This window comes from Thunnus albacares, chromosome 3 (assembly GCF_914725855.1).
Source record: "Thunnus albacares chromosome 3, fThuAlb1.1, whole genome shotgun sequence".
Lineage (NCBI taxonomy): Eukaryota > Metazoa > Chordata > Actinopteri > Scombriformes > Scombridae > Thunnus > Thunnus albacares.
Genome location: NC_058108.1, coordinates 37,675,093 through 37,733,581, shown reverse-complemented (window position 1 = coordinate 37,733,581; position 58,489 = coordinate 37,675,093). Strand labels below are relative to the sequence as shown.

At 38.4% G+C, this 58,489-nt stretch overlaps 3 protein-coding genes and 1 long non-coding RNA gene across 6 annotated transcripts in view; 1 reads left to right on the top strand and 3 right to left on the bottom strand.

Annotated features, from left to right (window-relative positions):
• Positions 1-5,357: 5,357 nt before the first annotated feature.
• On the bottom strand, positions 5,358-21,351 carry LOC122975168 (NACHT, LRR and PYD domains-containing protein 3-like). Its single transcript, XM_044343441.1, has 8 exons — positions 21,245-21,351; positions 20,139-20,179; positions 19,653-19,932; positions 13,541-15,377; positions 12,811-12,984; positions 11,593-11,754; positions 7,092-7,138; positions 5,358-6,880 (listed from the first exon to the last, which is right to left on the bottom strand). The coding sequence occupies exons 3-8, from the start codon at positions 19,924-19,926 to the stop codon at positions 6,312-6,314; spliced, it is 3,063 nt and encodes a 1,020-aa protein (XP_044199376.1). The 5' UTR covers positions 19,927-19,932; positions 20,139-20,179; positions 21,245-21,351; the 3' UTR covers positions 5,358-6,311.
• LOC122975481 lies at positions 9,243-11,574 on the bottom strand. Its single transcript, XR_006400688.1, has 3 exons — positions 10,650-11,574; positions 10,399-10,483; positions 9,243-10,320 (listed from the first exon to the last, which is right to left on the bottom strand). It is a non-coding gene; the product is annotated as an uncharacterized LOC122975481 (long non-coding RNA).
• A 15,437-nt stretch (positions 21,352-36,788) lies between the features above and the next one.
• Positions 36,789-47,302, bottom strand: slc22a7a (solute carrier family 22 member 7a). Its single transcript, XM_044343758.1, has 10 exons — positions 46,934-47,302; positions 45,015-45,118; positions 41,826-41,980; positions 41,280-41,448; positions 41,075-41,198; positions 40,462-40,571; positions 40,159-40,373; positions 39,920-40,028; positions 38,224-38,430; positions 36,789-37,300 (listed from the first exon to the last, which is right to left on the bottom strand). The coding sequence occupies exons 1-10, from the start codon at positions 47,297-47,299 to the stop codon at positions 37,258-37,260; spliced, it is 1,602 nt and encodes a 533-aa protein (XP_044199693.1). The 5' UTR covers positions 47,300-47,302; the 3' UTR covers positions 36,789-37,257.
• Positions 47,303-57,088: 9,786 nt separating this feature from the next.
• Positions 57,089-58,489, top strand: part of LOC122975284 (heterogeneous nuclear ribonucleoprotein L-like) — a 20,357-nt gene continuing 18,956 nt past the window's right edge. Inside the window, exons 1-2 of one of the 3 annotated variants that reach the window (XM_044343638.1) lie at positions 57,089-57,442; positions 58,310-58,366. In XM_044343638.1, the coding sequence (XP_044199573.1) occupies positions 57,242-57,442; positions 58,310-58,366 (258 nt within the window). In that variant the 5' untranslated portion in view covers positions 57,089-57,241. The remainder of the gene's footprint in view (positions 57,443-58,309; positions 58,367-58,489) is intronic. The other 2 variants (XM_044343642.1, XM_044343651.1) reach the window with 2 other exon arrangements.

The window sequence follows — 58,489 nt, the reverse complement described above, 5'->3', positions numbered from 1 at the left end:
TGAAGACGGCTGTCTGTGCTGCTGACAGATCAGTCACTTCTGAGGACAGTGACTCTTCAGTGGAGGTCGGAGTGGATGTGGATTGAACGGAGGGATGTTTTAGTAATGAAGCTGACATCTTGCATCTGGTACACATTCAGGGTCAGAGAGCAACTACTGGATTTCTCACTTTTTGAACCTGGTTGTTCAGGAACACCACTTGGTGCTGCAGCCAGTGAACCGTTAATGTGTAGGAACAAAAGGGAAAACCAAGGTAAATGCCTGCGTCTGTAGCCTTCAGCAACCTCCTTAATACCAATGACATTCTCAGTTAGGGAAAGGGTGAGAATAAGGCACAGGGGAGGCCCCATGTCTGGGTTTGCCTTCGGGAGCCTGGTGTCTGAAGAGCTAGATTTTCCTTACAAGCTAAGTTTAACTGTTATCATTTAGCTTTGTTTTGATTTAATGACAAGCTGGTGCCAAATCACCCTCAATACAGGTGACACAGACAATGGCTTGATTACTGAATGATGTAACTATCCTATAGGAAGCCTTGTGTGATGTCTGAAAATATAAAAAAAATGTTTTTCAACCCACAATTACTGTTTGGCAAACAAACATGTTATTATCAACAAGCTGTACAGATCTGTATGTTAGTGACAGCAGTCTGCAAGTCAAACTATATTTTCAGTCAGCAACCTGCACCGGACTGCATGCTGTCACAGTCAGCCAACACATCAGGTGAATGATAGCAGGTAATATGAAAGTTAGTAAATTAAATTTATATTTTGAGGATGATAGCTAAAACTTACAGCAGTTACTTTTGCTACAGTGGTTGAATAAATTTAGGACCTTAAACCTCAAAACAGAGGTAACTTAAACTTCCCCCTGTGTTTGATCAAAGCTGAATAATTTACAGATCTATGTTCGCATGTATTGATCTGTGTACTATGAGGGAAATTATTGTATGAATATGTATAAATACCTGTGTGAACTTGTGAAAGGTTAAAAATGCTTTGTGACAGTCATAGAAACCATGTTTGTGCATCTGAATAATACGTTCCTGTGTGAAAGAGAAACAGAGAACATCTGTTCATGTCTGTATGGGTATAACCATGCATACAGTAGTCACAACAACTCCTAGAGGTTGGTAGGAAAGAGATGAAGGAGTATTCACCCCACTCTTCAGGTCTCACTCCTCTGCAGCAGCTTGTATGTCGGTACTGAGTATGAGTGAGCCATGCTCTGAGCATTAAAGAAAGTGCAACAATATGAGAGATTGTTTCTTTCTTCATTGAAGTCAAGTGCAAGAGGCGAATTGCCACAACAACACAAAATGCCAATGACAGCTGCAATGAGCAAGGTGTCAGATTGGCTAGCTAAGTGATGCTTGACCCTTAATGTGAGCAAAAATCCTTGCTCAGTCAATCCTGATATTTTTAAATAATGGTGAAGTCATCAAATCTGTGACACATTAAATATGTAGGCCTTATAATTTACTCACATTAGTGGGGTTATCAGCAATGTTAAGTTTTATCCTAATAGTGTGTGAGTGTCTGGCACCAGTTGTCTCCACTGCTCTCCGCTATTCCATTTTATTCACCAAAAAGTCTCTACATGTGTGTTCAGTCCCCTGCGTGGTTGGCTCTACACAAAGTGACAGATAGCTAAATAGGTGTACTAGGCACTGAAAGGTTTAAATGATGACTCAGACGTGGAAGTAAAGTTGAGGTCTGTTTACTTGTATATCTTCGTCAACTTGCTTTCTTACAATGCTTTTCCACAAACTAAGTGAAACTAAAAATAAATACACAAGAAAATGTTCTTAATGTAAGTAAAAAGAGTGTAGAAATGTAAATACTTGCTTAATACTACACAATTAAACCAATGTTTGCACTACATGTTGCCAAAAAAGGGATTTAGGTATTTATCTATAAATCTCCCCAAATATGAAATTAAACATGCATCAATCCTTATCCATAAAGATAAAACATGTAACATAAACTTACAAACAAAGTTTCTCCAAGGTTCAACACAGGTGGATGCAAAGGAATACACAGAGAGAGTTCTGAAGCACCTTGCTGCGCAAAATTTCAATAAAAATGGCCGGTCTCAGACTACGACCCTACCCTTGTGATCATCAATAGAGAACAAGTACAATCAGCTGACAGTAATCTTCAAAGCAACCACTAGGAGATGCTAAAATGCTCTTCACCTACATATAACAAAACAATGTGTAAAACTATAACAATGAGTGAAAACACTCTAAAAGGCTGATTGGCGCCGAGGGGAACTGCAGTGTCTGGTGATTATTCACTGCGAGTTCATCACTATGTGCAACCCCTTTCACATCACATGTACAGTACTCAGATTCTTTGTTAATATAAAGATGTGAAATATACAGATATGGATTTAATGATAATTTCATCTCATGCCTTCTCACCAGTGCAACCATTCAAGACCTGCATGGTAAATGCAGCTCAAATCATCTGCAACTTTATCAGACAGACAACAAAAGCTCAAGCATTTTCTGTTGTTTTGATTTTCAAAAAAGTTTTCAAAGATTTTAATACTTTTTTCCTGCCATAAAAAAATACATCTTGAAGTCGCTCCTTCTTTAAAAATAAGTCTTAGCTTACAACATTTAATTATGACCTAAGTATCATTAGTACCAGAGGAACGCACTCATGTACTTACCATTTACTTTTGACATTTTATTTCTACAGATGTAAACAACTTGTGGAAAATAAAAATAATATCAAATAAACTTCACAAGGGATGAACAGCAAGGACTGGTCAGACAAGACTGGAAAAAGTAATCTTTCCAAATTCAACCTCACAAAAATACAGAGACAAAGAGAATTACGTATACAATTTAAGACCACCAGTATCGACAGAGTTTATATTTCAATCTGTTTATATAAATATTAGACAAATGTGTAATTTAAGCTACATTTAATAAAACTCACCAAGCAGAAACAGCATTCAGATTCAGGATTCAAAGTTCTTCGAATGTGGAAAGATGAACGATGCAGTTAAATTATTCCATCTTACACTTCAACTTAAAGTCGCCTTTGAGTTTCCAGATGAAGTTTCTGCTTTTAAGTCACAGAGAGGTAGATGTTGTTTTGACCTAAACTCTCGCTCTTTCTTCTTCCTGTTGAATGTCCAGTCACCCTTAAAACGCTTACTTCTATCTTTCACAAACCATCACTTTTTGTCATCTTTCAGTTCTGTAAAGGCACCCCCCACCCCTCCCACCCACCTGCTTAGTTTCCTCATTCAGGGACAGTCTACGTGAGCAAAGGCATGAAGAATCAGACCGCCTCCAAAAAGATATACAAGAAGAAAACAAAACATAACATAAGTCACATGTATGGTGGGAGACATGCTTCCTTCTGCTTCAGCAAGATAAACCTTCTTCAACTTAGTTATTACTACAATTATAGAAGCAAAAAGTTAGAGAGTTTATCTAATTTTTATGCCTCCATCTCATTTGATAGGTCAAAAGGTCAACTACAGCACACTGTGAAAAATATACAACTGATGCTAATAATGTGTGGAGAAAGATCTGACTTCCCTTTTGCAGGGAGTGAGTGAAACATTCTCATGAAAATTTTCGCAGATGTTTACCATAAATGAAGAAATGTTTAGTGCAGGTTGTACTTCCTGCCTCTGTCACCTTATTATTAATGTTAAGGGCCTTTATTTCCTATAAAAGCAAAGGCAAACTTTATTTTCATTATGTTTCTTATCTGAGAGGCAAGAGTGGAACATGCACAAAGGTAACAGACGGATAAATCCACAGATAGGCTGGACACACATTTTACAATGATTTGTTGAAATATAAATTTTCACTTTGTCTGTCTATGCACTTTGTCTTTGTGCTTCGTCTGAATATTATTAATTCAGCTGACTGGTACAGAGAGGCAGGGGCTCACTGACGTAGTACTCGCTACTATGTTAACATACTGTTAAATTACAAATATGAGATCTCTGCGTATTTTTTCCCAACAAAGTAGCAATGTTGAAAGAACTACATATAATAATCACTGTACAGTGACAATGTAACTGTGTCACAATGACAGCTTATTTTTTTCTATTGATATTGGCCATAGTCTTTGGATAGTGTGCACAGAGCAAGTCCTATCTGTAATAGTCTGCATTTCACTCTCGCCCGCTTCCGACTTTTTCACTCCCATCTCATCCCACTCCTGTGAATCTCTCAATTTTGGGCTTGTATCACATAGTTTTGAGCTGGATGCAAGAATGGATGTCCAGTGACCGGTCTGGCCTGTTCTGTTACATTTAGCACAGCTAAAACTCAATATTTAAATTGACATTAGACAAATATTTTTCACAGCTGCTCATGGGATTGATAGTAGAATTGACTTGTTAAAGGTGTTATCTGAAGTGCAAATTTAATACCCTCTTCGGTGCCATGGTAGCCCTACTGACATTAAAATAAGGTATTATTTCATTGGATAGGCAATTTTCATTTTCAATTTGATCAAGTTATTGATACAATGATTGATAGTATGTGACAGCTAAATTAGAGTTTTAAATATACTTTTAGGCCGTAGGTTGCTTGTTTACATTTACATTGGATCAAAAACGACCTGTATTTTGAGTTATGCAGGGATCTGATAGTTAAGAGATTATTTTCATTACAAGTCATATTTCTATTATTACTACCATTGTTATTGTTATTATTTTTGTTGGTGTGCTTCTCTGTGTCTGGATGAAAAATAATAAAGATGATGTCACAGATTTGATGAGTTTATCTGATAACTGAATGTAAAATCTGGATGGATGGATTAAAAAGTTCTATATTTCCCTCTCAACTAGAATCTCACACAACAGTTTGATTCTTTTTATATTCAGTGTTTGGACAAAGTAGCAGGACTATGATCTTAAGCAAACAGACCAGACAACCAAGTGTTTTTATGGTCAAACAGTTCAATGTTCTTGACTGGTCAGTCCAATTATCACGTGATTCACTGCTGAAGATAATAAACAAGCAGGAAGTGAAAGTGTCTTCAGTCCAAACTTGGACAGTAAAACCACATATTAAAGATGACTTTTCAACTTTATGTTTAACTTGTCCAATTAATTTCTGTTCCCTAAAACTGGAGGACTGTGTATAAAAAGGGAAATGAATCAAATACTGTTCACCAAATATGGTTGTGAACACACTCAAATTAAAGCTGAATGTCAGCACTTTAACCTTATCAGATGTTTTATTTAAAAGCTGATGTGTCAGAGTTCAAAGCGCTTAATAAAAATGTGTCATTCTTCTTAGATTTGTAATACAAACAACAATAATTCATTCTGGTTAAATACAGTATATCACTGGTTTATTTAAACTGAAAAAATATAAAATGTACATCTATCACTTATATAGAAAATAAAAAAAGAAAGTAAAAATAAACTCTTGAGTCTTGGAACTACTTAATGTGAGTGCTGTTTTTAACACAATTGATCACAACATTCTTTTAAACAGACTGAGGGATCACATTGGACTGTCTGCCAGAAAGATAAGATGTAAACCAGTTCCAGAGAGTTTCTGTAGCAAAAGATGATCATTTCTCCAGCACCTCTAAAAAATAAGTTGTGGGGTTCCTTGAGGATGGATTTCAGGGCCACTACTTTTTAATATATATAAGTTACCCCTCTGTGATGTCATCAGGAGACATGATGTCATGATGTTGTTGGTTTACCTGAACATCTGAGAGCAGCTGGAAGTGTTGAAGTCTTTAAACGTAAACTTAAACTCATCTCTTCAGTCTGGATTTTAACAAATGTTTTACGTCCATTTTTATTCCACTGTATTCTGAATCTATTTACATAAAATCTACATTATTAATGGACCTACTCTGATTGGCTGGAGGTGTGGCCCCAACCTTCACCCCCAGCCAATCAGAATACTCCCTAGTGAATGCAGCAGCATGTTTACCTGGTTTAATGCCTGCAGCTGGAGACATAAGACAGTGTATAGCGTCTCTGAAGAGGAGTCAAAGTAAAATTATTGGTACATTTGTTTGAAAAAAACATACGCATGTGTGGATCTTCATATTAGCGGATATACATATTTATATGAGAACATTTTCAGATTGCAAAGAAAAAAGAGAGAAAACTAAAATCTTGAAAACAAATTTGGTGTCTCACAGCATTTAAAATCATGGACAGACATTGCATTCACCAAAGCAAAACAACTGGAGACATTTCCTTGTATATTTTGAGTAGATTGAGCAGAGAAGATTAGTATGACTAATAAATGTTATTTTGTCATCAGTGTGAGTGTTTCTCTACACAGGAGGAGACTCTTCCTCCTACAGTGAACACAGAGACACTGAAGAACCAGACAATAACCTAAACCCAGGATACAGAGGTTCAGTGAATGTGGTGTTGAAGGTGTGGAGGTGGATCAGTGTGTCAGAGGAGACTCTGTAGAAGGACAGAGTGCCAGCAGGACAGTCCACATACACTGCTACTCTGTTAGAGACAGAGGAGGAGGAGGAGGAGGAGGAGGAGGAGGAGGAGGAGGAGGAGGAGGAGATGATAAATATCTCTTGGTTATTGTGACAGTAAAAATAACCACCACCACAGCACATCAGACTCCAGGACAGATCATTCCTTCCAAACAAAAAGTCATAACTGCATCCTCTCCTGCTGATTCCTTTGTAAGTCACTGATATATAAACCTCTCCTCTCCACTCAACCTCCCAGTAACAGCGACCAGTCAGACCATTTCTACACAGCAGCTGAGGCCAGTAATGAAATCTTTCTGGATGATCAGGATATAACAGATCCTCCTCCACATGCGTCACCTTCCTGTTGTTGTCAGACAGTTTGAGTTTTCTGTTTACTGTGTTTGTGTCCAGTGTGAGTTCACAGGCATCTGATAGAGAGAACAAGACACAATACAGCAGCAGTTTATATCTAACACACCTGATGATTTATTTGTTGCTTTATTAACCTTAACCTTATTAAACTTTATAATGACTCATCTTTTTCTTTCAAACTGAGATTTGAATGCAAACAAGCTTTTGATTTAAATACTTTAACATGTGCTGCCTTGTTTTCATGAATCAAAGTGAACACACACTTACACTTCCTCACACCAGGTTTCAGTCTCTGCTCTCCACAATGTTCCACCCTGGAGGAAGAAACAAAGTCAGAATGAACCTTCAGAAGTTTCCTCATCAATGATCTTCATAAATCTTCATTCAGATCCAACATTAAGACAAAACAGCTGGATTTAAAAACACATAAAAGCAGCTTAAGCATGTTTGGATTCTGTGAAGAAGCATCAGAGCAGACCGACCTCAGAGGTCTGCAGGGTTCAAACTGGACCACAACATCACTGATCACACTACCTGTTGCCGTATTCTCTTATTTATTTAACAAATTCACTCTCAGAACAACTGGACACTGCATCACTGGTTATTCTCGGCTCTCCTTCAGTCCAGAGGGTGGTGCTGATGCACCTGAGGCTGTTTGATAACTGACAAAACACCAGAAGAAGAAGAACTTGTGCACTTAAACCATGGATGTATTATAAGCGTTGGATAGGACGCCACCACTCAGCCTTGCAGCCAGTTTTTCCTAGTGGTCATTCGCAGCACTGCAGCGAAAAATACATCTGTGGCCCAAAAAGTATTTTCCCCATAGACCGCCATTATAAAAGAGACGTCTGTAAAACTGTTGACAGGACACCTTGAACTGCAAACAAGGTCAATTATGACTCTTTCTATTATGATTTTTTGATTCATGGAGGTTTTATATTTGTAAAACTTTGCTAGAGCTAAGAAAGCGATTTAAAAATCCATGATGATAAGTCTACAGGCCAAGCAGGAACTTGCAAAAACTGAACATTGTAACCTTCATGAAGTGAAGATTTACTGTTGTATTCTACTGCATTTGTTTTTGCTAGGTTACTGAACTTATTTATGGCAGTTACTATTTGTATTGTTTATTCAAGTAATTCAGCTGTCATTTACAAGAGCCGCTATCTGGCGTCCTAATTTGTCTTTCTGGAGAAATTCTCCATATAGAGTTTTATCTTCATTGTTCTTTGCCAATAGACCATCATTGAAAACCTGGACAGCTGTCGCCAAGTCCTGCAGACCTGCCTGACCCGAGACCCCAGCCTCATTTCTGATGCCCTCGCCATTAGGGAGGGAGACAGACAAGCAATCCCAGTGGTGTATCTGCCAGAGGTGTAGGGACATGCCGATAGACACTACACAGTTTCATTATGGAAATAGCTTTGTGAAAATTTGTCTCTGGATTCATTTTTACTTCTCCCATACTTGTAATTTTGACTCATTCGTCTTCACTTTGTACAGGTCAGTACTCAGCTTCAACCAGTAACGTTAAAAACCACAAACCAAGCCAGAAATCTTTTGGTAGTCATGGACTCAGACCTGAATTTCAACAGCCACATTAAGACAATTACAAAGTCAGCCTTCTATCACCTGAAGAATATGTCAGGGATTAAAGGACTTATGTCTCAGCAAGATTTGGAAAAACTTGTCCATGCATTTATCTTCAATAGACTAAACTACAGTAAAGGTGTCTTCACAGGTCTCCCTAAAAAATCGATCAGACAGCTGCAGCTGATTCAGAACGCTGCTGCTCGCGTCCTCACTAAGACTAAGAAAGTGGATCATATCACTCCAGTTATCAGATCTTTACACTGGCTTCCTATCTGTCAAGGAATTGATTTTAAAATACTGTTGTTGGTTTATAAAGCACTGAATGGTTTAGGGCCAAAATACATTTCTGATCTGCTTCTACGTTATGAAGCATCTTGATCTCTCAGGTCGTCTGGATCAGGTCTGCTTTCTGTCCCCAGAGTAAAAACTAAACATGGAGAAGCATCGTTCAGTTTTTATGGTCCACATATCTTAACAAACTTCCAGTAAACTGCAGGTCTGCTGCAACTCTCAGTACTTTTAAATCACGGCTGAAGACTTTTCTGTTTGCCTTTTATTTCATTTCTTACACTGCAATGTAACTTTTATTCTTGTATTTTACATTTTTATTTTCTATTCTCTTGGTTTTTTAATTACTTTTTTAAACTGTATTTAAATGTAATTTTATAATGTGTATTTTTTGCACTTTGTCTTGATGCTTTTAATATTTTATGCAGACTACTCTGAATTGCCTTGTTGCCTCCTTGCCTTTTTTTGTACTGCATTATAATGAAAGACTGCACCTGTCTTTGTGATGTCTTAATTTGTTTAAAACAGTGATTTAATGTTTCATAGTACTTGTTTTGGCTAAAAACAACTCATATTGTACCTTGTTTTCAGGCACCATCAAAAAAGGCCCTGCAGTGCAAAACAACATCATTACAGCACTCAAATAATCCAGAGCTGAATCATGAGACAGACAATATGCTACAAAACTTTAGATTTTATTACACTTATTATAGATAAATACATCCAAATGTTTCAGCTCTCTACTTGAAAGATTTACCAACTACAATTATGATAAATACAATTTCAATTTTTAAGAATAAGATATACTGTGAAAGTAGTGTCCATTTCAGATCAAGGTTATAGGTTAGTGTTGTAAGGTTTTTTTTCATTTGCCAGGTTGATTGGAAGGCTGCTGTTCTGGTCAACTGCTGGAGATTATCGTGTGCTACCTGTGGTGTCAAAAACAACAACAACAACAACAATAAAACAGTTTAGGAATTAGCAGCCTGATTACACAAACATGCATGACAGATGTATTTATGTATGCGTAGGCATTTCCAAATGATTATGTTTTAGATAAATATTACTTTGCAGTTTAGTCAAACAAGAAACAGAATCGACAAACAAGAAACAAAATAACACAACAGTATAGCAAACTCCACTACATAACATGCTAGCATGACACTTTTCACAGCTGATATGATGAGCAGTTTTTATAGTTAGCATTTCAGCTGTATGTAGGTTCCCTATTCTGTGATTTACAACGTCTACTACAAACACAGCCGTTCTGGTTTCACTTACAACCTGTGTGTTCTCTGTGACCAGCAGTGTGTCCAGGTATGTGTATCATTTTTACAGAGGCTTTTGAGCTGCAGGCGGCTGTGCAGCACAGGTCGGGTCTGTCTCTCCCATCACATGGCCCACAGCCCTGCATGAGCCCAGTGAAAAGTTTCAGGAAGCAGCTGTGCACTGGTCTTTACCGGTGGCGGGGTTTTCTCTCGTAAAACCACCACTTGCTGATTTAAATCATGTCTGATAAGGAATAAAACTTACTCCTGACTGTGGCTAGATCATTGTGTAAATTGAAGAAGGCGACACAAGCCACACAACCTGCTGACCAAAAGCCAGAGTCCTGGGGGAAAAGCACCTAATTAGTTGATAACATTACTAAAATACATTCAACTGATGGACCTGAAAAAATATAACTCACTGATCATGAATTGATTCTGCTCTAATACTGGACAGTGACAGCAGACAGGGTGGCTTGTGTAGATGTGGCTGGTTGATTCTCATTACTAGAAATAAAAAGAAAGTGACGTTGCTTAGCTTAGTCTGCTGCTGCCATAAACACACCACGAGTGTAACTGCAATATTCTGGCATGATTTACAAGCACAGACAGTGGAAGTAACGTTATTGATCATTATGAAATTATGTTATTATAACAAAGCTGTAAAACTTACCACTCAAGTAGAAATAATGCTAAATCAGTGTCCGTGTGGAAATTCCTCTTCTCTCTCCCTCCATCTGGTGAAAGGGGGGCCAAAATAAATCCTTTGGTTTCTTTGTGCTTTTCTTCTTGCCCCTCTTCGTGGTGTACGTCGTCTCAGCTAATGCAGGAATCAGGAGCCTGTTAGCCCATGAGTCAGTCATATAGTGACGTCTCTCAGCAGCTAATGCCTTCACTGATTGGTTAGTCAATACAGGGCTTGTGTAGAAAACTTTAGAACGGAAGTAAGTCTGAGGTTAGAGGAGTCATTGACAACACCTCTCCACATTAAGATATGCTTTTGATCAAATTGCATATTGTCCCTTTAAGAACACAAACTTCTATTGTCTTCATGCAGACAAAACAAATAATATGATCTTATTTTACAGTGTTTATGTCAGAAATGAGGGAGGACACATGTATTTGTTCTTCCTCTCCATCCCTGAGTTTCCTTCAGTTTGAGTTTCCTACAAAGATTTTTCTTCCACTCTATTTTACTCCTCTGTCTCTCACATGTTAACACACACTTGTCATTTGTTGATGCAGTTTAGGGAGAGATTGGGAGCGCTTAGTTTGATACAACAGATCTCCCTGCTAACATATATATACATCAGGATTATTGTCAGGTAAGAGTAAGATCGTTGACTGAATGAGACAGAGGCATGAGTTAAGGTCATGAAGCTCTAATTTGCAGCTAAAACAGGAATGTTGTGTATTGTAGGAGCTTCTACATGATCAGCACATAATCCTGGTCTGATATTAGTTCAGCTCTCAGTCTCAGTGGGGAGAGGGACTCTCAGCACATCACTTATTGTCTTCACTGTTGCAGTGCTGCTTGTACAGACTGTGAACCAACAGTCCTCAGCATGTCAGTGTGACAGAGAAACAGTGTGTGAGCTTGTGTTGTCTGTTCATACCTTAGAGTGTCCAGTCTGCAGCGTGGATCCTTCAGCAGCTTCACTCCTGAGTTTCCTGGATGATTGTAGCTCAGATCAAGCTCTCTCAGATGGGAGGGGTTGGATCTCAGAGCTGAGGCCAGAGAAGCACAGCCTTCTTCTGTGACTTGACAGCCTGACAGTCTGGACACACACACACACACACGCACACACACACACACACACACACAGATTGTGTGTTTTTGTTTATCAGTGCTGTTCAATATAGTCAAATGACACTACAGCCTGTCATCAACAGAATCTGTTGACTTATTGATATGTCAAGTGTTAAATTTTCATCGGAATTAAGAAAAATAAGAAAATAACTCATTGCCATTATGTAATTTCCAGAAATTAAAGCACAGAAGGTTGGTAGATGTTGTGATTCTTCACTGACATTGACCTGTCAGTGAAGATGCATTCAAATGCTCATCTGTTTAACTAAAGCTGAATCCTGAACTGAGAGTCTCCGATTGAATTAACACTATGCTTCATAAATTTGTGAAACATGTGAACATGGTCAAGGTTATGCACATTGTAGAAATCACAGAAAAAAAACTGTCATTGTCACAGCTAAATGAAGTGTTTTCATCATTGGAGAACATGGAGGTCCCATGTATCATTTATATCATTCATAATATTATTAAGATTCAAATCTTTTGGTGATAAAAAATATTTCTTACATCATGATATTAATAATATTGCAATGTGCTGACATGTTCACATATTGACATTATGACTACATACATCACCAACACACATGGCAGAAAGTGAATGTGAATTACAATCCTCTCATAAAAAGTCCTTATTGGTCCAGTACTTTTCAAAACTCTTAGCAGTTCTTTTTTATTGCTGTGCAAGAAAAATAATAAATTCAGTTTCAATCGCTACATACAGCTGTTTTAGCTTGTTCATAACAGTTTTCTATTAACCTGACAAGCATGCTATGGCTGTGTAAAAATACTGGTGGTGGATGGGAGACTGCAGCCATTACAGATGAAAATATTGCAAATTTATGCTTGTGGTGATATGATAAATGACTCATTCACAAAAGTTTTATTGCACTTACAGTAATGAGTAGAGTTGTCATGAAAATGTATTTTTCTCTAATTATGAGGCCATATCGTATGTTTCAATACAAAGACTTAACCATAGACCATTTAATCTTTGATGTAAGACACAGTCACAGTGTGATCTGACCTGAGAGTCTCCAATGTACAGTGTGGACTCTCCAGTCCAGCAGAGAGCAGCTTCACTCCTGAATCCTGCAGGTCATTGTTATCCACATCCAGCTCTCTCAGACTAGAAGACTTAAAGCTGAGAACTGAAGACAAAGCTGCACAGCTTCTCTCTGACAGATTGCAGCCACTCAACCTGAAGGAGAGTTAGTGATAAAGACAAACACTGACACTATTTCTGTTGTTTACAAAGTTTTAAAAAATCACAATTTTAGAGTTCTCTCTCTGTATCAATAAGTCATTAGGATCTTGGTCAAGTAATAGAATTTTAATCAAGTGATTATTTTATATATTTTTTTTAAAAAAGGAAACTAACATTACACAAGATAAGTCATTACTTCAAAAATGAAAGTCATACCTGCTGGATCAAATAATTTAGACAAATATGTTGTGACCATCAATAACAACTAAATAGTGAGGTGTCCCCATGGTTTATGCATTACGATGCCAACTATGTACCACAACATCAGGCATAAAACGCATAAAATGCCCCAAAATTTAAAGAAAAGAACTAGATTGTATGAGTGTGGCTACATTCTTTTGAAGAGGTATAATAATACTGATGAAACAATATAATGGATGTTTCCATTAAACCAACTAATCAATTCATTGACTAAAGCCCTACTTTCATTAGTTGAGAACAACTCTACACATGTGATACAGTTAGTATCTGCAGTCATCTGTACACCTACAGAGCTTTGTTGGAGGCTTTGACCACTGGCAGCAGCCTCAGAAGAGCCTGCTCTGAAGCAGAGTATTTCTTCAGGTCAAACACATCCAGATCTTTTCCCGATGACAGTAAGATGAAGACAAGAGCTGACCACTGAGCAGGAGACAGTTTATCTGTGGAGAGACTTCCTGATCTCAGGTACTGTTGGATCTCCTCCACTAGAGAACGATCATTCAGTTCATTCAGACAGTGGAACAGATTGATGCTTCTCTCTGCAGACAGATCCTCACTTATCTTCTTCTTGATGTACTTGACTGTTTTCTGATTGGTCTCTGAGCTACCTTCTCTCTTCATCAGCAGGTCATCTAGTTTGTCCTGATTGGTCTGCAGTGACAGGCCCAGGAGGAAGCGAAGGAACAAGTCCAGGTGTCCATCTGGACTCTGTAAGGCATTTATGACAGCAATCCTGTGGATCTTCCTTGTAGAGATTTTCCTAAAAAGCAGTTGCAGGTTTTGGATTGTCAGTCGAGGAAAAGGCATCACATTTTTGTTGCTGTTGATGAGTGACATTTTCACATGGAGAGCAGCAAGAAACTCCTGAACACTCAGATGGACAAAACTGAACATCTTCTTCTTTCCACGCTCCTTTTTAAAGATCTGTGTGAACACTCCTGAGCACACTGCGGCTCCACTGACATCAATGCCACTCTCTCTCAGGTCCTTCTCACAGAAGATCAGGTTGCCCTTTTCCAGCTGGTGGAAAGCCAGTTTTGCTAGTGATTTAATGTACTGAACACACTTTTCTGGGCCATATTTTTCTTTTGTCTGATCAATCTGAAATACCAGGAATTCTGTGTACATCTCAGTCAAGGTCTTGGGCAGCTCTTCTCCCTCTCTGCTTTTCAACACCTCCTCCAGAACTGTAGCAATAATCCAGCAGAAGACTGGGATGTGGCACATGATGTGGAGGCTTCGTGATGTCTCAATGTGGGAGATGATTGTGCTGGCCTGCTCCTCATGTCTGAATCTCTTCTTGAAGTACTCCTCCTTCTGTGGGTCAGTGAAGCCTCGGACCTCTGTCCTGCTGTCGACAAAGTCTTGAGGGATCTGATTGGCTGCTGCAGGTCGTGTGGTTATCCAGATGCGAGTTGAGCGTAGCAGTTTCCCATTGATGAGTTGCCTCAGCAGTACTTCTACTCTAGTTGACTTTGCTACATCAATGGAGCGAATGTCATTGCCCTTAAGGTCCAGTTGAAGGCGGCTCTCATCCAGTCCATCAAACACAAACAGAAGTTTGAATTTACTCTTGTCATAGTTGGTGTTTCCTGATGACTGCAGAGCTGTAAAGATGTGATTCAGAGCTTCCTCTTTGATGTCTTTAGTTTCTGGGATGCATTCATGAATAAGCTCAGCCAAACGAAACTTTTCTCCCTTCAGTGGATTCAGCTCACGGAAGGTGAAGGGGAAAATGAGATGCACATCTCGATTGGCTCTTCCTTCAGCCCAGTCCAACACAAACTTATGTACAAGGAATGTTTTTCCAATTCCTGCAATTCCATTGGTCAGAACTGTTCTTATGGGTCTGCATTCTCCAGAAGGGTGTTTGAACAAGTCACTGGGTTTAACAGTATCTGTTTCTGCTGGCTTTCCTGCTGTTTCAATCTGTCTGACCTCATGCTGTGTGTTGATGTGTACATCACCACCAGCTGTGATGTACAGCTCTGTGTAGATGTCAACCAGAGGATGCTTATCTGCCGTCAATCCCTCTTGTGCACACATAAATCTGTCTTGGAGGTTTGATTGAAGCATGTGTTGGTAATATGTGATTGGTTTTCGCTCTGGTACTGGAACCATCACATCTGTGTCAAACATAAATATAAAAATCAAGGCATTAGGGGGCATTCAGACTGATTTAAGCTCTGCATGAAAAAACACAGACCTTTTATTCATTTGAATGGGGGCAGTGCCATCACAGAGGGCTCAGCAACACACTGCAGCAGTCGTTCAGCAAAAAAGTTGAACTGGGCTCAACTTTTGCTGCAATGCGATGTCATCCAGCAAGGTGCTGCATGGACCAATCACTGAAATGCAAGCACACGTTCATGGTGGCCTTTATAATGTGAATACCGTATTCAACTGTTTACCTTGCGATCGTCACATGAAAAGAACAGTTGTCGCTGTGTTAACTTTCCTGGGTAGTAAAATCCTGTCTGTGAGTTTTACAAGTGCAGTGTTTTGGTGTCTGATAAGTCTTAAAATGCATTAATCTGTAGCTTCAACTCAACCCCTGAATTGTATTTTATCGTCTCACTGGTACCTTAAGCAACACACCCCCACCACCACAGTTCCTTGCATTGTTTTAAGGCAGGGCTGCTTTCGGTCTGAACACCACCTTAGTCTATTTATCTATTTGCTTATATCCTTGATAGCAGCGTTAAAAGCTTTCTTACTTAAGTTTTGCCTTTCAAAGAATGATGTTCTGTTAAGAACACATCCATTCATTTCTGAATATGAAAACTAAAGCTTATAATAAGATGAATTCAGCATTTAGTCAAGCAAAAAATTCACGCAGACCAAAATTATTTTCCATTCATATTCAGATATTTGGTTGTAAAAAATGAATCAAGGAGCTGACAACAAGTCTAACTTTACTTTTAACATTACCAAACGTAAAGAAATGTCCACCTCTTCTCATAACGTCTTTGTATTCCCCAATGCTACAATGCTACATGTAATGTAAACACGGGGTCTTCCGGTCTGTACGCACATAAATCATTTTGTCTGATTTCACAGGGAAACTGACCCAGTGGCAGGCATTTAGAATAATTATATAGAAATAGCCAATCTTCTCATTGATGGTCAGATAGAGGCATCAAAGGCATCATGAGACTAGTTCATAGACTGTTAAAAGTTCTTTGTAGTAACTTTAAGCATGGTATGCATTTTTGTGAGCTCTGTCAGCTTGTGGAAGAATGTAGGATGAAAATTAAACAGCCAAAAGTGTAAAAAGAGGTGGTGTGATTTTTAAAGAGGTTTATGTGAGTGTGTCTTCACTAAATATCACAACAAATATTACAGAACTCTGGTGTATAGTGCACGCTGAGCTGTTGACCTGCTCCGAGCAGTTCAGATCATTGTTGACACCAAGACTGAAGGGTGGTGCTTAATACAGCACACCTTACAGTGTGCAGGGAGTCATCAGAATACACACTGAGGTCACTAAGCAAAGAGCCATGATAAATCCCCTGCACCAAAATCACCAAATGTGAAAGGATTTATGTGCTGCTTACTTCAATATATGTAGTTTTTCCAGAGTCACACGTCTCAAATCTGTACCTAGAGAAAGTTGTGCCCCTCATCTAAATGCCTCTCATGCAGACTATTGATAGATGTTACAATTTACCAATGCTCCCTAAACGCCTGAGATGCAGGCTTCCGGTAGACTCTACAATTTATCGATGTCCCCTAAACGCCTTACACCCAGGCTGTCAGCAAACGCTATAATTTACCCATGTTCCCTAAACACCTCACATGCAGGCTATCAATAGATGCTATAATTTACCGATGCTCCCTAAATGCCTCACACGCAGAATACACGCAGAGACTACAATTTTGAGTTGAGCTGAAGTTGATCGGATGAACTGTAGTGCCCTTTCAAAACGTGCCTGAGACATCCTGCACTATGTTTGGAGCATGGGAATAGAGCTTAATTCTCTAAACTTTTTCAGTTCATTCTCTATGGTAGTTCTTAGCACTACGGATGTAATCCTATCTCCGACCACAATGTGGGTTGCAATGGCAGAGTAGAGCTGTCTGTATTTCTGCTCATTGACTCCACAGGCAGAAGAAGAAGCAAATTAGGTATTTTTATATATTTCTGAACTTGCCTGAGACATCCAGCGCTAAGTCTTTAACGTACATGCCAAGTTTCGTTCACAATAACATTACACAGTTCAATAATAGAGATTAAGTCTCTTAAACATTTTCAAACGCTTTAAGTCATTATCACTACTTATGTAATCCCAACTCCGATTACAATGTGGGTTGCAATGGCAGAGTAGCGCTGTCCATATTTCCGCTCGTTGACTCCACGAGCAGGAGAAGAAGCAAATCAACGTTGCAGAAGCAACGTTGTTTATGATGTATTTTTATATATTTCTGAATGACATCAAAACCAACGATCCATCAAAACACTTTAGACCTCAATATATGAAACACAGAAATCTCCTCCCTCCAATATTTGTAATTGACTGGACATCAGATTCTCCCAGAAGCTGAAAGAAAGCATATTTTAATGTAACAGAGCAGAACCTAATATGGAGTTGTTTTTGGGGGGGTAATATGGAGTTGTTTTTGTTACTTTTCAGTGAGTGGAGTGGGTTCTGCAGCTGCCTCCAATGTTTACAATGATAAGTGCGTCTTTAAATTGTGAGTGATATGTGCATTTATGCACATGGCACAGCAGCTGCAACTTCATTAGCACCAGATCAGTCAGGATCTGAGTAATTAATGTTCTGTGTTCTGCTACACAGCTTCGAGCTTTATACAGTGGAACTGCTTGTAATAAAGCAGCCTTATGGATGAATACTGAGCTCCATCAGGGCTGTCAGGACGTTTTTATTTTAAGTAGCTAAAAGTCCAAGCCTACCACCCAATACCCACTTGGTCCCCCCGCCCCCTGACAAAGGATTTGGCCCTTGATTGTGCGATTTCACCACATTAAAAAAATTAGGGACATTTACATTAACTAGTAAATGTAATTTTTGAACATAGCAAAACAGAGTAAATAAGCAATAAATATAAAAATCTCCATATTAAAAACTCTTTCATATGCAGGTAGTTGCAGCTAACATGAAAACTCACAGTTGCAGGTTGTCATAGTAACACAACAGGCTTGGGAGTTTTGCAGGAGCTCAGCAGTCAGAAAAAAGTGAACGTCAGAGCAGCTATGGAAATATTTGAGACAGTAAACAGCTCAAATAAAAGCTGAAACATCTCAGCTCTCAACACAGAGACAACTGAATCTGAGCCAACCAGCAAAACAGTCAGCTAACGGTTTAACGGACAGGTTTTGGGTGCTTGTGGAAGATGGATATCATAGTTTGTGCATTCACTGTAGTCTTTGTTTCTTATAATCTCTCTTTGTTTATATAACATTCTCTTCTAGAATGTAAGCAACTGTAACATAAACTTATTTCCCCTAGGGATCAATAAAGTATTTCTGATTGTAATTACTACAGATAATTAATTAAATTCTTAATTGTTTCTCATATTTCTCAAATATGGCTCATGATCAAGCTGTCTTCTCATAAATGGCTTCAGTTGGACATTTATGAGAAATAAAGACAGCATGTCTTTCAAATGTCTTTCATTTGTTCCCTCAATATTCAGTGCTAAACGAACTCCAAAATGCTCTGGATGTGTATCATTCACAGAAAACCTCCTGCGTCTAAGCATCATGTTTCACTCAGTAGAACTTCGATTTAATAAATCAGCAGTTATAAAAAAGTTTAAACTGCGTTGTTAAAGCAGATGAGCATTATCTGGGAAACATCACGTTTATTCACTTTACATGAAGATAAAATTAATACCGAATTATGTTAAATGTTGGCACAATGAGTTAGTGTCTGTTTATGAGAAATCATAAATAATCTTTTAGAAGGAGTAGATGTTTACCAGTAAGTTTGAATTTAAATTTAACAGTTGTTAACAGAGATTTTCCTCCAACAGTAGGAAACAGTTGAAGACTTTACCTGATGATATTTAAACTATATTTAACCGATAAATATGTTTACTGTTATATACGTTTTGAATGCAGGACTTTTGCTTTAATAAAGTTGTTTCACAACATGACATTTAACGTTACAAACTGAACAGGCTGACAGGATGCTTAGCATGATGCTAAGAACATATTAATACAATGGGAAATCCCAATAGAAAAAAGGAAAAACTAGCTAGCAGATAAATGAAACGAGTAACATCTGTAGCGTTTCTGTTTGACCTCCACAGTCTGGATGTGACAGATGGTATCTTGTGTGAACAAGTAAATAACTTGTTTGCATAAGATCATTCCAGTATCAAAATGCACCTCTCATCCTGCAGTGACATCATGTTTCTCTCTTCCTGTGACTGACCTTCTGGTCCTGAGCTGCTGTCTGATAAACTCTGCAGCAGATCATTCCTGTTGATCTTCTTTAAAAGCTTCTTGGTCACCTCCACAGCTCCAGGAAGTTGGTAGGTCTGCACCATCAGATCCACAGTGTCCCGTCTCTCTGCCTTCTCCAGCTGGGATGCTTTGATGGCTTGGTGGCCCTCCAGACTTTCATCCTTGAGGAACCACTTAAAGTGCTCAAAGTCCTTCTCTATCAAATCCTCCAGAGTGTTCAGTAGGTCCTCCTTCGTCTTCATATCTCCCTGTTAAAATCACAGAATATTGTCAACACGAAGGACTTGCCATTTGCACAAACAACAGTCTACAGCCAGATGTTCTATTGTGTCCCCATGGTCATTGTATTTAAGTCTCTGATCCTGCCTGCTTTCCTTTTGGATTCTGCTGACTACTGACTTGTTATCAACCTCTGCCTTGAATGAAAAAACAGTTTTTTTTACTTTTATCTTACCTCCTATGTTGCTGAGTCTTGCCTATGAGTCCAAACATCACCTACCAGAAACATTGGAAAATCAAAAATGAATCTCACATGTAATTTAATTTACAAACAGTACAGAAATAAATGACTCATGTGAAATCAAGGTGTCAACAACACTAAATAATGGTGGCTGAATTTTTTTTTTATTGGGGACAGCAAACATCTGTTTTAAATGCTGCTAACCAGCAGCTCGTTGACATCATGGTGAAAATGACGAGAAACCACAATGCACAGTGGGTAATCTGCAGCGCTGAGTGACCACCGTCGATTGCTTGCTCCCTCAGCCCTTGAAGGGTCAATCTCACAAAGTTCACTTGAATTTTTCAGAGAACTGAAACAACACTCGTCATGGCAACAGCGATTCCCCTGAGGTCATGTGCTGAGGGGAAGTTAATGAGGGCATGTTGCACGACTAATGAAACGCAGTCTCATTTGGCCGGCGCCCCTCACACAGGAAGTGTCACACCAAATTAACCAAATGAAATTTGAAAACAATTTTTAATTAATGCTGGTATGACTACGAGACACAGACTAAGAATAAAAATTTTTTTATTTCATAGTTATTTTGTTGTACATTATTAATTTATGTTTATCATAACAGCCTTTCTTCTCTGGATAATTGGAACGGGGGCGGCACCTCACATTAACCAGCTGCCACTGAGACTAAAGGTGCCTTTAGACTCTTTAACAACATCAGTTGTGTAAGTTTATTGTGAGTCACACTGTGTGAGACAGTTCCAATAAAGTCTTGGTCAGAATCTATTTCAGACTGTATGATATCAGTTTGTGGAAGTTTTTTCAGATTGTTTGATGAATGTGTGGTGAATTATTAAGAAGATAGCACACATTATGACAATTCCGTTTTCTTCATGAAAAGTTTCAGGAAAATTTCCAAGAAGTACATTTGGTGATTCCATATTTTTGTAAACAAAAGGTCTCATACTGTCTCAGCAGAGTTACTGACATTAATGCAACAGGACTCAACAAAGCACCACAACATGTCAGATAGGTTGGTTAGCTTGAATGAGGTCGACCACTCCCTAAAACAGTGAAGAGATAGAAATGTATTTAACACTCACAGAGAAACAACAGCTGTCTTTTTCCTGACTGAAGTCTTGTTGATTGTAGATTCTCCTGCAGACTGAGAGAACTGAATCTGTAGAGTCTTTATGAGCTGGTGAGCAGAGCTGAGAGACACAACATGAAGAGCGATGAACACCTCAAACAGGAACTAAACCCTCACATTTCCTCATTTCAGAGAAAAAGGGCATGAATGGTTAAAAGTAGACCAGTATGTTGTGTTTCTACACCCATGAAATGTGGTCGTGACTTTGACACATTAAAGTTTTCCATCTGTCCATCGACCACATCCTGTTATTGCACCTGACACACAGACTGCTGCAACACATCAAAACAGCTCAGAGACACTAAATTCATTCACCTGCATCGTATCAGGATGGAGACAAATATCTCAAAACAGACACCGCTAGAAAGACAGAAGATATGATTCTTTAAATTTAGGTGAACTGACTTAAAACAGAGTAACCCTCCTATTGTGTTTGGGTCAAAATTAATCTGTTTTTAAGTTTAGATGTGTGAAACATATATATTTTTGTGGACAGAAACGTCAACACAGATGATGACTTCTGGCTGAAACGTATCTGTTTCTGTCCACAATAAATAATAAGATGATAAACTTAGCACAAAAAGTAAGGAAATTTGTGTTTGGTAGATTATTTCTTTGTTGTAACAATACTTCTTGGCAATAAATCTTATACCATTGGAAAGCCTGTTTATTTCCCTTTTAAATGGTGTGACATTTGTAAGGAACATGCATTTGTGGGATGAGCAGCAGAGCTGTGTATGTGGATTGCACCCATGAAAAATTTGCCAAATCTTCTCTGCCAATGCCAAATCCCCCACTCCCCTCCACTGATCCCCACCACCACTTCACACATTGCCTTTTCCCCTCCCGCCCTGCAGGTGTCACTGTTGAAGCATTTTAATCAGAATTTCAATAATGGATTTTTTCCAAAGAGAAAAAATATTTTATAAATAATACTGAGATTTGTTAGTGGTTTATTTAAACCAAATATTCTTTTTATATTTTGATCTCCCTCTTGCTTCCCCAAAAACATGAGAGGAGCAACCTCCTCTGCCTCTATGGTGTGAACACAATTAAATTAAAGCTGAATGTCAGCACTTTAACCTCATCAGATGTTTTATTTAAAAACTGGTGTGCACTTAACAAAAATGTGTCATTCTTCTTAGATTTGTAAAACAAACAACAATAACTTCAGTCTGGTTAAGTACAGTACATCACTGGTTTATTTACACTGAAAAAATATAAAATGTACATCTGTCACTCATATAGAAAAAAAGAAAGTAAAAATAAATTCTTGAGTCTTGGAACTACTTAATGTGAGCGCTGTTTTTAACACAGTTGATCACAATATTCTTTTAAATAGACTGAGGGATCACATTGGACTGTCTGCCAGAAAGATAAGATGTAAACCAGTTAAACCAGTTCCAGAGAATTTTTGTAGCAAAAGATGATCATTTCTCCGGCACCTCTAAAAAATAACTTGTGGGGTTTCCCAAGGATGGATTTAAGGCCACTACTTTTTAATCTATATAAGTTACTCTGTGATGTCATCAGGAGACATGATGTCATGATGTCGTTGGTTTACCTGAACATCTGAGAGCAGCTGGAACGGTTATTACACAACTAATTATACATCACACAAACATCAAGGACAAAACAGTGTAACAGTTCGACTAATGTAATTTCCAAAAAAAAAAATATAATTATGATGGTTCTGTTTTTTTTTAAACATTTTTTTTTAAACAACCATCGTTGCCCGAGCCAGTGTTTGAGAATTATATATATAAAAATGTTTGCGGTCATGTTTCCAGACTTTACAAACTTGCCAGGGTTATAAAATACTGACTTGCAGTATTATAAAGTGCTATGCAGTGTTTTGGCATCTGAATAGTCTCAAAACACATGGATCTATCCCTCAAACTGGACTTCTTGTATCATATTTCCTCATCTCACTGCTACCTGAAGCAACATGCCAACACTAATACAGACCATTTTTGGTCTGAACGGGGTTCAGACAGATATTCAGTCTGGTAATAGCTCAGTACATAAAAAGCACTGAGTCTACATATTCTTGAATAATTCAATACAGATATACTACTCCTGATGCAGAGAAAATCAAATTTAAAACATACCTCTGATTGCTGTACAAAGGGCAACAACAACAACAACAACAACCCCTTCAAGCCTTACAGGCTCTCGGGACACCCGTCGAGGCCCCTTAAAAATTAAAAACATTGAAGAAATACTTTAGAATTACCTAATTTAATTCTGCTCCTGCTGTGAGGGTCAGAGGCAAAGTTGCCATTGTGTGTACATTGAAAAAAATACAGGCAACAACATTGACACCTGTTGGTGTGCAGGTACTTTTAAGAGCATGATACATATTTTCTGCTTTTGTATTCTCAGGACAAGGCTTGCTGAGGCTCATTGCAGAGGATCACAGCCATCGTTGGAATTCTGAAAGGAAGTGGGTGGCTTTCAATCTGTCCCATGAACTTGAGGCTTTTTTAGCATGCAGATTCACCTATTTCCATGGCCAAGGACAGTTCAATAAATATTTGTCAGAGGTTGGGGACTCAAGTCACATGACTTGACATGAGTCGCAAATTTGAGGACTCGCGACTTGGTTGACTAACACTTATAAGACTCGACTTGACTTTGACTTGAGGCAGATGACTCGAAAAGACTTGACAGTTTTTATTTAGCTGAACCGCCTGTTTGCATTATTGTATATATTGAGCATGAACAGCTAACGTTTTGAGACATGAAAGGGTGGCTTCTAGTGACGTGTGTGCAACCCAGGCTTTGAAGACAGTGTCTACCAGGACCTAGAAAACAATGCAAGACAGGATTGAGCTCAAAGCTTGTTGAAAGCATTTTTCCATACCTGCGCTGATTTTCTCTCTAGCTTAATATTATCAGACCGTTTCTGATTCAGACAAGACAGCTTATGAATTGACAGCTTTTCATGACAGAGCTTCACTGTTCTGTTTGCAGTCCCTCGCTAGTTCAAAGTCAATGTAACTCAACCACAGCAGAATGATCTCTTTCTCTGTAATCACCTGTGTGACAAATGCAATCCTTCAAGATCAGGCAAACAAGATGGTATTTTTCCTTGATGATGCTTGATGTTTGAATAATTTCAGTGTTCTAAATTAATGGATGTATAAGTCTACACAATCCACAGCAGAAAAAAGTAATCATCAGATAGAATACTATGTACGATACGTTGTGCAAGCGCCAAATGCGGGTAGATTTTCCATCTGGCGAGTAAATATACCAAAGTAGTCATGTGTTGCAGACAGACACTCAGGCTGTAGTATAACTAGCAGTTTCTATTATCTGCGCACTTTATAACCACATCAAAGCAGAATGTGTAGCTTACATCAGCATATTTTGCTGCTGTTAAAACCCACTAGCTTTGTGCTAACCACTGCAACTGGAGGAAATTCCTCTTCTTCTACTACGTCTGCTTCAAAACTCTCACCTTACTCAAAGGCACACCCTGGTGGCAGAATGGCAGAAGTCATACAACATCCATACACATTAATACTGCATAAAATACAAAATTATGAACCCTAGATCCTGGAAAACATCAGATCAGATTATTTATTTTTGTTCAAATAGTTAATTAATGTGAAGTTAATTTATAAAGTTAATCAACCTGCATGATGTTCTTTAGTTTTATGTTGACAGTCTTTCATGGTGACTGACTTGTGACTTAATTGACTTTTCTTGCTTGACGTTAGCAGTGACTTGACTCGGCTTACTTGAGTCTAAGTCACAGTGATTTAAGACTTGTTGGGGCCTTTAGGGTTAAGACTTGAGACTTGCTTGTGACTTGCACATGTGTAACTTACTCCCACTTCTGATATTTGTGAACATGAACTACTTTCTCCCAAAGCCACAAACCAGAGACGCAAGACTCAAATTTGTGATGCCATCCGGAATAAAGTCTGGAGCTGCTTCATATACAATGAATGTGAAACTAATTTTGTAGTAATTTTTTAATACCCAAATAAGCTTTATTCTATAGTAAACTTTCATATCTGAAACATAAAATGTAGCTGTATACCAGGCTTGGGCAATGTCTACAGAATTACTTTGTAAAGCAAGCAGTAAAAGGTAATTTTATGATATATTCTGGTTATTAAACATTTTGAAATCTCATACATCTCAAATGGGGATCTGTATTGAATGGATTGCACAATACTGTAAAATGTCAGTAGAAAAATGTACATATTTATTCAGTGTCAAAGTTGATATAAAGGCACTTTTACATAGATCTTCTGGTTTTTGTACATTCAGAACTCCATAGATTAATGTGAAATGTCTGTAGATATATTGGGGAGTTGCTTGCAATTACTGTCATATAATGTTTATATAAAGTAAACCCTATACATTAATGGGAAAAGCCTGTAAATATGTTGGAGAGCTGCTTGTAATTATTGTTAAATGATGTTTATATAAAGTTAACCTCATACATCAATGGGGAAATGTATGTAGATATATTTGATAGTTGCTTTTAAATGCTATCAAATAATGTTTATATAATGTATACCCCATACATTTATGGGAAAAGCCTGAAAATATATTGGAGAGTTGCTTGTAATTACTGTCAAATAATGTTTATATAAAGTAATGATTATTAAAATTATGTTTTTGTAAACTATTATCACATGATCTTATTTTTTTGTACAGTATAAAACCAACATTTACCAGGGATCTACTGTAAACAGATTGGATAATCACATAAAATAAAACCTTAAAGCTCTCAAGATACCATTAATGGGTGTTAAAGGAGGGTAATTTGAATGTAATTTTACATAATTTTTATGTGTTTTACATCCAGAAATCTGTACTTTGATGGGGAGTTCTTGTGGATGGATTGGATAATCCTATGAATTTACCAAAGATCACTGTATGAAAACAAGAGTCTTCATTTAAATTAGGTAATTTTAAGGTAGTTCTGCAATCTTTTTCATTTTTTGTGCAGATTTGTACATTTGTTTAACATTCTAGCAATGTTTTATAATGAGATTTTCTTTTTATTTTATAATGGTTGGACTGTAAAAATGTAGACAATGTCCAAAGTAAATATCCGTATTTTTAAAATAAATCTCTGTAGAATAACTAAAGTTTTTTTTGCTGTTATTTGATGGTAAGTGTTTGGCAACTTTTGCTGCCAGACTTTTTACGATTTTTTTACGATTTTTTTTTTTTACAGTGTACAGTTCATCACGTGCAGAGATGTTCTCTTGGTCTTTAGTCTTTTCTTAAAGATTGAGAGGGACTCTGCAGATCGAACAGAGTTTGGTAACTCATTTTTACTACCGGGGAACTACAGAGGAGAAGAGGGAGTGTAGACCTGAATGAGGGAGTTCAGGTAGGCAGGAGCCATTTTAGTTGCTATTTTGTGAGCAAGTGTCAGGGTTTTGAATTTGGTGCGGGCAGCAACTGGGAGCCAGTGGAGGGAAATCAACAGTGGGGTGACATGTGCTGTTTTGGGCTGATTGAAGACCAGACGCGCCGCCACATTCTGGATCATCTGCAGAGGTTTAAGTGTACATGCTTATGAATTGTCTTATGAATTGTCCAAGACATTGAATGTTTCACCATTAATTATATAATTACTTACTGTAATTGATGAAGAAATGCAGATGTAACGTCAACATCTTCCTCTACACCCTTATACAGTGAGTTTAGAATAAACCATCCAACCAGGACCAATATTAACTAGTTAGCTGCTTCTAGCTGTTAACTTGGTGTAACGTTACCTCCAAAGGGCCGTAACTTACTTTATTTGCTTTTTTTAATTTACTAACAACAAATCAGGCTTGCTAACATCAAGTAAAAGTTAACTCAAGATTTTTACAAACATATTAAACCACCTTGTTTCCTCTTCAACTGGAGCTCATCTGAGTTTTCACTGCATTTAAACAGTTGATATTTAGTTTTTATGAGTTTGTCTGACATTGAATGTAAAATTGGATTCATCAAAGTATCTCCAGCCACTATCAATTAAATCTACAGTTTTATATATAATCAGAGTCAGACACATGAACAGAGTTATTGCCAAGTAGGTTTACACATACAAGGAATTTGCCTTGGTGTTGTATTACATAACAGTCAAAAAATAGAAGTAAAGAGAAAAATACCAGAACCACAAAAGATGGGTGATATAAGTATATAAATAAAATCTTACAATTGAAATGTGAAATATCATAAATGCAGTAAAAATATATTCTAAGTGTAAAGAGCTTATGAATTATCCAAGACATTGGATGTGTAAAAGTTCACAGTATAAAACAGTATGAACGATACATGTAATAATAATAATAATAATACAGAAACACTGAAGAACAGAAGTTGCGTAAATGACCACTGAACACCGGCAGGGTGACGAGCCACCACATAAACAAAGAAAACCTGTCTGAACAACATGAAGAAGCACTAACACTGATCATTACTGACCATAAGGAGATCAATACCACAGTGATCAGTAAACTATAAGGTTGTGACAACAACATGTTAAGAATAAAGAATAGAATAATTTTATAACACATGATCAGTAATAAGTTCTGTGACTTTATTGTCACATGACATTAACAGGTATTAAATGACTTTATGAGGTTTTGTGTCATTTGGAGTAGTTATCACATGAACAAGGGTCAGTGTGTTTCTGTGATAAAGATCTTCTCTGTCTTCTCTGTTAAAGTCCTGACGAGTCCTAATTATCAGCTGATCAATGTTCTGATGGATCTGATTATCAAATGTCACAGTGAGCACAGGGAACACTTTCGTTCACCTGTTTGTTTGTTGCAGTGCTGCTATCAGCCACCAGGAGGCGCCATATTCATGTCCTTCACCTCAGTAACCATGGAAACAGAAAAGTGGAAACATCCTCCATCACAAGTTAAAGTCCTGCATTCAAATGTTTACTGAGGTTGAAGTGAACAAGTGTTTACAGTAAAATGTACTCCAGTATCCAAAGTAGAAGTACTCATAGTGAAGAGGACAGTTAAGTGTCACTGTCACTTCAGATCTTTATTGTCCAACAGGAGGAAATTATTTCTGCAGCATAAAAATACATAAAACATAACAACAAAAACACAATCAGATGATTGAAAACATTAAAAATGCTGGTGCTATTCACACAATTCAGAGTACAATAAAGGTTTTGTGTTAAAAGCGAAGAAAACAGCAACAAGAGGAATAAAAATAAAGAAAATCTGTGTGAGGAACCAAGAGGCAGTCTGTCTAAGAATGAAGAGCACTTACTGAACATGGTATTAATGAAAACTGTTGCACCTCATTTTTGGAAACCTCTAATCTGTGTTTTCATGTCGTCAGTAGAAGGACACGGAGCTGCAGATACTCTCCCTGTCTGCACATGCTCATCTCTACAAACCCTGTTAGAAACCTGCTTATGTGTCTACATGACCAGAAAAATCAGGTTTGTCCAGCAGAGATTCATTTAATCAGCATGTTAACTGATTTTTGTGTCCAAGTGATGATATTGATACTATAATATGTTTGTTTGCACTACATTGCTCGTGTCATTTAAGTCATTATTTTGAATATTTGTAGACATACTCTCATTATTTTCCTGAACTAAAATGATTCCAGTAATATAACACAAGACAAATGTGTACACCTGTATGTTCACTATACATCCAAACACATCACATCTTATATCCTCTTCATGTCATCTCTTGCCTCCTTTCCTCACCTGCAAGCCTTTCATAGAAATCATCCAGCAATTAAAGCTGTGAGCAGTGTTGAACGGGCCCTCGCACCTCCGCACATGTCAGGCTGCGGTGCAGTTGAAGGGCTTCTATCATGTAGATGTCTTCAGACCCGGGCTGTTTTCAGACAGTGCTGTCTGTGTCCAGCTGCAGTTACTTATTGTCTCAACACACCTGACAGGTCACATGTCAATCAAACTTTGACCAGGTCATGTGGGTTAAAAGTCTTTACTCTCCTAAAAATAGACTTGATGAAAATTAGGAAAATAATTTGCTTTACACACAAACTCATCAAGAGTTTTCAATTTACTAATTGAAATTCAAGTGAATGGGCCCAAAACTTGCATAATTTTGATGCCACAGGTGTGAGCAAGACAGACATGTCTCACCCTGCAGAAAACTCTCATCCTCACACCGTTGAGATTTGATGTTTCGCCATGACAGAGGAAGTTGCTATAACTTTATTGTAAATGCTCCAGTCTGCACCAAACTTGACATGTTTGATAAGAGTCCCGGCCTGAACACGTCTACATGACAATACTCCATCAGTGATGCAAACTGGCTGAATAGCGCCCCCTACGCACAGCAGCCCCAGCAGCAGGCAAAACAGTGAACAAAGGAAGTGATGTTTATCTCCTTCTTGCACTGTCTGAAAACAGCCCGGGTCTGAAGACATCTACAATTTATAGTAATTGTGTGTATTGTGATGTTTTCAATATAAATTTAATTGTATTTAAATGTGTAAAATGAAGTGCATTTTGTGTCAAAGTTAACACGGTTTAGTCCACTCTGACTTCTGTTGTGACTTCTGTACCAATATTCATGTTTCCCTCAGGATGAAGTGTAATAATGTTGATGATCCTCTGACTTTTCATTTAGCGCCATCATCTGGTCAAAATGTTAATTTGTCCAATATTTTAGATTATGACCAAAGACCTGCAAAACTACTGCAAACAAAACTGCTCAGTCTTGTTGTTGGACAGCATTAGCGTCTTCATGAAACTGTTTATCTGTTCTTATTCAAAACCTCAAAACCACACATCACTAGATCTCAAGTTTAACAGGGATACAGTAAAAGATTATCTACAGCTTTTCTGACCATTGAAACTTCACTCTGAGGGAAGACTGTTCAGCTCCTTTTTTTTGCAGCGGTGACACGTCGTGTTTTCGTTGGTGGGAAGGCGTCAGGTGCTGCATCTGAAAAACACAAGTCAGACATTTGAAGGTGGGAAGACTGGCAGCTGCCTGATAAGAAAAACATACCGACATCAAGGCTACACTGACATGTTGAACCTTTTCCTGCAACACGGCAGTTAATTAATGACTAAAGTGGTCAACACGCCGCCCTCCTCCATCCACAAGCAACATCCACATGAAGCCATGAAACTCATAAAGCCAGTCAGAAACTTTTCATGAACTGACAGATATTCACAGTATCATCAGGGGCTTTCTCACCAAACCTGTTAAATGTGTTGAACGGATGTCAAATAACAAGTAAAATCTGCAGAACACACATGAACATGCATTTCAGTCCAAGATGACAATTAAACTGTAGCAGTTGTTGTTCTACTAAAAGAGAAAGAAATCACAATACATGTCATTTTATGATTCATTGTCTACGTGTCTGTTTTTAAAATCTGCTGGTTTTCAAATCAAAATTTTTGTATATATATGGTGAGAAATCCTGGGAATCCTGGGAAAAGAGTGAAATATTCCCGGGAAGTTTTAATATTAAAATCATGAGAAAACTTTCCACAAGTGAGAGCAGACAGTTGAGGGTGAAGGCAGGGAGGGTGTGTGTGTGTGTGTGTGTGTGTGTGTGTGTGTGTGTGTGTGTGTGTGTGTGTGTGTGTGTGCGTGTGTGTCGGGGTCAGTGTGGTGCTACAGTACTGACTCTCACAGCTCTCCTCAGCCCGGCAGCCTGCGTGTGTGTGTGTGTGTGTTTTTATCAACGAGGTAAGGCAAAATTTTTTTTTTTTTTTTTAAATAACCTAAAAATAATACAGATGTGTATAATTCTGTCCGTCTGGATGAGAATAAGTGAGTAATAATGAGCGTCGTTGTGTCGTTCAGGTCATAGTTTGTGTTTCGAAGGCAGCTCCTCGTGTCTGCAGAGAAACTGTCTGCTTCTGTTTTCAGGTTCTGAAATGTTAAAATCCTGTCAACATGTTTAACTGCATGTTAGAATGAACATTTCACAGATGCATATTTAAACTAGACGTAACTGTGGAGAACTCTTCACTCTCCCGCTGTTCATATTCAGACACTAACACATGGAGACATGTGCTCAGCACGTTGGATATCTGGGCAGAATTTAAAGGGCACAAAGTAGTAATTTTATGGGAAACACTTGACTTTATGTCCCTCTTTATAGTATTTATAATCAGTGTATAAAGAGTTAATAAATGTTTATAACACATTATAATGTAGTTACAAGCAGATAGATTTTTATTAATGTACATGTTTTTATTCTAACTTCTCCTATGAAGACAGATTTTACATTATTGCAGCTGTGTTTTAATATATTGTCATTCAGTATCTGTTTATACACATCTGTGTGTCCACACATGTTACATCTGCTGAAAGATGCATTATAGTGACTTATAAACCAATTATTAACTATTTATTTTCATATTTTATTTATCTGTGTTAAGACAATAGATTATTTAATGTTTCTAATATTTAGTTTTAATCATTTACTGGACAAAATATTGGAAAACTCTGACTCCTGATAATTATTAAGTGGATTATTATCTGTTATCTTTCACAAAGTTCATATATGTCGCAAGCTTCTTGCTTTTGTTTGCTACATGGCACAGATTAAATGCTTCTTGTACAGTTAAAGGATGAGTTCACAGTTCTTTAAGTCTGTTTTTATTCTTAATGTGATTCCAATCTAAGTGATGGGGGCACTGGACAGGTTTCCAGTCGTTCTAGTGTGTCTTAAACCAGTAGTCAGGTGTCCATATGAACAGTGAAAGAAGTTTTCCTCGCTGTAATCATTCCTCTTGTTCATACTGGATATTAAAAGATCCTTCAAATGTGCTTTCAATGGAAGTGATGGAGGATAAAATCCACAGTGTGTCCACACAGTCATTTAAAAGTCTGTGTGAAGCTTCTATTCAGCTTCAGCAGTCTGAGTTAGTCATATCAAGTGGATATCTGACACATTTACAGTCTTTTTAGCATCTTTGTGTTTCCTCAGACAGTGTTTCCCTGTTGAGCTGCAGGTGGAAGTATAGTAACAAAAAGAGGAACTTTGGCTCTAAAAAGACTGTAACGTTGAAAGATATCTACTTGATTTGACTCATTTGGACGCTGAAGCTTCATATTAGCTTCAGATAAACTTTAAAAACATTTTTGCACAGAAGGAGGACTGTGGATTTTGTCCCCCATCACTTCCATTGTAAGGTCATTATGAAGGGATCTTCTAATGGTCAGTATGAACAGGAGGAATGATTACAGCAAGAAAAACACTGACTGTTGGTTTAAGACACACTTGAAAAACTGTGAACTTGTCCTTTAACATGTTATTTACATTTTGAGGGTTCAGTGATGATGAAACATGACATTTGTGAAACTTCTGCTGTGATGTATGTTTATGATGTTTGACCAGAAACAGTCGGATGAAAAGTGTATTTGGAGCACAGCGAGGGGTCGACGTGCAGAGACACATCTGCCGGCCGCAGACGACGACGCTTTTGAAGAGGGCTGCGAGGGCTTTTAGAGTGCACTTCAGCAGAATCAAATCACATTGTCTTTATTTTTCTGTTTTCAACGGCGGGACAATAGAGGAGTTGAGGGGGGTCCATGTTCAGTGTCCACTGTCTGCTGCCCGACACCCCACAGCTCTAATTGATGCTTTGTCTGTCCATGTCTCGCCTCGTTAGAGCTCCCAGAACCCCCGGAGCCCGAAGGCCGGAACAAATCCAACATGTCATCTGTGCTCAGGCTTATGTGTGTGTGTGTCAGAGTGTGTTTTTGTGTGACCTTTTTGGGCGCAGCCAGTTGCTGTCAATCACCGCTTGAAGTGTAAAATGGACAGAAATTCCTTGTAATGTCTGAATTTCCAGAAATGTACAATCCTGTAAAAAGTGGCCTCATATTGAGACCAGACAGAAAAAGATATTTGCTTGGAAATATTAGTGTGCAGCTGCAGCTACCAAGTTTGTTACAAAAACTGCTCACAACATCAGCACTGGAGCTTGTAGGATGTGTTCCTAGAGTGAGAAAAAGATGTGTTGGATCTGCACAGCAGCTGCAATTATGTGATTGTGAAGGACAGGACAGAGCTAAATCAGGAAGTGGGTGTTTTTCTTCTGGTGTTATGAAGAGTTATGAAGTTTCAGTATGTTCTGACCTGACCTCCTCTCTCCTTCTGTACACTCTCCTCCAGACATCCGCCTCCATGAGAAACCAGACACCTCCATGGTAACAACTGTGTGTGTGTGTGTTTCCAGCCCCTCAGGTCGACTTGTTAATCTCTGCAGGCAACTGTGACGTCATACGTTTCCTCACAATCACCTGCAGAGATGATCCAGTCGCTCTGCTGATCGCTCTGCTCTACTGATCAATAACTGTTACCGATCAATAACAGACCCACTGCTGTGTAGTGAAGCCGTGGGAAGTAACGGTGGCTTGTTGGCGGCTCCTGGTGGCAGGAGTGTGTCTGTATTTACTGCTATCAGTGAGTGAAATGATTTAAATGCTAAAATGATTAAAAAAAAAAAATAACTAAGTACATTTGCTCAGGTACTTAAAGCTGCCGTACACACACACACACACACACACACACACACACACACACACACACACACACACACACACAACTTCCTCTCAAGGCACATCTACCTTCAGTACACAGTAAACAGTAAAGATGGCCGCCTCTCACCTGTTGGAAGTGTCCCGTCTTCCTGCTCGAAATCGAGAGATATCATGTTTCTTTTCTGGGAGCTGAGTTAACTTCCAGCACTGATGATAAGATTGTGTGCTGTTCAGTTTCCCGATGATCACACGTTGCTTTTCCGGTCATGCACATGGTTGCAGCAGAGTTCACGCAGGTGGACATCCAATCATTTCATGCAGACTGAATGAAATGATTAGACAAACTTATTACAGACCTGCGACAACCACAGATACTGGATTTTTTTATTTTTATTGTCAGAACATTTGATTTATTGATTACTGTCGAGATGTGAAGAGAATTTCAACAAATATAACAAAAGTGCTTCTAAGATAAATTACCTATTCCAGCTTTAAGTAGGACAATACTGAGATACTTGTGTTTTACTTGAGTATTTCACTTTTATTCTACTTTATAATTCTACTCCACTACATTTCAGAAGGAAATATTATGCTATTCACTACATTTATTTGACACAAATTGAACACCTTGTTAAAGTACTGCTGATACTGATCATACTTCAGTACTTTAACTGAAGTGCCATTTGGAATACAGGACTTTTACTTATAATGGAGTATTTTTTAATGTATTTGTATTTTTGCTGAGGTAAAAGATGGACAGAGGACGTTTTGTTTACAGGAAACAGCTGTTATTCAGTTTAATCTCAGCTGGCAACTGTGAGTTTGAGCGTCTCACGGCGCCGGCTGCGGTTCACCTGAACGCAGCACCATCGCGTTATACCCGAACAGCCTCAAGGGGGCGCCGTTGAACCTGAAAAATCTAAAAATATCTACAAAAGGAGGTTTTATTGTGTTTTTGAAAGTTTATGTGTCTCATTTTCCAAACAAAACATCATCAGTAATTATTATAAAGTCAGTAAACAGCATTCATTCAGTTTCAGTTGGGTTATTTTTTTGCACACTTTAATGAGTTCATGATGACTTAAAATTTCATTTTTACATTTTTATTTAAATGTTTGAGCTACAATAAAGGGTTATTTCACAGTAAAAACTAAAGCATTCCACTGGGAGGAAGAGGAAACGTGTTAGTAATGATAATAAATAATAAATAGTTTGTTTTTTGTGATTTGGGTGAACTGATCCTTTTTAACACTTGATGATTTTTCAGTTTTTGTATACCTTCCTCTCTCACAGCTGTGACGTGTTTTTTTTTTTAGATCAAAGCTCATTAAACACACTAAGCCTCTATTTTCACTGTTTTCATTTTTAAAAAAACATTTTGATATCTGACTTTTTTTTTGCCTTGTTAAGAGATTTCAATTTAAAGCTTTGTACAATTTACCAACTTTGGGACACTTATTGTTTGTATTGTTTGTTTGTACATGCACTTTGAGTCATATCTGTGTGTGTGTGTGTGTGTCAGACTTCCTGGTGTTGATGATACTGCATCAGGAACTGATTGGAAAGCAATGAGAGGCCATCAGTTCCTGATGCACTGCCTTCAGCATTGAAAGATGCTCCGCACAGTGAAGACGTGAAGGTTTCATCACCAACCAGCCAATCACATCCAGTTATAATATACTGTTTTCATGTGATTCATGTTATTTATGTGTTTATATACATTTTATGTGACACCATTTAGAATAATTGTGACGCTGTTCCATTTTTAAAGTATAATTTTTGGTTTTCTATAATTGGGCGACATGTTCCTTCATCATGAAGAGTTTGGTCACGTTAGTTTGTTTAAAAACGGCTCCAAAGACAAATAACAGCATCACGTTTTCAGTCTCTGGAGAGTAGTTCTGTGTGAGGCAGACGCTACTGAGCATGTGCAGAGCTTCACTAGCTCGTTGTGCTGCAGATCACAGCCTCTGGACTTTGTGCCACATTATAAATTTCTCAAAGAACTTCAGTACAAAGTGAAGTTGACGAAGAGGTTGTGGTTTGGTTATTTCATGTTGGGTTTCTATCTTATTGCTATTTTTTACTCTTTGGAGCCGTTTCTAAACAAGCCTCTTAAGGAATGAATAACATGTGCAGCGGTGCGGCTCATAGATGTATTTTAATAGTTTCTGGACAGCAACAGAGGAATAAGATATACCAGCTTTGATAAACACACAATACTTGTTAGTAGATCAGTTCATAGTTGGTTTGGATCCAAACATGAAGACAAATATAGAAAATCAGCAGAATGATCATTTAAAGAAAACCAAAGTTTTTGTGCAAAATTAACAACTGCTGTCATCAACATCCAACCAATGTCAGCAACATGATCATCCCGTTGGAGTTGTGTGTGAATGTAAGTCTAATATTCACTCTCTTTTAGCTCTGGTTTGGTCTCCACCGCTGGCTGTTTGCTATTGTTGGTTTATGACAAAACTGCTGAGACTGAACCAGACAGGAAATGTGGCTAAAAAGCTCTCTGTGGGTTCACAACCACCAGAGACACGTTCACACCTTTCATTTGAATCGTTGTTTTATTAAAAAACTGTAACTTTGGGTCCTTAAATGGCTCTTAGCCATGAATCTGTCATGAAGGAACACTGTGGGACTGTTTTAAGATCTCCACTAACCAGGATGCAAACATCTGTCTGTGGTGTAAATTTACATTCATTTAGTCATCAATAAAAGTAAAGTTTTATTTAGGAAAATGTCTCTTTCTTTGTCTTTGTTTTAAAATTTTGTTTGTATGTTGTATTTGGTGTAAAAAAGGGAATTATGTTGTTTTTGTATTTGACTTTATATAATCATAATTTATATAATCATGATAATCTTTATTCATTGAGAACTTTACAAAACTCAAGATACAAAATGTTTCACAGAAAAAGCAAATTAACATTGACAAATTATAAAATCATTAGATTTTTATGATAAAACAGACAAAACCAATTCCAGTGATGTAAGACAGAAGAAAAGAACATTAAAAGGGACTAAAAACAGAAATAAGATATAATAAAAATCAGGAGAGGTCTGTTTTAAGAAGAGATTTAAAAGATGTTATTGACTGGCTTTAATGACAGATTTATCAGAAACTGCAGTGACGGAGTGAATTTCTATGATGTAAAAAGTTGTTTTTTTTAAAGTCAGAAAAAGACAAAAGAAAACAAAGACACACAACATTTTACTTGTATGGTCTTAATGTGACATCAGCAGATATTATAGGAAGCGTCAGGTGTCTTCATCTGAAACTCAGCACGCACAGTCAGCTGACTGACGGCTGAATATCAGCAGCAGCTAGTCGAAGGTTTTCAAACCAGTCTCAATAATACAAGCTTAACGTCAGCTCTGTTGTCCTAAATGTAGAAGCACCGATCCATCCTCAGCAACTGTTACAGCAGCTCATCCTGCCATGTTGTCCTTTCTGTTGGATTCATTTTCAACTCATCCTCAGATCTCCGTTTGCATCACTCTGCCTGTGTCTGAACATAGAGAGAGAGAGAGATTTTGTCTTTTTTGTGAATAATTTACCTTCAAGCAGCTAAAACTTTTAACAGAAGTAACGTTTAACTCTTTGCATGATGTTGTGGAGGATGAAGCAGCTGCAGTTCCTCTGATGTCCACCAGATGTTGCTGTGATAAAATTCTAACTATTGAAGTGAAGGGGAAATTCTCTCTAACAATACAAATTCAAATGTTCACAAAAATATTTTTTACACAAGTTCAGCTCTGAGGAGATAAATTCAGCTCATCTGAAATGACTCTGAGTAGAGATTTTTAATATTATTGTTCCTTTAAGGATAAATTAAAGCGGATTATGTTTGTGGGTGTTTGTTTTGATTAAAGCTTGACTGAGCCTGGATTTTTGAGGCTAATACTGATATAAATGTTTAGGAGTTTTAAAAATCCAATAACAATAAGTCGACAGATATTAATTTTTAAACACAGCAACGATCTTGATATCAAAATTCTTAGATTTGTTTGTTTTTTTGTTTGTTTTTTTATTGTGGGCCAAGATACACTGAGCGATCAACACACTGTGTAACTGTAACAGTCCAAAGTTACATCAAACCTCGTTTGGCACAATTACATTGACTGACAACATTTTTAAAATTCTCACTTTGTACAACATCGGTGTGATCAGAATGATTAATGTTAGAAGAAGATACAGTTGACAGGACATGAACTCTGATGTCCTGCATGAAAGTCAGATGTTATACACCTTTACCCTTCCCCTCAAGGACAAACTCCTTCCTGTACGACATAAATCATATGTCGTGACGTGGCTCCTCCAGCCTCCGCCCTCTCCATGTATTTCATAGGTTAAACCTGAGACTCGTGGCAGAGTGGAGAAAATAAGCAGTTAGAATCTCTTACAGATGAATGTAAAAAAGAAATACCTTACCTTCCCTCCTCCACATCGAAGATGTTTTCAGGCAGACGGACATTGAGCGTCTCTGGGAGCAGGAAGACCAAGCTGCCGCTGAGGATCCCCGTCCCAGCAAAGATCAGCGGCGGCAGAAGAAGCCAGCTGTCCTCCAGCAGCATGATCAACGGAGCCAGAGAACTCCCGATCCGGCAGACACACGAAGTGTAGCCCAAACCACACTGCCTGTCCAAAAACAGCAGCAGGAGCTTCAGTTTTAATGCAGCGTTCCCCACAAACAAGCTTGTTTTTCACACTTAAGTTTTCACCATCACTGTGTTTGTCTTATTCATCACTTACTGCAATACTGCACCACTCTGGACAGGACTAACATTAGTCGTCAAGCCACTGAAGCGCAGCTGGCTTAAGAGTGTTTAGTAAACATCACACATTACAGTTTGAACTGAGTCCTACAAAGCTGCAACTTCAGGAAACTCTGATGACTATTGTGATGATACTTCTTACTGTGATATTTTTACCAACCATAATCGTGAAAATTTGACACTGGCACACCTCTACTGCGGAGTAAATCACATCAGTTTAAGAACAGCTGAAGTGATAATCATAATCAAACATTACAGGAAACAAATAATGACATGCAGATGTGTTGTTGAAGCTTTCTGTTTATGCCAGTCAGGTTTGGTTTTGTATGATCAACTCATGAGAAAACACCCATAAACACAGCTAAGCATAAAGGAATACTCAATAGGGATGCACGATATTGGATTTTTTGCCAATATCCGATATGCCAATATTTCCGAGTCATTGTGGCCGATTGCCGATACCGATATATGCACATATTTTTTCCAGCTGGCTGAGGAGGCTATTTTGTGTGCAAGCATAGATTATACTATGATCAAGAAAGACAATATATGAAGGAAGAACTTAGGGAGACTGGAGTTCAGGAGCTCAGCATTAAAACTTTAATGAACCTGCTGAGTGGGAGCAGCAGTAGAGTTTTCTTTGAGTTTATTAGACAGACAGGATTAATGTAGGATTTAATCTCTGGTGGCGGTAATGCACCTAATACGCTGGTTGCCAACCGCCATTATAAACCAAAAGGAAGAGGTTTTTTTTCCAAACAGAGTGGTACATCCCGGCAGCCGAGGTGTTTCCTATCTGTGCAGCTGAACACAGCAGCTCCTTGACAGACTGTTTCACCCTGATGGTCCTGGTGTTTCCTCCGCAGGCTGCACTTCACTCAGCTGCCCGTCAGACCCGCTGCTTCTTCCCACTTTAACCTGAATAACTAACCGGGGGCTCGTTGCTCCCATTAGATCCACCTGGAGAGCCGGGGCTAACGTTAGCTGGGAGGCTAGCGGAGCGTTAGCCACAGCATGATCGAAGGGAATCACGGGCAGCTGGTCTGACGGGCAGCTCAGTGAAGTGGAGCCTGCGGAGGAAGCACCAGGACCGTCAGGGTAACATAGTCCATTGAGGGAAGCACAGTCAGGCGGTGGAGGGGAAGGCGACATATATTACCTCTCGTAATCGGCAGCATTTGCTGATGCCGATATTTCAGCTTTTATCGGCCGATACCGATGACGTGCTGATAATATCGTGCATCCCTAATACTCAGCATTTTATTGTAAATAAATATTGTTGTTTTTTTTTAAACACTGGCTGTTCTTTGTGATGACACCTGACCCTCCTGGTTTCAGGTTGGGAGTTTTACCTGAGGATGGTCGGGTAAAGTTCGGCCGAGTAGAGGAACGCCGTGGTGAACGCTGCCTCAGAGAAACCCTTCGCCAACACAGCGATGCACGTGCGCAGGTTGGAGAACTCTGAAAAAGAAGTAGATTATCATGAGATTATCATCAGATTTCATGTCTTGAAACAGACTGAAACCGCTACAAGAACAGATCATCCTCTATCTTTCTGATGAATTTATGTGTTTGTGAATGATGATGTCACCAAAAGGAATGGCCGTGTTTATTCCAATCAGGGCTCCGGTTGTGATCAGAAACCATGCCTGGCCGTTCCGTCGCCCGATCCAATCCAACACGAAGAAGGTCAGGATTTTGGCGGGAGCTTCAATGGCTCCGTAGATGAACTGCGTGAGATAGATGCTGACGCCGAAACCTGAGATCTTGAAGCTGATCCCGTAGTACAGGAAGGCCACGGAAAACCTGCAGGTACAGCAACACGGCTGGTATCAACACACAGTTAGCTCCTTGGCTACTTCTTCATGTCAAAGGTGAGAAGACGATTCACTACCAGAAGAGTCCAGAGACGAGGGTGATCTTCCTCAGCTGGGGCGTTTTCACCAGATCCAGATAGGAGTGAGTCTTCTCAGCCACCTCGGACACCATCACCTTCCCCAGAGTCTGAAACAGAAACACAGCCAAGAACTGAGACTTCAGCTGCAGCTACTGCATCATGTTAGATTCATCATGTCAACAAACGAGCTGAGTGTTTCTACGCTGTCAGTGATGCAGGTTTACACTGAGACAGGCTTTCATTTCTTCTGCCCTCTGTTGTAGACATCTGTCAGTAAGAAGTCTACGGTGGCCCTGAAGTGCAAATCACAACGGCAAATAACAAAACACAACAAAAACACAACCGCAAAACCAATAAACACAACTACATTAACTGTACGATATTTACTTCATGTAAATAATTCACTAAACAATTCCAGATGCTGCCATTTTGCTATTTTTCAAGCATCAGTGAAACTCTTCCTTTAACTTCCTGTTGGACCAGAGAGACAGAAATATGGATTTTAGATTTAGCTCATCAGTAACTTGTGTTAATGCTGGATGTTTATTAATCTCCAATGGGGAAACTCATTTCCCACCAATCAGCTCATACAGACAACAAACAGTTGTACCTCAGTGTCCAGCTTGGCTGTGTTTTCTTTCCTCCCGTTCATCTTTGCGCACTGAAGCAGATACTTTTTGGCCTCCTCCACTCTGCCGTTGGCCAGCAGCCAGCGGGCCGACTCAGGCAGCCACCTGAACACAGATGGACACACATCAACACACAGAGACACAAAGATATCTGCTGACCACAGCTCGCTCTAACATCCACCTCACCACCAGGAGATGATGGCAGCGATACATGGCGCCGTCACCGCCAGCGTCAGGTGTCTCCAGTCTCGTATGAAATAGGCCAGCAGGGCCAGAACCATGTTCCCCGCGCTCCATGACAGACTCATGACAGTCCCAGTGAAGGTCCGGTGCTTCACGTCTGTCCACTCGATACCTGAGCAGGTAACAGCAGCAGACATAAGAGACAGATTTATACCATTCAGTTCTCTGATGCTGCAGGCAATGCCAATTAATCCTACACACTGGTCCTTTAATGTCTTTAAATAGGAAGAATAGCAATGAACAAATAAATATGATCACCTCACCAAATAAGCATTATATGACTTGTTTGTTATCATAGCAGCATAGTTAAGTTGTGACTTATGATCTACATTCCAACTTTATATTGTAGAGATTAATTTTGCAGTTTTATTCACTACTGCATATTAAATAAAAATCCATCATGTTGCCCTTGTCAGAAGTGTTTATGCTAGGGAGACACGAGCCTGAAGTGAATGTGGTTTTGTGTTAAATGTGTCGCTGATTTCTTACCGAGGACCACGCCGATGATGGAGAGGCCGCTGAGGGCGACGCCGCAGAGTGCTCTGGAGACAGCGAACATGACGTAGGTGGTAGAGAAGGCGGAGATGACGCTCAGCATGGTGGCAGTGATTAAGGCCACCAGAAGCATCGACTTACGACCAAACCTGCAACCAAAGTACATTTACTCAGGTGCTGTATTTAAGTGCGATTTTGAGGTATTTCCACTATATTTACTAAATAGCTACTGTATTTTTACTAGTTACTTTGCAGATTTTACATACAAAGCATGTGATCAGTTTATTAAATATGATGCGTTATTATAAATTAAATGGTGTAAAGAAGTTAAAATTAGTTGCACCTCAACCAGCTACTACAAGTGACACTTACATGTTAGTGCACATGTTTTTTTCTGATTTTTACAGTTGAAATATGCTCCAAAGCAGATGTTAATGTGGAGAGATGTTGTCAAAGGCTTTTGTGACTCAGTGAACAGTCTGGCAGCAGTACAAAGATATATATTTATATTCTGGGGCTCTACTGGAATATCTTTGCATGATTTCCAGTTAAAAACTCCTTATTTATCTTCTACTGGTCCTTTATGCAGCCCCTCAGTTCAGCCTCTGTCTGAAACAGGCCGTTTTATCTCCTGTCTCTTTAAGGCCCCGCCTCCTGATGAGCTCACTCTATTCTGATTGGTCAGCTTCAGGAAGCTTCCTCCGGCTCCGGAGGCTACGTAAACAAACTATAGTAGCAGGATTTTACTTCTTTTTCTCCTTCTTTACTCCAAATGTCAAATTTTCAAATGTGAACAACACATGGAAACACCTTAGCAACCACCTTAGCAACAAAGATTACTGAATGTACAAACCTTTATGGACATGTGACAAGCTGACGTCATATCGTCAGGAAAGAAAAAAACTTTGCAAAACGAAGCGGTCAGAGCAGGTTGATGCCCTGACTTTTGACTTGCAGGCAGCATCTCTACAAGTGTTGAGATTGTTTGAATCTGTTGCTGGGTTTGAAAATCTGTGTATTTTTCTGTGAATACCTCAGTTATGGTCATTACTCAACTGTCTCATAATATAATGAGCTGTTGTTTTTTGTTCTGTCCCACAGTTTATTAAAAATTGTAATAAGTGTAAGTTTCATCATTTATATAAAATCCAAAAAATGAAAAACAGTAAAAATATGACTGTTCTTGATTTCTATATTGGCTTTTATTGTGAAGACAGTGTTTAAACTGCTCTGAATGATCAAGCAACAGGTTGTAAATACTTGATATTCAGAGTCATCGTGTTGTCTGGAGCCAAAAACACCAAAACGCCACGACATCAGAGGAGTCGCAGCAAGAGATGTATTATTGTTGTTACTGTGTGTGTGTGCGTGTGATGTGTGTGTGTGTGTGACCACATGAGTCTATATTAAACAAGCCCAAAATGTCAATGACCTAATATAGCCATGTCATTGATTATCAAACAAGAGCACTGTCTGCACGATTGTATCTCTCTCTCTCTCTCACACACACACACACACACACACACAAACACACTTTTGGGGACATTACATAGACTTACATTAATTTCCTGGAGATTTACCCTGACCCTAACCATAACCACTGGCCCAAAAACCATCTTTTTCCCAATTGGGGACACGGCTGTTGTCCCCAGTTGGACAAACCATCCTCAGTTAACCAGTCTTTAGTCTGAAATTTGTCCCCAAATGACCTATGACACACACACACACACACACACACACACACACATTTCTGTCAGCAACAGCTGACTTTGTTACTGAACAAAAGCTGCTGGTTTGAATGAATGAGGTGAATCAGCTGCCTTGCTCAGAGGCACATGTGACGCCAAACACAGCAGCCTGATCTAACATGTGATTTGTAATCATCTGTGGGAAAATAAATGGTCAAATTTATATAAATACAGTAAATAACAAAATAAAAACAAACAAGAGACATAAACAAAACAATACACAGTCATGGAGGGCCTTGTTATTGATTCTGCAGTCTCTGAACTCTTCTGGAGGGTTGAACACAATTTTTCAAAAAAATATTCCCTCATGTGGTGTTGTGATGATGGTGGTGCACAGCGCTGTCTAACACGTCAGTCCTAAATCTCTCATAGGTGTTCAGCTGGGTTGAGATCTGGTGACTGTGAAGGTCATAACATATGATTCACATCATTTAAAACCATTCATTGTCATCCTGGAAGAGACCACTCCCATCAGGATAGAAATATTTCATCATAGGATAAAGCTGATCACTCACAACTACTTTATATTGATTAGCAGTGACCCTTCACCTCTAAGGGGACAAGTGGACCCAAACCATGCCAGCAAAATGCCCCCCACAGCATAACAGAGCCCCCAGACCCCCTCACTGTAGGGGCCCAGCACTCAGACCTGGACCAGTTTTTCCTTTAATTTGTCAACCGTCTGTATATTTGTGTATTCATTTTTTAACCAAATGAGTATTAAAATATGCTGTTAACCATTATTTTATTAATGGGGAAATGACATTTGCCTGCAGATACAACCTTATAACTAAAGTTATAAATAAACAAGACATATAGGTCTGTGTTTCCATTGCACCAGTTAACGGCCCGCCAATGAAAAATCCTTAAAAAACCAATGGTTGAACTCTGCTGTTTTTGTTTTTTGTCTCTAATATGATATACAATAATTATTGTTTTCTCCTTTTTTGTAGTTGTTCTTAATGCTGATGTCCTGTGAATTTCCTAAGTTTGTGATTATTGCTTGAAAAGTGCTCTATAAATAAAATGTGTAATTATTATTATTATAGCCTCTAATTGATAGATTGATTAGTAGATCGACAACTATTCTGATCAACTCAAAATCAGCACAAATACCAAACACCCACTATTTTTAAAAAAATAAATAAATTTTCTTAATAAATTTATCATGAGAGCTGTTGTAATAATGTCAACATTTTTAATCTGGCTCTTTATTTGAATGCAGACTTTTATATGAGAATTTACAGTATAAACGTGACTGTGGATCATTCTGTTATAAGCTGTTTCTCAGCCTTACGTCTTTAACACACATACTGTTAGTAAAGCTGTAGATCACAGATTTGATTGTAAGTGGTGATCAACACCTTTATTTATTCCTCTTCAACATCACATGACTGTGAGTTGTCTACGACATAATGAATCCGGAAGAACTTACTTGTCAGACAGCTGGCCGAACAGAATGGCACCAAACGTGACCCCAAGGAAGAAGTAGGTAGCGAGAGCTTGATTCAGTTTTTTGTCATCACAGACCAGATCCCACTGCAGAGAGACAGATGGGTCAAAACACAGAAATACAATATTAAATACTACTCTTTTGATTTTCTATGGTTTGTTACTCGAGAGAAATTCAAAAATATCCTGTTCATAAAACTTTAAGAAAGCCTATGTTGGAGTTGAGAGGGACATAGAAGAATAAATAAATTGTGGTACAACCAAGAAATTAACAAGGGAGATTTTCCCAAAGAGTGTTAATGTTTTTCCCTTCCATGGTTGTAGACTCTTTTCTATCTTTCTCAACTTATTAGTGTAATTCATTGTACAAAGGTCTTCTAAATTCTCTGGAGCCACAATACCTACAACATTAACAGGCCCATCAGTCCAGATAATTGGTCATTTGTATGTTTCAGTACCCCAATCCTAAGGATGTTACTTTTTTCATAATTTGGTTTCAAACCAGAATACTGTGAAAAAAGTTCCAAAAGTTCAAGAAGAGTTTTGCAGACAAGAAGGTTTTGGACTCAGCAGAAAACTAGTGTCATCTGCATACAGTGACATTTTTTGTTTGGATATTTCCAACTTCAAGTTCCTCTGTGTGTGTCCACGTTAGACCTCACTTTAATGGCTAGAATTTCCATAGCAATTATAAATAATGACAAAGGGCATCCTTGTTTAACTCCTCTTGATAAGGGCACTGACTTAGAAATATAACCATTATTAATAATCCTACAACTAGTGTCATTATATAATACTTGCCAAATTAATTAAAGATTTACCAACATTAAAAATGTCTAACCTTTAAAAATAAAATCTAAACTAACCTTATCAAAGGCTTTCTCCAAATCAACAATCTAAATTAACCCAGTAACGACCCTTCAGAAATCCTGATTGATCTTGATGAATAATGCTTGTTAGCACACTCTTCAGTCTACATTTAGCAAGTATCTTAGCATCATAACACTGGAGTGTTAGTGGTCCTGGGTTCCTGCTTGAGTAACAAGAAGAGAAGGCCTTCTTTCTGACAATCAGACAAATACCCAGTAGAACTGTAGGAGAAATTGAAACAATAAAGCAATGGTTCATTAACCAAATCAAAGAATTTGATAGACCTCAGTGGGTATTCCATCTACTCCAGGTGTTTTCCCTGGTTTAAAGGACATTACAACAGAAAAAAGTTCCTCCTCTGTAATCAAACCCTCACATGACTGTTTCTGCATAGTAGTTAACTTTCATAGTTTTGCAGGGGAAAGTTTTGAGAGCTGAGTAGAGGTGATGAAAATATCTTAGCAAAATAATTTTCTATTTCATTTAAAATATCTGTCTGTCTGTGTAAGCAATACTTCTTCATTATTCAAAATTAATTTGGAAACATATTTTTTAGAATGATTTCTCCGTTGAAGAAAAGTTTTGGAACATTTTTCTTTTCTTTCTTTTTACGAATACATGTTAGTGTTTGAACATAAACTGAAGAGTTTGGAAGTGAGGATGTAAACATGTCAAATGTTTTGTTGCTTGTTTGTGTTTGTGTGAGAAAAGTATTGAGGACATTTGAAGGCTGTAGTCACTGAACGCTTTCTGTGTGAAAACTATGCAAATGTGTCACAGTTTGATCCAGAATTGTTGCTGTTGTGTCGACTGCGTGAAGAGTTTTAACATGTAGACTCAGTATTGATCCATGCAGGTAACCAATCAGAAAAAAACTGTAATTAACTAAAAGTGACTCTTTTTATAACTCATCTATAATTAGCACCAAATTAAATCTCAACTCCTCTCTATGAATTACCGGAAAATAAGGGACCCTTAAAAAAAGTGTTACCACAATGATAAATGGAGCTTTAATTTTTTGTGTCCTCTTACCTCAGTGGCTGTTGTGGAACTAAACTGTGATTGGTCGTATATCCAGCCATGTGGACAAGGTGCTGTCGTGTTTCTGTGGCTGAGGTTGGAGGTCAGAGGCGGGTCATAGACCCTGCAGGAGCTGAAGGAGCCGTCGTCCTGACGGGGGATCCTGAGGGCCAGCGCTTCGGGGTCGGAGCTCAGCAGGCCCTCACCACCGTCCTCCTGGCTCCCGAGGGCACAGTGGTGAGAAGGTGTTGCAGAGACAAAGTTATGCAGGAGGAAGTGGAGGGGGAGAATGGCACGGGGGAGGCACAGGATGAACAGGAGCAGGAACTGGAACTTGGAGAAGCCACCAACATCATCCAGGATCTCCTCGAACCTCATGGTGAAAATCTGTCTCCAGTCTGAGTCAAACAGAAGATCATCCACCACCGTCTCTACTCGTCCTCTAATGCTCCTCTGGCTGCTGCTGACAACAATCAGCACCGCACAAATTTGGGAGAAACATACTGTAGAGAGAGGGAGGTGCTCTAAAGAGTGTGTGTGTGTGTGTGTGTGTGTGTGTGTGTGTGTGTACTAGGTATTCCTCATGTTTTGGGGACATATATCTGTTACACAGTCACATGTGGAGAGTTGGCCCCCAGAAAGTTATTTTTAATGTCAATCATCAATTTTAGGGTGAAGACTCCAAGTTTAAAGTCAGATTAAGTCTCTAAGAAATGAATTTAAGTCAATGCAATGTCCTCTGAAGTGATTGAAACACAGCTGTGTGTGTGTGTGTGTGTGTGTGTGTGTGTGTGTGTGTGTGTGTGTGTGTGTGTGTGTGAAAGACAATAAGTGATTCCCCGTATTGGCTTGTGTCACATTTGGCTCATGCAGAAAGCAACTGACAGTTTTCTTGGTGTCGTTGTTCCCACCTGACCTACAGTAGAACAAATCGGGTTCTTTTCAGAAGTTGGTGTGACAATATGATGACATCAGTCATACAACCATGCAGCCAACGTTACTGATTCATTATGGTTATGGTTATTATTATTCATTATGGTTTTGCATGAGCTAACATTCCTGCTGAGCAGTCTTCAAAGCGAACCATCAGATTGACTGAAGTGCTTCCTTCCAGGCAGCTGATGGTTTCACTTCATAACTGTGAAATCTACAGAGACCTGAAGCCTCCACAGTCAACAAACCACAGAAAACGTTGCTTTTCTTTTATAACACAGCAGAAACTGTTATGAAATTCTCTGTTAGCGCCCTCTAGTGTGTAGTAATGATGACGGAGCAAAGGAGGAAATCGGGTGACGTTCTTATGGAGTGACAAAATCCACAAAGGGAGGAGGTTGTCAACAAAACATCCGACTTTAAGAGCAGAGATAATTGCTCACTTCCTGTATACAACCACGATCATCCCCTAACCTGAACCCCATGGTTATTATTGTCACCATGACGATGATAGTTCCTAACCATAACAATATTTATTTTAATCCAAACTATGATGTTACAAAACCTTAACCATGTGTTGTCTTGGAGTCCATGAACCAACCACAGATTGTTGGATTTGGAGGACTTGTTGGTGCATTCATGGATGCTCCGACATCTGAGATCTTTTTAAGAGAAACGACCGATTTCACATCCAACTCTGTGTATCGTCAGTCTGCAGGATTTGACTTTCTGACAACAAAACTAATTAGGAACATTGTTTAATGCTCCATGAGAACCATTTCTAAAAATGGTTAGTGCTTGAAACTGCACCGTCACAAAATGATGAATGAGATCAGAATCAGAAAAGAGTTCTATTTGTGGAAACTTACCTCTAGAAAACTCATTAACTTTAGCATTAAACTCAAAGCACAGCTGAGTCTGACAAAGACCAGCTGAGAGTGATCAAAGCTGAACCACATCTGACAGAGTAGAGCTAAGCCTGAAAAGTGGGATGTGAGCATGTTTTCACACCTGAGTTTTTTAGGCCCATTGAATGGGACTCTGCTGCATTTTCCCCCTTTGTAAGATTGGTTTGGACATCTAGTTTCATCTAGTTTCATCTTTAATAATGCAGCATATTTATAAGTTTATCACATGTTATTTTATGCAAATCCGTTATCTGAAAGTAGTAGAGTAGAAAGTATAATATTTCCCTGTAGTGGAGTGGAAGTATAAAGTAAAGTACAAATACCTCAAAATTGTACTTAAGTACTTGAGTAAATGTACTTAGTTACTTTCCCCACTGTTTGTTCAGCAGTTTGGGGGACAGTGGAACACGTTTAATCTTTATAATTACCATTGTATAAAGTTGTGGTGGTGAACGTGTTAGTGAACAGTTGCTGTGAACACTGACTTAAAAAAAAAACGCAGCTCTGAATATCAGAAATCCTGCTGAGAGATGAAGGCCTGAACTTTCATCGAGTGAAAACTTACCAAACACAGCTGCAGTACACACGTCTACCACCTGACTGCTTCACGAGCAAGAAGAAGAACAGGAAGAGATGCGAGAGATAAACGTCAGATGAGATATTAGTGAGAACAATGACGGTCACTCTCAGGACGTCTCGCTGGGGTCAGCAGATGAACACACGGCCTGCTGGGAAGTCTGAGACTGATGGACTGATATTTGTTGGACAAAGGCTTCACTAAAGTGCTTGAAATGTGTCATTAGCTCTAAATAATCCATGTGAAACTCTTCCAGCTGCCCCAGTCGTCCTGTCAGCTGAAAACTAAAACTTGAGAAACACAGTTTCTCTGGTTGACTTTTGTTTATCATGTTGGTTTTTTATTTCTCTGTTGTTTACAGGTGAGCAGCTGCTAAATCACACATATGTGCTCAGAATCATTTCTAGAGCTGCATTGATTACTTGATTAATCAATTGGTAGCCAATTATTAAATTAATCAACAACTGTTTTGACAATGTTTTACAATTCTCTGATTGCAGCTTCTTAAATGTGAATATTTCCTGGTTTCTTTAGTCTCTGTGATAGTAAACTGAACATCTTTGAGTTGTGAACAAAACAAGACATAAAGTTAAAAGCCTTTCTGCCAATAACGACTTCAGACCTGTAGCCTTAACGTCTGCAGTAATGAAATGTTTTGAGAGAGTCATAGTTATGGATGTATGGATCCCAGTACCCAAACCGGCATTGTCTAGAGAACCAAGTATTTAGTTATTTTTTAACGCATTGTGTGATTGTAGTTGCATGGTCTCATCAGTGAGGGTTAGGAAGAATAACAAAACACACACATGGACTGTAGAAATAAATATTTTTTAAATTTCTATTTGTGAGATTTGGATTTTTTCTCGTTATTTGAAGTTGATGTGAGCTGTTTGTGTGTTTATGAAGAGAAAGGTGAGTTAAAACGTGTAATATGTGTATGAACTACCTGTTTCTCTGCTCTTTACAGGACAAAATACACACAAGTAACAGAGTCAATTCAGCAAACACTCTAAAACTTTTAAACACTTTTAAAAAGCAGATAGTCTGATGATGAAGCTCTTTCATTTCCAGAACACTCACCTCTGTAAGGCTCCCTCCATCATCCCTGCAGTCACAAATATATTTTATATATCACTGTTTATCTTAAATTCTCTTTATTTTTAAAGGTCATTATAGTAAATTCCTGGAGCTACATGACCAGAGCCAACACTCCTCCAGCAGTGTGACTCAGACCACAAGTCAGAGGTCACTGAAGCTTGTACATGTTGTCATACAAACCAGAGGTTCATATTTTTTTATTAAAGTCATAAAAGAATGTTTTATTGTAAAAAAAAAAAAAAAAAAAAAAAAATGTAAATGTGGCTGCAGACGAATCTGAAATCCCAACTGGGAAAATGCTGATTTTTGAGTCAGTGGTTATGTTTAGTCTCCAGGAAATGAATGTAAGTTAATGTAATGTCCCCAAAAGTGACAATGATCTGATACGGGGTGTGTGTGTGTGTGTGTGTGTGTGTGTGTGTGTGTGTGTGTGTGTGTGTGTGTGTGTGTGTGTGTGTTGTATTCAGACATAACAATGTCGCCACCTGCAGGTTTCTCACTGCAGATGCAAGGACCCCATCCATGCTTTTTCTGATTACTGTTTGTCTCTGATTGGTTCCCTGCAGGGATCAATACTGAGTCCACGTGTTCAAACTCTTCAACAGCAACAATTCTGGATCAAACTGTGACACATTTGCATAGTTTTCACACAGAAAGCATTCAGTGACTACAGCCTTCAAATGTCCTCAATACTTTTCTCACTTCAAACACAAACAAGCAACAAAACATTTGACATGTTTACATCCTCACTTCCAAACTCTTCAGTTTATGTTCAAACACTAACATGTATTCATACGGATCAGAACCACACTGAAATACATCTATATTCAACCAAAAAACAAGATGAAAGCTTCCTGCTGCGTTTCTATGACTCGTTCCTGTAGATACACTGTAGTACGTTCTATAGAGAGCTACACATCTGACTGTATTTACACTATATACACATTTATACACTATCAACCATTAAACTACATAAACACAATATACACATTTATACACTATCAACCATTAAACTACATAAACACAATATACACATTTATACACTATCAACCATTAAAACTACATAAACACAATATACACATTTATACACTATCAACCATTAAACTACATAAACACAATATACACATTTATTCACTATCAACCATTAAACTACATAAACACAATATACACATTTATACACTATCAACCATTAAACTACATATAAACTCAATATACACATTTATACACTATCAACCATTAAACTACATAAACACAATATACACATTTATACACTATCAACCATTAAACTACATATAAACTCAATATACACATTTATACACTATCAACCATTAAACTACATATACTGTAGTCGACTGTGTGAAGAGTTTTGAATATGTGGACTCAGTATTGAACTGTACTGTTAACCAGTCAGGAGAGAGACAAACACCAGGAGTCATGGAACAACAACAAAAATGTAATAAATTAAAAAGTAAATAGATAAAATGAACAAAAACATATTACCTTTAAGGCATGGCTTCAGTTTTTAGAATAATAAACCTTTTTAATCTTCAGGTCAATAATCAATAACAATATCAAACAGTAATTATTAGGTTTTTAAAAAGTGAAATCTCACTTTCGAGGGAGAATCTTTGTATGAATGAAAATATTTAACTATTTGACAGAAAACGGAGAGCTGAGAGTGAAAGCAAAGATACAAAGATTTATTTCCTACATGATGTCTCACATTGTAAGGAAAAAAAGGTCCATAGACTTTAACTAAGCTGTAACTGTAACCCTGATAAAATCAGAGACTATCACAGCTGTAGAGACACTGAGCAGCTTTTATATGAAATACACCTGACTGAAGGAAAGTCTGCCGGAGACTCACTGAGACTCATCGACTTAGTCCAACACTTTTAAATGAGACTCTTTTTTGTCTTTTATTCTCTTTTACTGCATTTGTTCTCTGCTTTTAACAGTGCGTCTTTCCTGATGTTCTGTTGTTGTTGTTGTTGTTGTCAGTGGTGGAAGAAGTACTCAGATCCCTTACTGCAGTAAAAGTACCAATACAGCAATGTAAAAATATTCCATTACAAGCAACAGTCCTGCTACAGTAAAAGTACATAAGTATTATGAGCTTGATGTAGTTAAAGTATTGCAGTAAAAGTACATAAGTATTATGAGCTTGATGTAGTTAAAGTATTGCAGTAAAAGTAGTGGTTTGGTCCCTCTGACTGATATATTATTATATATGACATCATTAGATTATTAATAGTGAAGCATCAGTGTTAGAGCAGCATGTTACTGTTGTAGCTGCTGGAGGTGGAGCTAGTTTACACTACTTTATATACAGTTAGCTAGTTTAGTCCAGTGGTTCCCAACCTAGGGGTCGGGCCCCTCCAAAGGGTCAGCAGATAAATCTGAGGGGTGGTGAGATGATTAATGGGAGAGGAAAGAAGAAAAAACAAAGTTCTGATACACAAATCTGTTTTCAGTTTTTGGACTTTTTCTCTAATCTTTGATTTTTGCTGAAATATTGGATCATTTGAACATTTATTGAAATGAAAGCATGTGAGAAGTTTAGAGGGAAAAATCACTATTTGGTGGAGCTGTTAACAACTCATAGACATGTGAAATGTGACCCCGACTACACACTGCTTTTTGTAAGACGTCAAAAGCCAAAAAGGTTGGAAACCACTGGTTTCATCTTTAACAATGTGTTGTATTTTAAAAGCTTGTTATATTATCCATTGTGTCAAATCTTCATCTGAAAAGTAACTAAAGCTGTCAAATAAATGTAGTGGAGTAGAAAGTACAATATTTCCCTCTGAAATGTAGAAAGTAGCATCACATGGAAATACTCAAGTAAAGTACAAGTACACCAAAATTGTACTTAAGTACAGTACTTGAGTAAATGTACTTAGTTACTTTCCACCACTGCACTTTCCATCAGATCATTTTTTAAATGACGTCATCATCTGACAGCACCTCCTGTATGATGTGTGATCAGCTGCACTGAAACACAAACCAAGCTGACTGTGAAATCTCAGATGTTGGATTGTCCTTGAATGCACCACCAAGCATCTGCATCATCACAGGAAGATTAAACAACTTTGACAAACAGTAACATTGTCTAAATGTTGACTGTGATGGATCGTCGTCAGTATCTGCAGCAAGTTGATTTTCACAGAACCGAACTTAAACTATCAAACTCAAAACAGTCAGAACTGTAACATTTATACTTGTTCTGTGTTTTAATGAGCTAAAACATGAAAAAACATCACTTAAACCTGGAGGGTTGACCTTGATGTGAGTGTGTTCCTGACGCAGCGTGAAGTCTCTGTCGCTGTGGTAACGTGACCTTCATGAGCAGGAAACAGCTGTCTGTCCTCGTCTGTTTCCTCTTTTATCGCTTCACACTTCTTCTGCCTGATGTGAGAACACTTTCCCTACAAAGCCTTTGGAGGGATTTAAAGGAATAGTTTGACATTTTTGGGAAATATGCTTATCGTCCTGCTTGCCAAGAGTTAGATGAAAAGATTGATACCAGCAAGTGTGTTTACATGACGCACAAGTATCCTGGTTATGAGTTGTGTATGTAAATATTATATCCTGCTGTAATAAACCAGGATACTGTGGCTTCCATGTGTGCAGGTGTGTCATCTACCCAGCTTATATACTAGTCAGTCAGTAAAACAAACAATATGAGGATAAATGATGTTATGATGATCAACACGCTGAAAGGGAAAGATCATGAAATGTGTTTTTACTCTTATAATAATAAAAATAATAATACTAATAAAGTTGATTTATATAGCACTTATCAAAACAAGCAATTACAGAGGATAGAATATAACATTCCCACTTATCATTAAAACAAATATAAATAAACCAATAAATAAAGAGGATAGATTTCCATTTGTGATGATCAGACGGAGCTTCCAGACACCAAACTGTGTTCATTCTGAAACTCAGTCGGTACAGAAACAAACTTTTACCCAGTTTGGGTGAATACAGGGTTATTTACCCAAACTAAAGCTTGTTAAAATCTTCTCTTTTAAACGTACATGTCACAGTTTGTTATTGACTATTGTTGAAGAAAATCGCTCAAGTCCTTGTTCAAAGTTTGCTGTGGTGGAAGGGATGGAAACACTTTATACCGTAAGATCAAACAACTGGTAACCAAAAGGTAAGGAGGGAGGGCATTTGCATACAGGATCAAGGCAGCGTAGTAAGGGGGGGGGGGGGGGGGGGGGGGGGCTCTCAGGTGGGTGGGCCAAAAACAGGAGGGGCTGCATTCAGACAGGATCAAATATGTGAAATCAGCAGGGGTCAAAGGCAGGAAAGACACACAGTTGGCATCTTGTTGATCAAGGAGTTGTACCCAAATATGTATTTTCTGCTTCACTGTTAATAACTTTTGTATCTTTTGAGTGTCATCTGCACGTCATCTTGTACAAGAAACAATAAATCTGTGACAGTTTTTAGCTAAAGCTTGTTGTGTGTAACACTGGTTAAAAACGAGCAGCACCAGAGGCGACATGCTGCTTTGATGACGTAATAGGCTACTGAACTTTTTCCACATCGACTTCCTTTCAATCTCTGCCTGGCCTGCCATTGTTATAAAACTGAAATACGGTAAGAAATGCATTCCCTCTTCTCATCAGGGTGATTCCAGATCAAAATGGTAGCAGCGGTGGTGGTTCGCCAACAAGCAGCTAAAAGGTTTGTTGAAACACTGTAACCAATCAACCAGACAACCAGTCAATGTGATATATAAATAATCAGCACTGCAGCAGAGCGACGTTTAGTGCCCCGTAGGCTTAATTTCCAAAGTACTGAGTGGGCCAATTACTCCCACTGCAAAAGCTATTTAACACTTTGTTCATGTCTAAGTCATCAGGTCCAACATGTTAGAGTAGACTTACAGTTATACAACTTTACTGACTCACTTTATACAACTCACAACACCTAAAATTGGGGGGACAAAAAGTCTGGTTGTATTGCGGCACCAGTGGTCAAAATAACAGATAAGTTATTGAAGTTAACCTGATGATGTGTTTTGACTGCTATATTGACTTTTGATTTTTAGTGTATATGAATATTCGGGTTTTTCATGTCCCATGTGAATGCCATATCCTATAACACTGGATAAGATCAAATTCAGGATAAGCTTACTGATACTTACTGACATCCACCCACCAACACCCGCAGCACTGAGTTTCACCAGCTGGTCATAAATCCATCAGTCAGTCTGCGTATAAAGTCTTTTACTAACTAATGATTCACAAAATCGGTTGCACCATTAAAAGTTCATTAATGTCTCATGTAGTTAACACTTCAGAAATGAGTCAGACGGAAAGTGACCGAGCAAAAAGATCAAATAAAGTGAACTGAATCATTTGTGAATGTCGGTGTGTGCTTGTTTTATTTGTCTGTGTGTCTGCGGAAACATCCGTGTTTAATTAGAATCAGTATTGATGCAGTTCACAGTGAGATTATGCTAAGCTAACTGTCAGTAGTCTGACGTTAATGGTTTAGTAATTTAAAGTTTTTTTCTGTGGAACGTAAAGTGTCAGATATGTCGACTATTTTCAGATATTAGCATGCTAACATTAGCTTCAGCTAGCTTAGCAACAGTTCCCCCTGCTGTTGGTGGCTGTAAATATTTAGCAACAACTAGTTTTAACTTAGTGACGTGTAAATCTGAATTTAGCAACACGGATGTTCTCTTGACTGCAGGAAGTTAGCGCTTCCTGAGAGAAACCAACTGTTGTTTTTACTCTTTGATTTGTCTTGAGATTAAACCAAGGAGATATAAACTGGTTCACACTTAGCTTCAGAGATGTTTGTAGGTAGCAGAGGCAGGTTAGCTGTTTCACCCTGTTTCCAGCCTGGAGCTTCATAATCACATATTTCTATATTTGCATATAATCAGTCTGAACATCTGACTCTTAACAAGAAAGAAGTCTAAAAAAATAAAATATCAAACTTTTGTTGACCTAAACCCCATGTGCAGTCACCTCGGGGTCAACTGATGTTAAAGATGGATTCTCTGGAGGTTTATCAGACTGATAAATTGATATTTGTTTTTTAACATCATAAAACTGACAGTGTAACGTCGCCTCCTACAGTGTTCATTACAACCACAGTATGAACAAACACTCGGTAACACCTGAATGAAGACCTGACACCTGATCTTTAAAAAAAGCCTTTTATTAATGTAGCTCAAAGTTTCATGTCTGATGTGTTTATTTTACTTTACTTTATCTTAATGGATATTTTATCTCTCTACACTTTCATTTGCTGGATTCTTTTAAATTGTGGTGCTAATTAGTCTTAATTTAGTTTTGAATGTGATGAATAGTAATGGGCCTACAATAAAAATATATTAAGATTGTATAAATAATATTAATAACAATAATACATTGAAAGAAGATTATATTCATCCTTGTTTTTATTGTTTTGTCATAAATGCTATGATTCTTTGGTTTTATGTTAACCACTTTATGTTGCATTTTTTGCATGAATAGTGCTATGTAAATAAAGTTGCTTATTATAATTATTATTATTATTACGAAAATATAGACCTAAAAGATAGAAGAAGAAGAAGAAGAAGAAGAAGAAGAAGAAGAAGAAGAAGAAGAAGAATGTGGCAATTATAAGGTTGACCTTGACCTTCAGTCTACTTCATGCACTCGGCTCTGAAATCGTGTCAGAGTGGGAGGTCTGTGTGTTTTCCTATCTGTGGAGCTGCAGACAAACGTGTCTTCGTCTCTTCCTCCGTTTCACCCAAAATCTTCCTCTGTGCGTCCGTCGTCTGTGATGGAGGAGAAAGAAGAAAGAGGAGGAGGAGGAGGAGGAGGAGGAGGAGGATACTACCGGGCAGCCAAGCGGCTGCGGACAGAGGAGCAGGCCGGCGGAGAGGAGCTGGAGGACGGGGAGGAGGAGGAGGAGAACTCCGCCGGAGAGGAGGCAGCGCGGAGCGGACACACCGAGAGCAGCAGCCGGAGGAGCCGACGGGAGGTGGGACGGTTTATATCAACTCTGCTGAGAATATAAAGTCATATATTATATATGATATATTGTAATAATCAATATGTGTCATTATAATATCACAATGAGGCAAGTTTCCGCGAAATGAAAATATAAGTGACCGGAGCAGAGGTGAAAATGAAGGATGCCTCTGCACGTTTTCAGCATTTCAAATATGTTATCAATCTTTACTTTACTGGTTTTCTTAATTCAAACTTACAGAATTATTATTATCGATAACCTGAAAACTGAACTCATCAAAACTGAGAAATGAGATAAAAGCTTTCTGATAAGCTGTTCAGCTTTATGAAGTTGTTGATGTTTGTGAGGACACAGAAGGTTCTCGTGCTCTTTCATTTGACCTTTTGAGAAGCTTTAATAGGTTTCAGACTCACGTCAGTATCTCTCAGTGGTTTTGAACAGGTTCTAGTGTTTCTTCAGTAGCTTTTAAAGGACATTTATTGAGCTAAACTGCTCTCTTAAGAAATGGATTTGAGTCACCTGTTATCGAGAGGTCCAGGAGTTTTTACTCCATCCAAAGTCTCTGTAGTATCAAAAGACTGCACGTGACTGCTGCAGCAGCATCTCCTCACTGAACATCTGCATCATCTTCGTTCCAGTGTTTGGACAGAATATGACAAACAAACAATTAAACTACACAGTTGAACTTTGCAGAGTTTCTTTTGGCTCTGTGTGATGTTACATGAGGTATCTGCTGCTTTAATGAGGTTCAACATGGCTGTTGGGATGCTGTTTCTGAAGGCTGTTCAAATGTTATTCTGGTTCCTTTTTATTTCCCACTGGGTTCTGCTCCTCCGCTCGGTGAGACAATATGGTGTCTCTGTGCGGTTCTGGCAGGGACAGGAAGCGAGGCCATCTGTTTTCTCTCTACAGGAACGCCATGTTGGTCTCCAGGTTAGTTCAGACGAGACAAGTGTCACCAGTTCAGACAGAAAATAAATACAAACACCTTCTAGAGTAATAGGTACACACCACTGTTTTTACACGTTGATAAAACCCACAGTAACTTGCTTAAGT

What these genes read in the sequence shown, in the direction of transcription:
- LOC122975168 (XM_044343441.1), bottom strand. Translation starts at nt 19,926, where the DNA reads ATGAAGACGAAGGAGGACCTACTGAACACTCTGGAGGATTTGATAGAG. An exon ending in CAGCAGCTCAGGACCAGAAG is followed by an intron (nt 15,378 to 19,652) that starts GTCAGTCACAGG and finishes TGTTTGACACAG; the next exon opens with ATGTGATGGTTCCAGTACCA. An exon ending in GAAACCTGGTGTGAGGAAGT is followed by an intron (nt 6,881 to 7,091) that starts GTAAGTGTGTGT and finishes TCTCTCTATCAG; the next exon opens with ATGCCTGTGAACTCACACTG.
- slc22a7a (XM_044343758.1), bottom strand. Translation starts at nt 47,299, where the DNA reads ATGAGGTTCGAGGAGATCCTGGATGATGTTGGTGGCTTCTCCAAGTTC. An exon ending in GCTGCCATCATCTCCTGGTG is followed by an intron (nt 41,199 to 41,279) that starts GTGAGGTGGATG and finishes ATCTGTGTTCAG; the next exon opens with GTGGCTGCCTGAGTCGGCCC. An exon ending in CAGCCAAGCTGGACACTGAG is followed by an intron (nt 40,572 to 41,074) that starts GTACAACTGTTT and finishes TTTCTGTTTCAG; the next exon opens with ACTCTGGGGAAGGTGATGGT.